Genomic DNA, 71,665 nt, shown 5'->3' with positions numbered 1-71,665 from the left:
TTCCTTCAAATCATTTTGCTTTTAGTTTGTTTACTTTGTAACATCATACAAAATTAAACAATATCAAAGTTTTTTGAATACTGAATGAATGAATTATAATTTTTCTTTGCAAATTTTTATTTCCTATCTTACTAATGTTGTATTCACAGATCATACTTTTTTGCTTAAAATTATTGCAACATGCACTATATTTCAATTTTAAATATATTATACTTTTACATACATTTTTTTCTCTTTTCTTTTGTATATTTTGCAATACACAACGAATTGTCATGCCAGCATAAACAAACAACTTTTATACTTCTTTGCTTTGCATTTTGATATCTCCATGCAATTTAAACTCTTCCTTTTATTGTTTGCATATTCTTTCTTGAATGTTATTTACAATTTTATATTTCTTTTTAAATTTACAATTTTTTTTTTGAGTTTTTCTTTATTTTATTTTTTTTTGATAATTTCATAATTTATTTGAATTTTTATTTTACATACATATTCATTACACATTTACACACACATTATACATCACTTAGAAATTGTACAAATTGCATACAAATAGACTTCCTCCATTTAGTTCATGCATTACTCATTATAGGAATCATGCACCATGCATTAAAATCTTTTGCCAAATCCTTGAGTATTGAAATGTGCCTATGAAAGTGATTTGACTCACCTTTTAGTTGGGTTTGTGGATTGAAAGTTTCCTAAAAGGTGCAAGGTTTTGAAGTGTCTATCCCTTGCCTATATCTTCTTAGCCAAAAAGCCACCCAACTAGTCATTTGGAGATGGAAGTGTTTAGAGGGAATTACTGGATATAAGGTAGTCAAATGATGTCTCACCAATCCTAGAACAAATTTTCTAAACCTTTCAAGGCGAAATACCAGCTTGTACTTGAAAAGAGAGATGATTAGGCATTCTTTGATTTAAACCTTCTCATTTTAAACCTTTGGCCCTTTTTCCTAATTAAAATTGACCTTTGAAAACCCCTTTGAGCCTTTTTTATCCCTAATTTTTCTTGAAATCCTTATTGCTACCTAGCCAATAAACCAAACACTCCAACCCTTTTCATGAGAATAATATTGAATATTAGGTACACTTTCTAAAAAATAAAAATAAAAATAAAAAAAAAGAAAAAAATATACAAAAAAAGGGAGAAGAAGTGCTTGTCATCTTGTAAAAGTACTAGTATATGTGCTTTTCACTATTGCCATTCAAAATGAAAGAAATCCACCCAAAGTATTAAAAGAAATGAGTTTGGGGGTGGCATTTTTAGGGACAATCATCAAAAGAAAATGCAAAATACAAGTCTAAAGTATCAAAATGTCCCTCCATTTTTATGTGTTTTGTAAACTATGCTAGCACTTGACAATTCTCATTGTGTACTTCTCTCCTCCATATATACAAAAAAAAAAAAAAAAGAAAAAAAGAAGAAAAAGAAAAAAATTATAATAAAATAAGAAGTGTACCTTATGTTTAAAAATTGAAAATATTCTCATGCTTTGAATACTTTTTACCCATCTTTCTTCTTAGCCTCATTTTAAACCCCATGGCCCCACTACATCCCTAAAAAGACCTTTGATCTCTTGATAGTACTAGCTACATTAGTGGAGATAGGAGTAGGGAATTTGCCTATGGGATTGGAAAATTATTCATTCATTCATTCAATTCCATCATTCCATATGGAGACACTTTGACTATTGATTGTTCTAGAATTCCTTTTGAGCATGACTCTCTCTTTTGATTGGTTGGTTTGGGGATTTGAATGATAATTGACTTGATGGCTAAGCGGTGAAAGCTTGGATAAGCATTAAATTCTTTGCATTTTGAAGGATGGGTATATGGATTGTTGGTATGGCTAAAGGTGTGTTAAGTTACCTTAATGAGTGATTTTCATAACTCTTTGGATAAGGCACCCTTAAAAACTTTGCACCACATTTTAAAGTTTGCTTGAGGACAAGCAAAAGCTTGAGTTTGGTGCTATTTGATGCACATATTTTGCATAGTCATTTAGGTCTAATTTCACAATCATTTTATTTGGTTATTAGTCATTTTTAGCTAATTTCATTAGTTATTTAGTTAGTTTTCCATAATTGTCAACTTTGGATTAATTTGTAATTTTTGCTTTGTTTTGTAGGAAAATGGTGTTTTTGAAGGACTAAAGAGAATTTTGCCATTGAGGAGTGTCTTCTACAGCAAAAGATGCCAAAAGCAAGTTTTCAAGCTAAAATATGCATAGACCAAATGCATAACTTGTCGCATAAGCTATGCAATCGCATAAGGAGGAAGAACACTGCTCCAGAACCAAAAATGTGCATAAGGAGATGCATAGCTTATGCACATTCTCACCTCCCTTATGCAGATTCACGAAATTGTGCATAACCTATGCACTAAGTCATGCAAACGCATAAGTGACCCAGACAGTGAAAATCGCATAAGGGATCAGATAACTTATGCAGTCCACTTATGCAATCCATAAAGAGTTCATTAATGAGTCAAGAAGATTCCCTTAATGTATTCCTCCTAGAACATACTATTTTAGGGCTCCATGTCAGAAAAATGCTATATATAGTCCCATTTTCTCATTTTAGAGGGAGGCAAGGAGCAAAGAAAGAAAGGAGGAGGCTAAGCAGAATTTGAGGAGTCATTTTCACCTTCCACACCATTTTCAACTAAGATTTGCAGATTTCTTTCTTTCTTTACACTTTTCTACATTTCTAGTGTTTAATTACTTACTTCTTAGCTTAGATTAAAGCTTTATTTCCATTTAAACTCATCATATCTTGTAAGCATTATGGATAGTGAGTAGTTTACTTTTGATTCTGGAGTAAGGGTTGTAATATTTGAGATATTTTGTGGATTTTGATTGGGTAATCCATATTTTGTGGTCTTAATGAGTTTTATTCATTTCTTGTATGCTTAATGACATGCTTAATGTAGGATCCCATTGAGTAATGTTCTTAATCCATGGTTGAAGCACCGAAAGGAGAAGGCCTTGTGATAGATAATCAGGAAATTGGACTTAATTAACTTAGACCTAGAAATAGGCTAAGGATTAAGAGGATTCACAGATTAATTAAGGAACTTAATGGGTTTTAATTAATTCTAACTCCACGAAAGTAGGATTAGTTTAATTAAGGCACTCTTTGTCTCACTCGAAAGGGAATTCAAAGGATTTAAGAATTAATCTCCTTAAAACTCATAAGTTTCATAAGATTGGACAACCAATTTAAAATCCCAAAATAGCTCGAATATGAAATCCCAAACTCCGGAATCACCTTTTTACCATTGTTAATTTCTAATCGAGTTTAATCATTTGCCATTTTAAATATTGCCATATTTGAACTTGCTTATTTCGATTTGATGCAATTTTAGTTTAATTAATACATTGTTGAATAGAATATTAATTTTGCACATTTAGATTTCACACTCCATTATCCATTAATTCATCATTTTAATCTCATAAATACTTCAATTTAGTCAACTTTTATATCGAAAATTCAATCATTAACACAACTCCTCGTGGGATCGATATTTTTCTATACTACTTGTACGACCCGTGCACTTGCGGTTGGGACGCATCACCCACTTTGAGTCCTGAAAACAAATGCTGGTTTTTTAGGAGAAGGAAGACTTGTTTCATTGCCTAACATGAACACAACTTCAAGCATGGTTGGCCGATCAACTGGGTGTTGCTGAATTCATAGAAGTCCAATCTGAATGCATCTCAAAATTTCTTGACAAGGGTATGAATGTTCCAACAATGAATAATCAACTATGTCCAAGCCTTTTCCTTCCCTCCATAGCTTCCACACCTGAAACACAGTTGAGGACATCATTTACTACTTTAGCAGTGAATCTAATAGGAAATTAATCTTAAAAAAGATATGTCTATCAACTTACATTCCCTATCAAATTCAGAGAAGGGCTTTCTTTGTCATACTCCGTGTTTTTCTTACCACTTGTGATCTCTAGTATTAAGACACCATAGCTGAAGACATCAGATTTTATTGGTGGTTTGTGACCTTTTAATGTTTCCAAGCAGGGAGATGGTGTTGGAGTTAAGTAACTTACTATGTTCTAACCACTTGCTTTGTAATGGCTTCAATTTGATGTTCCTTGAACAATTTAGCCAACCCAAAGTCTGAAATTTTTGGCTCCATTGAAGCATCTAATAGAATATTGCTTGCTTTCAAATCACTATGGATGATTTTTAATCTTGAATCTTGATGTAGATATAAAATTCCTCGAGCTACCCCAAAAATAATTTCAGAACGCTTTCTCTAGTCCAATAGTTGTTTCCTTGACTTATTTGTAGTCAATTTGAGTTTTGGAGACCCTTAGATTATAGGAATTATGGAAAGAAGTGCAAATTATTGATGGGTGAAAGCAAATAGAAGAAGAGCCATACCAAAGATGAAGTAGTCCAAGCTTTTGTTCGGTAAATATTCATAGATTAGCATCTTATGTTCTTTATGAATGCAACAACCAAAAAGCCTAACAAGGTTTCTGTGCTGGAGTTTTGATATGAATTGTACTTCATTCCTGAATTCCTTTATCCTGTCCGATTGTTTAGATAATCTTTTCACTGATATTTCTTGTCCATTTTATAGTTGACCCTGAAAGTACAATCTAGACTTATTTCACAGACGTCCTACCATGGCCGCATATATCACACAACAGTACTAAAAGTGTGACATGCCAAATATTCACATTAAATTTTATGAAGGAGTTGACAATTTTACTTTTCATGGGATACTACCTTATACACTGAGCCAGAACCACCTTCTCCAAGTTTGTTGGAAAAATTATCAGTTGCTTCAACTATTGTGTCTATATTGAAGAAAGGTAAATGTGGATGACTTCCAGATCTGTCAAGCTCCTTTTCTCTTGGAGGATCATCTGGGAGAGTACTAGAACTATAGATAGACAGTTCATGTTGACCATTTTGTGCTGTATATAGAACGAAAACGGATAAGTAGAGATAAGATTTGCTAAAATTGTTGTCCATTTTGTGTTAGTCGACGTTCTAATGCTAAGTTTCTCCTTGACTATTTTTCTATTAACAAAATGAATTGCTTATCAAAAAAAAAATAATAAAATAAAAAGCTGAACATGTGTCAACCAAGTCTCAGTTTTAAACTAATTAGAATTGGATATAAGAATCTTTTATATCTTTTCTTTTACTTTCTTGGCAACCAAATGTAGGAAATAGTTTTAAACTTTTTGTAATCAAGCATAGTTAATTGATAAATTGTAGTTTAACGATTATTAAAGTGAAAAATAACGAGGAAATGGGAAAACTATCTGAAAGGAATTTAATTATTTGCTTACATAATCTCCTTTGCCTCCCCACCAAGCAGTATGAGAAAAGAACAACAGAGGAAACTGCTGTGGTTATGGACAGTATCATAATTACCAATATCCCTTTTCTTGCAAGAAGGTCCTTGTGCTTATTTGCATATTGACCTGAAAAGGGAAGACGAGAAAAAAGAAACACTGCAACTATTAATATGATAATCAACCAGTCATCTAGAGTTAGCAGAAGAGCATATTTAAACACATAATCAACAAAACAAATAGAAAACAAAAGAAACCCGAATTTCTAATGACAGTTTGCTTGAAGATACCTAACTCGAGTGCATCCACACGCACATATATACTTTGTCCACCTTCTTTAAATACTCTTGTATCTAGCAAATCACCATACCATGTCAAACATCCACTTCCTTCTCATGCATTCTAGACTTGCATATGCAAAGGCATGAACAATTCCTCAAGCACTCATTTTTACAAGCTTTCGTATCCAAATTTGCCAATACATGAGCAACTGAAGTATCCGGAGCCTTCACATTTGCCACCTCTACGAATCCTTCACCGTTTCTGCAGAGTGGCGTTTGATTCTTCCTAACTCACCCGCCTGACCCATCTTTCCGATGCCATTCTTGGGGTGATTTGGGCTGGTACCTGGGAAGACAAGTGCAGTCGAATTCACCATTGTAACGAACACAGTTACCATAGGCTCCACATAATCCATAGCTGTCACACTAGTCCTTGGGCGCAGATGCGAACTCTTCCCATCGACCTTCGTTCTCATGCCATTTGGACCGTTGGAAAATGCCGGACTCATTCAGCACTGCTCTTGTCAAGATTGAGACATATGCATTGTTCCACGAGAAGGAAATCTCATTCTCATTGTCCACATAGCTGTAGTTGAAGATAAATGTAACTCTCTGTAGTTGAGGTATTCCAGACCATCTAACGCCATTCCAATGACCACTCCTCCATTTTGGAGCATGACCCTCGTATAAGAACACTTGCGTACAACCTTTAGGGTTGATCCTAAATGAGAAATTGCTAGTGTCGCAAGGTATTTTGCGGTCGCTTGGACGAAAGCTCTTCACTGAAGTGAGAAAAGTGAGAAGTCGCCGCTTTAATTTTGAGGGAAATTAAAGAAAATCATTCGTGAAAATAAATTTAAAAGAAACCACTTTAAAAACAGAGATTCTAGGTTCGGGGTCCATATACGGGCGGGAAAGGTGTTAGGCACCCCGCCTCGTCCCTCAATGAAGGTAAACAGATTTAATGTTATGCTCTTTTATAAATTAAAAGGGTAATTAGGGGGTTGGGATAGTGATAATATTAATCCTTTGTGCAAAATAAAGGGATGTTTGATATTTCACTTATCTTGGGTTGCCGAGGAACACAAGTTCGTGAGATGGCCCTTTAGTGAATAAGTGTTTGAGTGAAATTGTCTTGTGTATTGGGGTCATGTCATTCAGTTTAAATTTTGTTAAGAGGAACTTCTCCCGATCTCTAGATATATTTTATTAAGAGTTTTGAGTGGAAGATTTCGGATAAGAACTCTCCTCCGATCTCCCTGTTTTAATTTAGGCGAGAATCAGGTAAGAACTCTCCCCCGATCTCTTAGGGTATTTGGTTTAAAATTTGATGAAGGATCTCAGATAAGAACTCTCCTCCGATCTCCGCATTTTTATTTTAATGAGGATCAGGTAAGAACTCTCCCCCAACCTCTTAAAGTATTCGGCTTAAAGTTTTAATGAAGGATCTCGGATAAGAACTCTCCTCCGATCTCCGTGTTTCTCTTAAAGTATTCGGCTTAAAGTTTTAATGAAGGATCTCGGATAAGAACTCTCCTCCGATCTCCGTGTTTTTGTTTGAATGAGGATCAGGTAAGAACTCTCCCCCGACCTCTTAAAGTATTCGGCTTAAAGTTTTAATGAAGGATCTCGGATAAGAACTCTCCTCCGATCTCCGTATTTTTGTTTGAATGAGGATCAGGTAAGAACTCTCCCCCGACCTCTTAAAGTATTCGGCTTAAAGTTTTAATGAAGGATCTTGGATAAGAACTCTCCTCCAATCTCCATGTTTTTGTTTGAATGAGGATCAGGTAAGAACTCTCCCCCGACCTCTTAAAGTATTCGGCTTAAAGTTTTAATGAAGGATCTCGGATAAGAACTCTCCTCCGATCTCCATGTTTTTGTTTGAATGAGGATCAGGTAAGAACTCTCCCCCGACCTCTTAAAGTATTCGTGACATAAGACCAAACTTTTCACCGATCTTGTATGTGACTACCTTATCTGAACTCTTTGGCTGGCTACATCCGATCTCTCTCGGTTACTAATCTGGGGTCCTATCTCGATTCCCGCTCTATTATGTTATTTCCTAGACTCACTTAGTGGCTCGACCTTATGACTTTTCCCCTAATTCCCTATTCATTCTTTGATTATTTTTACTTATTCAAAAGAAACTATCACGTTAGGACATTGCTACTAAATTACCTATAAGTTACCTGCAACCGGAACACCTATATTCGAAGGAAATAAAAAACTAAGGACAAATAAATAACGTGAACTTATGAAGGGAAAAAGTAAACTCAAGAGAATAAATATCGGCCGGAGGGATCTACGTGGGTCTTTAGTATGACTGGATTTAATGAAAATTTTGAGATTAAAAGCAAAGAAAGTAAAACGTGAGCGTTCGGCAAAATGACAGTATGGGCATTTACCTGTGTGAGGTTAAGGATATCAAACTGACTCTGGAGATCACAAGTATTGTAGAGTTGAAAGCTGGTGATACAAGGACCAATGCTTACTTTGAGATTGCAAAAACCAGGTTAAAATGCAGTTGAACTGAAGCGACAGAAATCGGGTCAGAATGAGATCAAGCTGAAAGAATAATGTGTTGATGTTGGGGTGATGAAGACGAGACTGAACGGAAATGGTGTCGTAGAGTGATGAAGAAACTGAAAATAAAGGATTTCAGGGTTTGAAAACTCTCTATCACTGGCAATACTCGAGAAAACTAGTTTCTAAAGTTTCTCAATTTTCATGCAAGCTTAGAATGGCAAAGCAGCAAGACTGAATTAAATCATAGAGCCTTTCCACTATAATCACCACCACCTTTTTGTCCGTCCCTTCTACAGTATTGCATGTAGGTATTTATAGGGAACGGGTGCTACTAATGAAGGGTCAGGATCTCCCCTTGGGGAGACGGAAGGTTTGGATTTAAAAGGACATAATCCGATGTTTGAAAATTAAAGGGAATCAAAACGGACGGCTGGGATCCTATTCAGAATATCTGTCCTTTCTCTTCTCAATCCAACCGCTCAGGATCTTGCCTGTCAGGACAGATCCAAAGGCTGGGAATAAAAGGCGCCGGACCTGTCATCTGCCTTTTGATCCAAGGGCTCCGGGTTCGTCCTTACAAGTATGATCAACTGTGGAGATTGTGATGTACATAACTGCCATAACTGTTTTTGGCGTCTGTCAACAATGTGGGCGATTCTGCAAATGAGGCGTGCGGTGAAGATTTGCTCATGCCTGCAATACTTTAACTACCTCGACTCTGATTATATAGAGAGTTATTGGAAGTCATCTCATCCTCTTCAAACTTTCCGATCTCTATTCCTTCTGATCTCTTTGTTATAACCCTTTTCCGATCTCTCATATCGGGCCCCTCATCGCTTCCCGATCTCTCCTATTCCAGAACCTTCCTCTTTATCCGATCTGCCTTAGTCAAAGCAATTAATTCTTTGGTTACCGATGCATCCGCTTCGGTTTTTGTACGCAATAAATGCTCAGGCCCTATATATATGCACCAGCGAGAAAATTCCTCCACACTTCATTTCTCCTCCTTCCATTTCACCACTTCTCCTGTTCTAGCTTCTCCGGTGACAATTCTGATTATGGTGACTGCTTTTGATTTTTTTCCCAACTATTCTCTTTGCTCCTCGACTGAAAATTTACGATCCTGGCGATCGGAGAAATATGAGAACAATATCTGATGACAGTGAAGGAACCAGACTAATTTACCGATCAGAATCGAGAACGACGATCATGCCGATCTCGAATCGGTCCACCAGTATAATTGGTGTGCCGATCTTGGGCAAGAGTACTACTAATTTCAATCTTAATGTCGGTGACCGCCTCTTGAAGTTCATTTGGCTCCTCACCACATCGGGTGTCCCGACTGCAGCTTGGTTCTGGTCGATGACATCGACGATGACTCCACTCACCATGATGAGAGTCATAGTCACTCCATCTTAGCTGCACATCTATCCAATGCCTGTGGCTGGCTTTCTGATCAAACACATCTTTTGATTCAGCCACAAGACTAGGCTTTGACATAGGTCCTTACTAGGTAGGATGTGGTACTGATCTTTAGAGATCGCCCAAATGATGTAATCTGACCTTTAAAGGTTCTTTTAATGATGTAATCCGATCTCTTGAGATCGCCCAAATGATATAATCTGACTTTTTGGAAATGAAATGAAATTTTATTTGAAGGTTATTATTTAATTATTGCATTGGTTATTTTCCGATCTCTGATGTGCATATCCGATCTGATCTCTAACTAAATCGTCATTAGCCGATCTGCGGCCTTGAGAATTCACACAATCCGATAACCCTAACTAGCCGATCTCATTTTATTCAATTTTATTATTGTGTTTCTGAACTTTCCCGCGACGTGTCAAGAAAGCGGGTTGATTCCGCTAACCGAAGCATCGTTTGGGACTTCGTGGGCATTAAATACTCAGACGGGTATAAATAGGGGGAGGGTCAGTCAGTTGCTCTCTTATGTCATTTTCAGCACTCTGCAAGCAACTTCAAAATTCTCTCGTTTCTTCAAGTTTTTCAGGCACCGATCACACTCCGGTAAGGGTTTTAATCCTTCTCTTAGTTAAAACTTCATTTATTTCACTAAAAATGAGCTGCGTAGAGGGTCAGGGAGCTGTGCACCCGCCTTCTGTCCACGTTTCGTGGATCTCAGAAGAGGGCGACATAATCAGATCGGGTGGTCAAACCAGCACGGCCCTCATTCCGGTAACCGGTCCGGCTGCCAGACCGAGGCGAGGGGGATCTTTAAGGAGAGACAACTTGCCCATTGATGAGTTGCCTTCGGTTCTGAGGGAAACCGATCTTCAAACTATAAGCCAGGAGTACAATCTGCGGATCGACTCATTTGAACTAATCAAATGCCACGGCGATCACCGGGCCGATCACTTCTTTGATGAGGGCGATCTCATCATGGTGTATGAAGAGCAACTGAAGGCTGGGCTCCATTTTCCCTTGGACGAATTTTACAAGGCCGTCCTAAAATTTCACCATGTCTCGGTAGCCCAAGTACATCCGAACTCCTGGCGGACTCTAATAGCCTTCCGGGGCCTCTGCCGAGCTAAGGGACTGGAACCCACGGCCAAAGTCTTTGCCGAGCTACATAGGCTCGCCCGCAGGAAGGATGATGAGTTCTGGTTCTTCCAAGCTAAGCCCCATTGTTCTCTCTTTACCGATCTCCCCTCTTCATTGAAGAATTGGAAGAATCGGTTCTTCATTTTGAGGAGCAAAGTTCGGAACGGCTTTGAGGGCATTCCACGGAGTTGGCAACATCTGGTCGCTCCGATCCCAAAAAAGATCGCTCTAAATAAGGACGAAGACGCCGTGGTGAAAGAGTTGAAGTCTCAGGCGTCCACCCAGAAGTTCTCTTGCTTTGACGCGGTGATGGCCGAACTGAAGTATTGGATGATGCGGCTAATCACCGATGAAGAATACGAGCTTCAGCTCTCTGACCTCGGCCCTGGTACCTTCTATATCTCTGATCTCTGAACCTTAGCGAACTCACTGACTTTTCTTTGTGCAGGTATGGCGGGCGGCGATGCTTCAAAAGAGAGCCGGAAGCGAAAGAGGGAGGTCTCCAGGAAGGTACGAGAAATGAAGATCGCCGCGGCATCACAGACGCCAAGGCGAGATTCAGGAGAAGCGCCGGGAGACTCGTCCCGACCTTCGGGACAACCGGTCCCAGAAGTAGAGATAGCTCCTTCTCCCCCTCGACAAGAGGAACCACCACCTCCACCTATTCCTTCTAGTGCGGAAGGTGGGCCTTCTCAACCTACTGTGAGGACCCTGTCTCGAGGTGCCCAGGTCCTCATTCATTCCTTAGAGAAGAACCGATCAGTTCGGGAGAATCCGGGCTTGGCCAAAGTTCTGGGAGCTTCCATCTGCCTCCAGGAAGATCGGAACAGGTTGACCCCGGGTAGCATTGACGATCTCCTGGCTCAGACGATGAGTTTGAGCGTAGAGAGCCTGGTGAATCAGCATATAATCAGGGAAAAGGCTCATCTTCTGAGGCAAGAAATTCTAAAAGCGGTCCAGGACGCAGCTTCTGCCCAAGCCCAACTTTCATCCGCCCATGACTATATTGCTGAAATCGAAGGTCGGATGAAATCCTATGAGGATAAGTTGGCCGAACAGGCTCGTGAACTTGGAGAAGCTCGGGCGCTCCGAACTGCCGATGTTGCTCGCCTTACCGAAGAAATCAAAGCGAAAGAAGAAGAGGCTGTGACGAGGGAAGCTGGTGCTTATGTGAATGCCCACAGCGATCTTCTGGCTGAGCTCAAGAGGCGTTATCCTGGGGAAGACTTCTCGTGGATGGTGGATCTGGCTCCTCAAGACGAAGAGGAGAGCGAGGAGGAAACCGAGAGAGAGAGAGAGACTGAGCGAAATGTCAATGTACCTGGAGAACAGGCTGGGGGTGACCCTCCAGCCGAATGACTTGTAACCTTTATTTTGATATGAAATGAAATCCCTTTTGTTCAATTTCTTGATGAGATCGGAAAGTATCCAAATTGTATGAGTGCTTGATTGTTTGAACGTATTAGGACATCAAACTTAAAAGCGATTATTAATCTAAGTATAAGAGGTCGGAAGAACATTGTAACCATGAGATCGGCCTAAGCCGAGACCAAACACCGGATAGAACTTTAGATCATTAAAATTGGAAACTTGATTTGAACACTTAAGATCGGAAACACCATTAAGTCGGACTGAAACCTTAACTTTATTAAACGATTTTCCACAATATTTATAAAGGAGAGATCGGAAATAAGACTGGATGGCACGGAGACCTGATATTGGTTTGATCTCCTTTGACGAGAGATCGAAAATGAGATTGGATGGCATGGAGACCTGATATTGGTGTGATCTCCTTTGTTGAGAGATCGGAAAGCATTCGATTAGATGCGGGATCGGTTTATTTCCTGATCGAGTTACTTGTAACCGAAGAATGTCAGTTGGGGGTCGATTTTCAAAGTTCATTGACTTCGGTGATCGGCTAAAATATGGTGTCGACAGCTAGTACCTGGATCATTTGAAGATTTCCAAGATGTTAGGAACCAGTTCAGACCTGTTCTTCTGGCTAGCCCGAGTTTTAAGTTGGGAAGCATGGTATTTGTCAAGTGTTCAAAGCTCTGCCATATGGCACTTCCACTATGAAAAAATACAAGATTTCCCAAATCTAAGAGTTGAGCTACACAATTGTTTGTTGGCAAAGCTGAAACGTTTGTGAACCATAGGGGAGTCGTTTGGTTTCTATTGTTAAGGACATGGTTTCCATGACTGTTGATTGAGAGGACACTAGATGTATCATTGATAGGAGAATCCCGATTTGCGACCCAAACAATAGATTTTTCTAAAATTTTGTTGTACCAAATTCCAAGATAACGGTAGCTTGATTTACCTGGATTGAAAAAACCAAGTGCAAAGGTTTCCCCAGTAGAAACTATAATGTTGCCATCTACAATGGATTGGTTAATGGTTATGGTGTCTAGTGAAGTGCAAAATTGATGTATAAAGACAATCAGCAATATACTGGGAAGAGTTTTCGCACGATTCATAATTTGTATCCTGCGGGAAATACTTCTTGAATAGTGATAGAAATGAGGATGTTCTCAAGAATTATTGGAATATATAGCAATTAAAAGTTTAAATTTGATGATTGACAAAATCAAAACATCTGATTAAAATTGATGCACAGCACAAATTTAGCAAATTTTCTTGTAATTTGGCCTAGTTAAACGGAAGAAACAAGCTAGACTATTGCTGATAGTTCCACTGATTCGGACAATTGCATGGTCATTTTGGTACAGCACAATGTAACATAATGTAATCAATTATTTAATACAATCAATATTATAATATAATGTAATTATCTTTACATTCCCATATTTAGTTGCAAAATAAAAATATAAGTAATGTAATATAATGATAATTTTTATTTTAACATTTAATTTATTTATTACATTAATAATAAGTGATAATGGTTGTAATGATTGGTAATCAAGTAATAGTGGTGGCCAAGTGATGGTGGTGATGGTGACAACAATAGTTAAATGGTGGTGGTGGCAAGGTGAAATAGCAGTGGTTGATGTGTGCTAGCTGTGAAGTAGCTTCCGCAAGTGCACGGGTCACAGTAGTATAATTTTAAAAATAATATCGTTCCCACAGGGAATTGTGCTTAAATTGAAAATAAAAGGATAAGCTAATTGGAATGGTAAAATTTAAAGATATTAAAAATGAAATTTAAAATTAAAATTGGTATTTGAGGAATTTAAACTAAATCAAACAATCAACTAAATTAATTAAACTAGATTACCAAATTTAAGTTGAAATTGCTAATTATGAAATTGGGAGGAATTAAATCTAAATTCAATAAAAATTAAAGTGATTCTAGAGATAGAGTTTTTAATATTATTTGCATGTGGTTTATTCCTAATTTAGCCAAACACATGAGAATTGTAATTTTGAGGGAAATCAATTCTTAGTTCTTTGAAACCTTTTTCAAGCATTTCAAAGTTGGTATTCATTAAATTAAACTCTATTTTCACAGTATTTCAAACCTAACAAAAACCCAATTAAAGCTCTAATTGATTTTGGAAAGTCCCCTTAATCCTCTTAGCTTATCTCTAACACCAAGAAAACTAAGTTTATTGCAAGATTATCTATCCCAAACATTCACTTTTCAGTCCATCTGTCTAGGATTAAAACTTAACTTAATGAGGGCCCATTCATCAAGCAAGGCAACAAGCTCACAAGCAATAAATCAAAATACAGCAAATCTCATTTAAATGACTAAATCAGTTCAAAAACCACAATATAAAACAATATTTACAAACCCATCTCTAGAATCTCAAATATCTACTCACAAATCATGGTTTCAAGACAAACCCAAGTATAGAAATGAAGAAATAATGAAAATCTAAGCTAAGGAATAGAAAAACCCAATAAAATGATGAAGGATCAGCTGCTGGAGAGTTGCAGAAATGTCCTCTACTGCTATTGCAAAATGATTCACGTGCTTCTCTTCCTCTCCTTCTTTCTTGCCAAAAATCTCTCCCTCTTTCTCCTTATGGAAAGAAAGAGATAAAGGAGCTTTTATATGATTCAAAGCTCTGCCCTAGAATGGGTAAAAAGGCAAAAGATTCTAGAGAAAGTGATGTATTAAATCAAAGAAATGAAAATGCCACGTCAACCATTTTCAGTAAAATGACACAAGCTGAATCGGTTGTGTCGCGGGTTGTGTCGTAGGTTGTGAAACCTGCTGCCTGAGAAAAACTGCATATCTGACAATCGACACAACCTGTGACGCAAGCTGTGTCGCAGGTTGTATAACTTTCGGCCCCTTTAACTCAACTTCAAAATTTTGCAATTCAACTCTAATTTCTTCCAAATGGCTGCTCTGATCAAAATACACTAAATTTCTCCAAATTTAACCTACAAAACAAATAAATTTCAAAAATTAAACTAAGAAGTGTAAAATTGTAAAATTGACTAAATATATGCTAATATCTATGGTAATAGCTATGTACAAGGGTAAATTATGTGCAAAAATTATACCTAAATGATGATATAAAATGCATGCATCAAATTCCCCCACACTCAAACTCTTGCTTGTCCCCAAGCAAAATTTCATTAAAACTCATTTGGAAGGGAATAGAATCAGTCTTTGAAAACACAAAAATCACTAATTCAAACCACCAACTTACCTCTAGCCACCAACATTCCAAATTCCCATCAGCGAAGCACAAAGAATGAAGCAATCACTCTCAACAATTACAGAATAGCTAAGAATTAACCAATCAACCCAAGCAACAAATACCAACCAGCTACAAGAGTCAATTGTGCCAAAACAAACCTAAATGAAATAGATAGCCAATGTGTCTCAAATAGATGGTGAGTAATGTATGGAAGATTATATTGCCAAACCAATATGCAAGCATAAAAGATCTAACTCCACTAATGTAACAAACATTTTTCAAAGAATCATTAGGTCTTTTTAAGGGTTGTAATGGGGTCAAATAAGGTAAAATTGTAGTTAACAATGAAAGGGAATAAGGAAAACAAAATATGAGAATAATATTAATCATGAAACTCAAAGTGCATCCAATTTTCTTCTTATTTTTTTTATTTTTTATTTTTTATTTTTTTTAAAACAAGAGGAAAGAAATTCAAGATGAATCTCAAGTGCTATCACAATGATTATATAAAGGAACTACTTTTTATACTCTTTTGATTTTGTACTTGTCCCTATTTCATGTCACCCCCAAAATTACCTTTGGAATATTTTTGTGACTTTTTTTTTTAACTTTTCACAATTACTCTAGCACTTTTCAAGATGTTTCAATCTTTCAAGTTTTTTTTTTATTATTTCCATTTTTTTATGTGCACTTAATTGCTAAAATATTATTCTCATAAATAGGTGGTAGTGTTTAGGTTTTATGGCTAGGTAAATGATTTGGGTTCCAAAGAAATTAGGGAATTAAGGTTCAATGGGGTTTGCAATGGTTGAAATGAAATTAAGGTAGGTTAAGGCTAAATGTGAGGTTTAAAAATATGAAGGAATGCCTAAATCATATTCTTATCAAATGTAAGTTAAAAATTTCGCTTTGAAAGATCTAGGATGCTTGTTCTAGGAATGGTGAGACGACAATGACCATTTTCTTCCTTAAAGGTTTATTCAGACATTCAAAAACTCAAAATAACTAATCAGAATCTGCATACCTAGATGAATATATTAATTTTTAGCTATTAAGTAAGAGAAAGAATAATGCTTAAGACTTTGTACCCAACTGGAAACTTTCATTCCACTAACCATCTAAAGGCAAGTTAGATTGCTTGAATAAGCAACTTCTGGAATTCAAAGACTGGTTTAAAAATCAAAAATTTTAAATGAATAAATGAAATGCATAAATGTATAAATGTATAATCAACCTATATGTAACTAAGTAATGTATAACTAAGCGTATAAAGCTATATGCAGTGTATATATGTGAATATGTACAAGTATGAATTAATGAGTATGTCACTATATGCAAGTGAAAAGGAAAAATAATTTTTGCAAAAAAATTTACCCTCTCCCCTATACTCAGAATGGACATTGTCCTCAATGTTAAAAGATTGCAAGGAATGGGATAATTTGGCTATAAATTCAATGGGTTCACTCAAATACTGTACAGAAAATAGGTGGCAAATATGTACATAAAGAATGGATATGTAAGCCTAAAGTGGATAAGGGATACCCTATTTCATAAGTGGCAGCACAACTTGTGCTGAAAATGACACAAGCTGAGATAAGAATTATTACCTCATTGAAGGTGCAGCCAATTTAATTAAATAAAATTTGGACAGCTGCTGCACTCATTGCAAAAGAAACAGTGGAATGGAATCCATTAAAGCAATTAAACTCAAAAAGTTGAAATAGGGAGGTTAAGCTCAAAAATATAACCATGAAGTGAAATTCCGAAGTAGCAAATTAAAAGCAAGTGAGCAAAGCACTAAAGATTCAAAAGAAAATGTGCTTATGAGTAACTAAAAAAAAATTACTGAATAAGCAATGTTTCAAGTAAAAGAAAAGCAACACAAGCAAAATATTAACTAAACAAGCTACTAAAAACACTAATTAATTAAGCAACTAAAATAAAGACATGAAATTTTTTTTTTTTTTAAATGGCTTAGTGGGCTTTTTGGGCATGGGGTTGGTTGCGGGCCCATTCTGGTGAATTGGGTTGTCAACCTGCAAAAGAAAATAAACGACACAAGTTAGAACACAAGGATGGAGGTTGTGCCGGAAGTTATAAAATCTTCTGCCCAAATTGTGCCCAGTGAACATAAGCTACGATACAACCAAAACCGATTGTGCCGCAAGTTATGAAATATTCTGCCCAAATTGCGCCCAATGAACACAAGCTACGACACAACCAAAATCTATTGTGCCGAAGGTTGTAAAATCTTCTGCCCAAATTTGATAAAATTACACAGTACCTGAAAAATTGAAACAAATTAGATTTCAAGTGATTAGACCTTCATAACATGAATTCTAATTGCTCAACCTGTTATGTTCATCAAATACTCATAAAAAAAAAAATTTCAAAGCACCAATTCACACATCCATATTCAAATAATTTTCTTTTTAAATCAAGATGTCAAAGTTTGGAAAAAATTTCCTCTTAAAATTAACAAAAAGGGCAATGAGTCCTGCAAAATCCACTAGTAAATAATCAACAATAGAAAGATAAAAAGTATAAGTGAACAATTTTAAAACTAAAATTTAAAGCTAAAATTTAAAACTAAAACTAAAACAAAATTTTTTTAATGCTCATTTGCTTGCAATGAATTGTATCCCATATGCATAAGAAAATTAAAACAATGTCAAACTCTGAATAAAGAGTATAGAAAAACTTAAAACAAATATATGAAAGAAATAAAGAATCAATGAAAAATTGTGGGTTATGCCCAAAAATGCTAAGTTTAAGTCTTTAGCTTGACCTTACTCAATCAAAATTTTATGGAGAATGAGAGAGATAGCAGGTTGCTATCTTCTCAATTGGCTCACCAACTAAATAATGCCTCAACCTTTGCCCATTTACCTTGAAATTACCAGATTTTTCACCAAAAATTTCCATAGAACCATGAGGGAAAACTTTCACAACTTTAAATGGATCTGACCACATTGATTTTAATTTTTCTGGAAAAAATTTCACCCTTGAATTGAATAAGAGAACCAAATCTCCTTCTTTAAAGTCCTTTTTCTTAATGTGCTTATCATGCCATTTTTTAGTTCTTTCTTTATAGATCCTAGCATTTTCATAAGCATCAAGTCTTAATTCTTCTAACTCATCAAGTTGCAAAAGTCTTTTGTATCCAGCAGCTTGTAAATCGAAATTGATTGCTCTTATGGCCTAATAAGCTTTATGTTCTAACTCTACGGGCAAATGGCATGATTTCCCAAAAACTAACCTATAAGGTGTAGTTCCTATGGGGGTTTTAAAGGCTGTTCTATATGCCCAAAGAGTGTCATCTAATTTAAGGGACCAATCTTTTCTAGACTTGCTGACAGTTTTCTCCAAGATTTGCTTAAGTTCTCTATTTGTGATTTCTACTTGGCCATTTATTTGAGGGTGATATGGTGTGGCAATCCTATGCTTTACCCCATACTTTCTCATCAATTTTTCAAATTGGTGATTGCAAAAATGGCTACCACCATCACTGATTATGGCACGTGGGGCACCAAATCTGGTCAAAACAAATTTTTTCAGAAATTTCACCACAACTTTTGCATCATTGGTAGGTGTAGCAATAGCTTCTACCCATTTAGATACATAGTCCACCCCTACCAAGATATATTTATTCCCATAAGAGGATGGAAATGGTCCTATGAAATCAATTCCCCACACATCAAACAATTCAACTTCTAATATGGACTGTTGGGGCATCTCATCTCTCTTGGAAATATTGCCTACCCTTTGGCACCTATCACACTTGCTTACAAAATCTCTCACATGTTTAAACATATAAGGCCAATAGAAACCTGATGTCAAGACTTTTTCAATAGTTTTTGAGACACTACAATGACCACCATATTCAGAGGAATGACAATGGTAAATAACATCATTTATTTCTTCCTCTGGTATACATCTCCTAATTATTCCATCATTACATCTCCTAAACAAAAGAGGCTCTTCCCAAGAATAAAATTTAACATCATGCAAGAATCTTTTCTTTTGCTGCCAAGATAAATCAGGTGGCAAGACACCACAAGACAAATAATTCACAATATCAGCAAACCATGGAAGTGCAGATTTCAACACATAAAACTGCTCATTCATAAAAAAACTCATCAATTGGCACAATATCATCATCTTTATTTTCAGTTTTTATCCTAGAAAGGTGATCAGCCACCACATTCTCAACACCTTTTTTATCTCTTATTTCTAAATCAAATTCTTGAAGTAACAAAATCCATCTAATCAACCTAGATTTAGCTTCTTTCTTGCTCATTAAATACCTTATTGCTGCATGATCAGTGAAAACTATTACCTTTGAGTTGACCAAATAAGAACGGAATTTATTGACTGCAAATACTATCGCAAGGAACTCCTTTTCAGTTGTAGCATAATTAACTTGAGCTTTATCAAGGGTTCGGCTTGCATAGTAAATGGCATAAGGTTTTCTATCTTTTCGCTGGCCAAGGACAGCTCCAACAGCAAATTCGCTTGCATCACACATGATTTCGAATGGCAAAGTCCAATCCGGGGGTTGCATGATAGGAGCTATTGTTAATGCCGTCTTTAACCTGCAAAAAGCAACCACACAATCTTGATTAAAATCAAATTTAACATCATGATTCAAGAGATTTGTTAAGGGTTTAGCAAGTTTAGAAAAATCCTGAATAAATCGCCGGTAAAACCCGGCATGTCCAAGAAAACTCCGCACTCCTTTGATAGTGGTTGGAGGGGGCATTTTTTCAATAATTTCTATTTTGGCTCTATCCACTTCTATTCCCTTGTTTGAGATCAAATGTGTAACACCCTCCCGGTAACCACTCCGTACATCCTACTGTTCCGGTGACCGGTGTCGGTCCGGACAGCTAGAACGTCCGAAAAAATAATTAAATTTAAGAGAGGGACCATAATTAACTCAAATATTAATAAGAAACACTTAGTAAAAATTTTAGAAATAAAATACAACCAAGTCAAACGAGCCGGTGCCCAAGCGATGGGTAACCGGAGGGAAGTTGTTTCAACGAGGAGCCCTAGACCCGGGGGAAAAATTATAAAATAATTTTTGGGACTCCAGAGAAGGGTTATTGAGGTTCCCATGGCATTAGAATGCCAAGAAAATACCTAGAAAAATTTTTCAATCGGTACAGACAATTTTGACCCGTTAAGCCAAACGGAGGGCATTTTGGTCATTTCGCCTTCCGAGGTGATTTTTGGCTGACTTGTCCAGTTGAGTAAATAATTAATATGACATAAAATATGAAGAAACATTACTAAAAATGAAATTGAAAATGAGTAGTGAAAGAAAAGAAAAGAAAATGCAAAATAATGCAAATAATGACATCAATGTGATGTCATTTAAAATTTCCAACCAATCACAATTAAGCCCTTATTTGACTAACTAATAAAGAGACAAATTGAAGACTAAATTCATCAAAGAAAAACCAGCAGCCACCCCCTTTCCCATTCCAGCCGAAATCCCTATCCTTTCTCCCTCCATTAATCTTCAATCAAAAGCTTGATTTTTCCCTTGTTTACACCACAAAACCCTAACTTCTCTTCATTAAAGCTTTACCCCACATCTTAAACAAGCTCTTGGCAGCCAACAAGAGGAAAGAAATTGAAGTTTGGGGCTTGGAAAAATTCTGCCACTTGAGGTTAGTGCACCTATATCCATTAAACTCTTTATTTTCATGGTTTGGGACTTGAAACTAGTAAGAATTGTGATGTAAATTAACAAAAACTTATGTGTATAACATCTTGAATTTCGGCTGCCCTAGCTATGGAATAGGGGGAAGTGTTTTGATGAGCTTAGAGTGAAATAGAAACCATGTTGAAGTGATAAACATATGAGCAATGCATTGGTAGCTACTAAGATACATGGCATAAACCATGAATTTGAATTAGGGTTTGGAAAGGTGAAAATGTGACTTGGCTTAGGAAATTATTAGAGAGCATTTTAATGGTCAATTAGTGACCATTTTAGGTAATTTGACTAACAAATGGACTGAAAAATGAGGTTGCAAAGTGAGGTTGCAGGCTGCCCTAGGACAGCAGCATAGGGACTGAAAATTCAGTCCATTTGCACTGCCATAACTTGGGCTGTGTTAGTCCAATTGGTGTTTGGCCAATTGGACATGAAACTAGGCTTATAATGGCACATTTTTGCTGAAGAAACCATGCCCAAAAGACCAAAGCAAGAGGGCCAAAACTTGGCCCCAATCCGGACACCCTGCACTGATTCTGCAGATTTGACCAAATGAACACTAACTGTTCATTTGGCCATAACTCACTGTAGATTTGGTCAATTGACCTGCAATTTTTACAGCAACAAGTTAAGACATAGACAAACAACTTTCATGAAGGAACCTACCCCAAATTATGGCCAGAACCTAACCCAAATGGCTATGGCAGTCACTGTTCATGCTACTGTAGATATGGTATTTTCTGCAGAATGCAAATCCGGCCAGCTTAGGTTTTTGGACCATATCTAGAGCTACAAAACTCCAAATGGAGTGATTCAAAAAAAGAAATTCAACTAGACAAAATAAGGAACAACTTTCATGTTTTACATTTCTTCAAATTCCCACAGCAACAGTATCCAATGGAACAGTGAAGTTGACTCACAAAAACTGAAAAATCTGCTCCTTTGGTTTAATGCTTAGAAATGGTATTAACACTTAATGCCAACAAGTTTTGAATGCCAAATGTGGTATATTGGGAGTGCCAAAGTCAATGTACATATTTTCTATCCAAAAGTCAACATTTTAGTTGACCATAGAGATGAATAGTAACACCGAAACTTGAAATTTAAAGATTGAAGAATTTAAAAGTTTCAAATGCCCTAGTATACCTAACATGATTGGTTTGGATAGTTTGGCATGCCAATAGGGTTCAGTTAGCAGTACTGCACATGGAAAAAATTCCATTCTGTGATTTCATGGCTTTTAGCCATTCTGACTTTGCATTGAGACTTGGCCTTGTGCCTGAGATTATTTACAGCTTGGTAGCTGTTCTGTTGCACACCGGGTGATGCATATGCGACCGATAGTGTGACGGCCCGAGGTATTAGAGACCCAAAGGCGGTTTACCCGTTATCCAGTCCAGTCGTCTAGTGTAGGTTACTTGGGGCAACCAAATGAATAAAAGTGAACAAAGTTAATGAAATAATGAATATACCAACACCAACAAAGAAAGCATACACATTCTATACACATTTATTTTCTTGTTATTTTCTTTTATTATATTATTGCACCACTAAGCATTATTGCTTAGCGCGTTGCTTTTGCCACGCGTAGGTACTGGAGATCCCGATCGTGAGCCCAGTAGACCACAGACTGGGTGAGTCCATCCGACGCTTCGCTGTCCGTGTCACCTCGCCACCTGCAGTGCATTGGTAGGACACTAGATGTCATTTTGTCATTTTGTAATTGAATTTTATTTTCTCATATGTATTTGGGATTTATGTGATGTATTTTGAGCTTTATGTAAATAATAAAGATTTATGGTCATGTATGGTATTAATTTGAGTACTTAATGGTTGTTTATATATGAGAACCCTGAGAAAGGGATGTTTGAGAAATGAAAAGGTTGTTGAGACCTGAAATTGAAAAATTATTGGGATCTTGATATTGGAGTTGAGAATGAATGAATTTGTTTATTGGAAGTGTTTTTAACAGTTCAAGAACTGCTTTTCCATTTTTAGCCAGACTCTGGGATTTTCTTTAAAATTTTCGGAACCTCAAATAAATAATAATTTCGATAAATGGCTTAAATAAATCATATTTCATAAATTAGTTTCAAAAGCATGATACAGATTAAGTAAGGTATATTAGAGTGTGCCAGCACACCGTGTGGCCTTACTTACTCGGGTATACTGTACACGGGTAAGGGGTGTCACAAAATGCCCTGAAACGATCCCCTCTTGGACCATAAAGTGGCATTTCTCCCAATTCAACACCAGATCATTATCAGCACATCTCTGCAAGATTTTAGACAAATTAGTCAAGCATGAATCAAAATTAGTGCCATATACTGAAAAGTCATCCATGAAGACCTCCATAATTTCTTTAATAAAATCAGAAAAAATGGCCATCATGCACCTTTGAAAGGTAGCAGATGCATTACACAATCCGAATGGCATCCTTCGATATGCAAAGGTGCCATAGGGACAGGTAAAGGTAGTTTTTTCTTGGTCATCAGGATGGATTGGAATTTGAAAGAAACTAAAATATCCATCTAAGTAACAAAAGAAAGAATGCTTGGCTAATCTCTCTAACATTTGATCCATAAAAGGAAGGGGAAAATGGTCTTTTCTTGTTGCATTGTTCAACTTCCTATAGTCTATGCACATTCTCCAGCCTATAACAGTTTTAGTGGGTATCAATTCATTATTCTCATTTTTAACAACTGTCACCCCACCTTTTTTTTGGTACAACATGCACAGGACTAACCCACTCACTGTTAGAAATGGGGTAAATAATTCCAGCAGCTAGTAATTTCAGGATTTCCTTTTTCACAACATCCTTCATTGTAGGATTTAATCTTCTTTGGTGTTCAATAGGAGGTTTACTATTTGGCTCTAGAAAAATTCTATGCATACAGACTGTTGGACTAATTCCCTTTATATCATCAATTGTATAACCCAAAACTCTCCTATATTCTTTCAAAACTCTCAATAATTTTTTATTCTCAATATCAGTCAAAGATGCATTAATTATAACAGGATATGTTCCATTGGGTCCAAGAAAAGCATACCTGAGGTTGAAAGGAAGAGGTTTAAGATCTACCTTTGGGGCATCCTCTACCTTTAATGATGGTGGTTTAATCTCCAAAGTTTGCACTTCTTCAAGCTGAAAAATTGTGACTTCAGAATGTGGTGGAGAGCTCTCCAAGTGTTGTGCAAAAGTAGCTATGTTATGATTGTCATCATCAATGCTCCCACCATGGACTAAGCAATTTTCAATAGGGTCTTATGGATAGCTTTTTCTGAAATGCTCTTGAACAATCTCATCAATAATGTCTACCCGCAAACAAGACTCAACTTCTTCATATTTCCTTTTCATGGCTGGATTGATGTTGAATATCATTTGATCATCTCCCACTCTAAGTGTCAATTTCTCACCCTTTACATCAATTAATGCACCAGCTGTTGCCAAAAAGGGTCTTCCCAATAAGATAGGAATTTTTGTGTCTTCTTCCATATCTAAAATGACAAAGTCCACCGGAATGTAGAATTTCCCAACCTTGATAGGCACATTTTCTAGAATGCCTTTCGGATACTTAATTGAACAGTCAGCCAATGAAAGATACATGTTTGTGGGCTTCAACTCTCCCATATTCAACTTCTCATATATTGAAAGTGGCATTAGGCTAACACTAGCTCTAAGGTCACATAAGGCATTTGCCACACAATTATCACCTATATGACAAGGAATGGAAAACACACCTGGATCTTTGAGTTTGGGAGGTAACTTCTTTTGAATTATAGCACTACATTGCTCTCCCAAGTTGATGGTATCATAATCTTCTAGCCTTCTCTTGTTGGTAAGAATCTCCTTCAAAAACTTGGCATAACTTGGCATTTGGGATAGTGCCTCAGTGAATGGCACATTGATATACAACTTCTTTAGCACTTCAAGGAATTTGCCAAATTGTTTGTCTAGCTTATGCTTGATGAATCTTTGAGGGTAGGGAAGGGTGGGCTTGTAAGGTTCAGGTGGGATGTATGGTTTTTCTCCCTCATCTTGCTCACTTTTGCTTTCTTCTTCTTTTTCATTTTTCTTGCTCTCAACTGAATTTTCTTCTTTTGTGCTCTCTTTTTCTTCTCTCTTGTTTTCACTCTCTTGACCAACTTTCTTACCACTTCTCAAGGTCACAACCTTACATTGTTCATGAGGGTTTTGTGGTTGGCTAGGTAGTTTCCCATAGGATTTGCTTCCCGATGAGCTTGCTTGTTGAGCCAATTGAGTCTCCAACATATGATTGTGGACTTGTAATTGATCCATGGTTTGTCTCATGTGTTGCATTTCTTCCTCCAATTTGCTATTCATCTTGCTTTGTTCAGCAAAAAATTTCTCCATCATGCTTTCCAAGGTTGGCTTCGGTTCATGAGGTGGAAGGGATTGTTGTGCTCTTGCTTGATATCCAGGTTGTGGCTGCCTTGTGGGCTGAAATTGAGGCTGAAACTGAGGTCTATTCTGCTGCATATACTGCTGGTTATGAGCATAATTTGAGCTTTGACCTTGTTGAGCAAAAGTTGCTTGTGGCCTCCATGTTGAGTTGTTCACATTAGAGTAGGAATTTCCCATAGGTTTCTGTTGATAACCTCCTGCATAAGCAGCTTGTTCTTGCAAATAATCATCACCATAAGAAGAGTAATCAACTCCATAACTTTGAGTTCCATCTGTGTAGGCAACTTGTTGCATAGTTGTAGGAGTTGAGGTTGTTGCCTTTGTGCAAAAATCACTAAGAAGCTCAGTCAACTGATCAAATCTTGCATTCATGTAGCTAACTGAGTCAAGTTCATAAATCCCAGCCTTCTTTGGCTCAAGTTCTCTAGGATTTCCCCACAAATGGGTATTATGAGCAATCTTCTCTAATAGATCATAGCATTTTTCACTTGTCATTCTCATGAAATCTCCTCCTGCTTGTGAATCAATTGTGTTTCTTATGGCTGGAGTAACTCTGGTGTAGAAATTCTGAACAATCATCCATTTGGGTATTTCATGATGAGGACATTGTCTTTCAAGCTCCTTAAATCTAATCCAAGATTCATACTAAATTTCATCATCTCTTGGCTTAAAAGCTACCATCAAATTCCTCAAATGAGTGGTCTTCCCAGGTGGGAAAAACTGAGATAGAAAAGCTTGAGATAGCTGCTCCCAAGTAGCTATAGTAGCTTGTGGAAGTGAGTCATACCACTCTAATGCTGAATCCCGAAGAGAGAATGGAAATAAGGTGAGCCGAATCACTTCATCTAAAACTCTAGGCTGCCTTTGTGTGCCACATATCATCAAAAATTTCTTCAAATGAGAATGAGGATTTTCAAGTGGACTACCTCCAAATTGTGAATTCTTGTGAATTCTGAACAATTTGAATGAGACCAGTCTTTAACTCAAATTGATTAGCTTTAATAATAGGTCTGTTACCTCTCACATCTGCACATCTAGGAAAAGCATAATCTAACATGGACCTTCTCTGAGGATCATTTTGATTAATAACTTCATTCTGCCTATTTTGCTCATTTCCTCCATTGTCTCCACCAATAGCTCTATTTTGATTCTCCATATTTTCAATTGTCTCCTCTTGGTCAAACCTTTGTTGTTCTTCTTTTTCTGCTTCCTTTCTTCTCTTGTATTCCTTTTTGTTGGCTCGACAAAATTTTTCAATTTCAGGATTGAACAACAATTCAGTATCACTTGTGCTTTTCGATTGTCTCATAAATAAGAAAAGTACCTGAAAATCACAAGGAATAGCAGTGAAAATAATCCAACTTAAAAACAAACAATTCCTCGGCAACGGCACCAAAAACTTGATGTGTGCTAGCTGTGAAGTAGCTTCCGCAAGTGCACGGGTCACAGTAGTATAGTTTTAAAAATAATATCGTTCCCACAGGGAATTGTGCTTAAATTGGAAATAAAAGGATAAGCTAATTAGAATGGTAAAATTTAAAGATATTAAAAATGAAATTTAAAATTAAAATTGGTATTTGAGGAATTTAAACTAAATCAAACAATTAACTAAATTAATTAAACTAGATTACCAAAATTTAAATTGAAATTGCTAATTATGAAATTGGGAGGAATTAAATCTAAATTCAATAAAAATTAAAGTGATTCTAGAGATAGGGTTTTCAATATTGTTTGCATGTGGTTTATTCCTAATTTAGCCAAACACATGAGAATTGCAATTTTGAGGGAAATCAATTCTTAGTTCTTTGAAACCTTTTTCAAGCATTTCAAAGTTGGTATTCATTAAATCAAACCCTGTTTTCACGGTATTTCAAACCTAACAAAAACCCAATTAAAGCTCTAATTGATTTTGGAAAGTCCCCTTAATCCTCTTAGCTTATCTCTAACACCAAGAAAACTAAGTTTATTGCAAGATTATCTATCCCAAACATTCACTTTTCAGTCCATCTGTCTAGGATTAAAACTTAACTTAATGAGGGCCCATTCATCAAGTAAGGCAATAAGCTCACAAGCAATAAATCAAAATATAGCAAATCTCATTTAAATGACTAAATCAGTTCAAAAACCATAATATAAAACAATATTTACAAATCCATCTCTAGAATCTCAAATATCTACTCAAAAATCATGGTTTCAAGATAAACCCAAGTATATAAATGAAGAAATAATGAAAATCTAAGCTAAGGAATAGAAAACCCAATAAAATGATGAAGGATCAGCTGCTGGAGAGTTGCAGAAATGTCCTCTGTTGCTGCTGCAAAATGATTCACGTGCTCCTCTTCCTCTCTTTTTTTCTTGCCAAAAATCTCTCCCTTTTTCTTCTTATGGAAAGAAAGAGATAAAGGAGCTTTTATATGGTTCAAAGCTCTGCCCTAGAATGGGTAAAAAGGCAAAAGATTCTAGAGAAAGTGATGTATTAAATCAGAGGAACGAAAATGCCACGTCAGCCATTTTCAGTAAAACGACACAAGCTGAATCGGTTGTGTCGCGGGTTGTGTCGCAGGTTGTGAAACCTGCTGCCTGAGAAAAACTGCATATCTGACAATCGACACAACTTGTGACACAAGCTGTGTCGCAGGTTGTGTAACTTTCGGCCCCTTTAACTCAACTTCAAAATTTTGCAATTCAACTCTAATTTCTTCCAAATGGCTGCTCTGATCAAAATACACTAAATTTCTCCAAATTTAACCTAAAAAACAAATAAATTTTAAAAATTAAACTAAGAAGTGTAAAATTGTAAAATTGACTAAATATATGCTAATATCTATGGTAATAGCTATGAACAAGGGTAAATTATATGCAAAAACTATACCTAAATGATGATATAAAATGCATGCATCAGTGGTGGTAGTGCCAAGATGATGATAGAGGTGATATTAACTAAGTAGTGATAATGGTGGAAGTGGTGATAGCGATAGTGGTAACAAGTAATAGTGGTGGTAGTATAGTGGTGATAGTATTGATAATAAATAAAAAAAATCAAAATAAGTAACTGTGATTACATCAATTTTTATATGTAACGATCATTATATTACTTTAAGTGTAATTAATTATATTATGTAATTGTCATTCCATTATGTCAATTTTTTTATATTACTAAACAACGTAATCAAATATGCAATGTGATCATGATTACATTATAACTTTGATTACACTATAGAAACAAGATAGTACAATTGCAGTGGATAGGATTTACCAACACAAATGGCAAGAGAGGTGGAAGACCGCATAACCGATGCTTACTCTCATGTCTGGGTTATTTTCACCACTCATCCCTCAATTTAGTGATTGCATCAATAGTGCCCAGCTTTAATTTGTATAATAAACTTCTTTTTTTTTTTCATTAGAACATAGAGTTTAATTAATAAAAAGAAGGGGTTATATAGTAATAAGCCCATCAAAAGTAGTCCAATATACAAAGCAACAAAGAGACTTAATAGATAAGAGCCCAAGCCCCATTAGATAACTAAACCCTAATCTATTCGAGTAACCCAAATGAAAACAGGCTTGATGTTGCTCGCCCTAATTCCACTCGCCTACAGGGTATCTGCCTGCCTAACTAAAAGAAACATTGCTCCTCATACCTGCAGGGTGATCGCCACAGATATTGCTCATTCAAGGATACATGGGCAAAAATCTCCCTCTCCCAAATATGGGATTCTGGGATACTCGTATACAGAGTTAGAATCCTAATGTGAAAAGACTCTCGTCCTTATAAGAGCTCTATTAATAGGGTAAGTCTAAGATATGTAGGCATTAATTCTCTATTGTGACTCAACACTCCCAAACCTAGCAGGAATCTAATATACACACACACACACACACAGGCTAACCCTTTTTCTATCAACTTTGCTCTCATTCTCCAAATACTCAGTGCTGATTTAGGTATTGGAACAGTGGTCAACTAACCTGCCCAGTGTTTTCTTATTTTGTAGATCCATACTCATGGAGATTCGTGTGACAGCATCAAGGATGAACCATAAAATAAATGTTTCAACATCGTCTAGGGAAGAAACAAAGATCAAGTGGATCATAGGGGTGAAACTCTTCCAAATCGAGGATAAGGAATCAACGAGGATGCTTGAGGAAGTCCTAGCAAAGCCATTGCCAAATTGGTAAACCCACAAACGGCAAAATCAAGAAACCCAAAAGGAAAGACATGAAGTACCAAAGAGAAAAAGACCATACAACCCATATTAGCATTGCAAGCAAGGTCAATAGCTCATGGTGGGTGATGAGGAAGAGCTCAAAATGGCAATAAAAGCCTTGAGGGTCAACCATAAAACCGAAGCCGACTAAAGGGCCCTTGAGATGCCATTATTTAAAAATATATTCCTCTCTTAGAGCCAAAACCTGACACATATGGAAGAATCTCCTACACGCGAGAAATCCAACTAAAGAAACAAAACTCAACATAGTAGACCAACAAGATGTCCTCACTAATCAATAATGGTCTATTGCCAAAAACTCCACTCAGAGCCTTACTTATAAACAAACCCCATCCGGAGGATTAGAGGACACAACCCACGTCCTAGTCAGGGGAGGATGTTCCCCCTGCCGAGATGGGGCAAAGGGAATCGCTGGACAACAATCACACAGGGGCCGATCTCCTTAGATGAAAAGTGAAGAAACAAAAAAAACATAGAGAGAAAGCAATTAATTTGTATAATAAAGATAACTTAATTTCAATTTTAGTGTATTAAAATCCCTGTAACTTACTATATCAATATGCAGGTTAACTAATGACTAAATTTCACTTACCGTCTCTCAATTTAAATAAGTGTATCATAGTTATTCCTCAACTTTATTTTACATCATAAAAATTTATACTTTAATTTATTTGGTAAAAAATTTTATAAAACTATTTATAGTAAATCATAAATTATGATTATATAAATTTTCTTTCAAACTTTTATAGTTGATTTAAAATTTTAAAAAATGATTTATTTTTGACTTATTTTGAAATAAAAATCATACTTTTAGAAATGGTATAATATTTTTATAAATAATTATAATTGATCAATTATTTATTTTTTGTATTAAAAGTTATATAATAATAATTATTATTATTTTAAATAAAAATTAATAATATTATATTTACTTGTATTACTTTTTAATTCAATTTTAGGTTGATGTCTAAATAATTCACATCTAATTTATCTTAATTTCTTTGATTTTATTTTAATGGAAGAAAATTGATAATTTACTATTTTACTTTATTTTAATGATATTCACACTCTAATTAAATATGGATGATTTTGTTTTTGCGTAGGTTGATATTATATAGCTTTTATCTTTCTTTCTTACATTAGCAAAATAATATATTCAAATTTAAATTCTTATTTAACACATTTTTTATTAAAATTATTTATATATTAAATTAAAATTTAGAAATTTTTATGGTATGCTTATCTAAGTTAGGGGATAGTGAGTGAAATTTAACTATAAGTTAGTCCACAAATCAATAATAACAAGTTACATGGATTTTATTAATAATCAAATAAAAGTTTAAGAACTTTTATAATACAAATTAAAGTTAAGGGATTTCACGGATATAACCACACATATTGAATGGCCATGAGTAAAATTAACCCAAAAGTTTCCCAACACTTTGCCCCACCATGACATGATGCGTGGAAAATCTTGAAGCTAGACTAAAACTTATATTTGGTCCATGCGAGGATTAAATCATCTAAATGGTTGATAACAACAACGGTTGATGTTACTTGGAACAAAAAAAATTAATGGTAGATGTGCCACATGGAGTAACAAGTTGAATCATTCAAACTTTGAAAAATAAGCCTCACACTTAATTTTATTGACTTTGAATTCTTCTCTCCATAGAAAACAAAAGTGCTTTGTTTTCACATTTATTATGCATCAATGGTGTGGTCTTCCTCCACCATTAACGTCTCCATCTACCTATTTTAAGTTTGAAAACCTCATAAACCAGCTTCTATTTGAAAACCTCATAAGTTTTAAAGTCAAAATTAATTGGACTCGTTTGGTGTGTGTGTGTCTATTATGAGAAATTATATCCTAACCCGGTGACTTGATGTAGGTTTGCACATGTGGAATGGCATATTAGTGATTAAATGCCAAATGAGTGATTATGGGTCCCACAAAGTGTAGTTATATATTACCTGTTAAAAGCAATTTTTTCTTTTAAAAATAATAACTATTTTTTTTAACTTAATTGTCATTCTTTTGATTGAGTTGCCATTCCATGTAATGTGCTTATATGGAATAACATGTTCTCTATTAAATTACTTCCATTATATATATATATATATGTTATTTTTTTAATATATACTTAATATTTCATAAATATTAAAAAGATTTGGGTTAATCAACTTCAAAAATCAATTGCATAAACTCATGGAAATCAAAATCAATTTAATTAATTAATTTTGTGCAACTCTTTGACTTTCACACAGATTTCATCGTAATATTTGGGAAAATCATAGACATAAGATATCAAAGTTTTGGCAAATCTAGCAAAAACACATTGCCTGAGAGTGATGAGCAGTCATTAGAGCAGGAAAGTATAAGAGTATATGATGAGGAGGAGTAGGAAAATTTAAAGAAAGAAAGGATGAGAAGGAGGGGAACACGAAATGTAAGACAAACACAAGCAACTCTCGAGAAGCATAAATTAAAAAAAAAAAAGGTTTTCCTAATGGGTGTAAAACATTGGAATTAAAGCATTCTATTAGCATAGAGAATTACAATTTATAATTCATTAAATGTAATTTGCACTCATTTAGCACAGTTTTCACTTTTTCATATAATTTATTATTAAAATTATAATTATTCATATTAAAAAAATATATTAAATGAATTTTAATGGATGTAAATAGAAATATTGAAGATAAAATCAAGAATTTTGATTTCTCAATTATGGCTTTTGTTTTGAAAATGATTATGAGAAAAGCTTTTAAAATGAAAACAACAATACTTCTGCTTTTTTATTATTTTTTTAAATAAACAGAGAATTGAAAACCGATCATACTAAATGTAAGTTATGTTTGACACCACATAATCAAAATTGTAATGTAATTAAAATTATATTACATATTTGATTATGGTTTTTGATAACGCAAAAAAAATTGATATAATAGAATGATAATTACATAACGTAATCAATTATATTTTAAGTAACGTAATAATCATTATATGCTATAAAACTCAAGTGTAGCTGCCATTATAGCCTTCAACTCGAAGCGGTCTTATTGGGATTTGATTGGGCCTTGACGTACACTTCAAAATAAATTAAATTTTATTTTATTTATTTTATTACTTATATATTTTAAGAACAAATTTAATAAAAAATAATAATTAAAAATAAATATATTAATATGTATAATTAATAAATTCAAATGATCAAAATATTTGTAGCATAATGGTAAAAGTATTTTTATCAAAATTTTGAATTTTTTTCTCAATAAATTAATAACACGTGTTAGCTCAATGATTAATAACAATATGTTAATTAAAAGCTTTAATTTTGATGATTAAAAATATATATATATAATTTTTTTTTACTTTAATACATACAAACATAATACAATGTAAGTATATATGTGTCAGTATTTATACGTTTAATTTTTAAAATCACATTTTTATTTAACTAAATATAATCCATGTATACTTAACACACCTTATATATATATATATATATATATATATATATATATATATATATATATATAAAGAGAGAGAGAGAGAGAGAGAGAGTTTAATTAGTTATTAAAATTTTTTTGATATGGAAAAAAGGAATTTTTTAGTGACAAATTAAAAAAAAAAAAAAAAAAAAACCTTAAAACTTCTTATATAAATGAACTTAATCTTAATGAATTAGAAGCAAATAATATAACATTTAAAGATTAATAAGTTTTGTCTCAAAAAATTAATTATTAAAAACAAATAATATAACATTTAAAGATTAATAAGTTTTGCCTCAAAAAATTAATTATTATAAATAAATAATTATACATTTAGAGATTAATAAGTTTTTACCTTAAAAATTAATTATCAAAAATAAATCAATATAATATTTAGAAACTAATTAGTTTTGTCAAAAAAAACGAGTCATTAGAAATAAATAATATAATATTTAAAAATTAATAAAATTTTGCCTTAAATAAAAGTTATTAGCCATAAATATTTTATTTATCTCAAGATATGTGTCTTTAAAAAATAATATTGTAATAGTGCAAACAGTAAGCTGCAGTTTGCTTACTTACTGGTGGATCCTAAGCCTTATACATTGAGCCTGGATCCACCTGGATTTTGAAAATTAATAGTCTCAGTCACATAAAGCTCAAAGAATTCTTCGTTACAAGAGCTAGTGAGAAGCCCATTATCAATTATCTTGTCTGAATTCTTTTTAAACATGTCAAGTTGCATCCAGTCCACCGCTGGAGAAATCCCTGGTCAAAGTTTTCCTGTCCTCAGGACTCTGGAGAAGTCCGAGTGGAAAATGGCTTGTCCTGGACTCAAGAGTCAGAGCCAGCCAGTCTCTTCTCTGATCTCTCTCATGAGTTGCGCTCCCTGGTCAAATTCCGTCCTCAACCGGTAACCCTCTTACTACCAGCATTTCTCTTCCATTTGCATTCATAATGAAACCTCTACCTCACCTGAATTTGTCTCTTTCATCTATTTTAAGAGCGACATTGAACTCAAAAGAAAGGAGACAACTGGAATGCAAATTCAAAACCCTCCTTTGATGGAGGATTTCTGAAAATTCCAAACAGACTTGGTTAGGTCTAAAAATATATTGGCACAAACTTAAAAATTACGCAGAATTCAATGTAATTACAATCACAGTTAAAATGTGATAAGGCTGTTTTATATCTATCCACTTGTATATCTGTACCTCTTATACAATCGCATAAACACACAATATACAAAAGAGAAGAAAAATGGAGATAAGATTTATGTGGTTCGACCTTAAGGCCTCGTCCATTGCAAGATTGACAACATGTTTGATCCAAAGAATTTACATACGTGACCCTTCCTCCGTAAAAAATCCTACTAGAATTTCATCGACCTTCAATCATAGTAATTGTGCAATCATTTATAGAACACACTTCTCCTCTAGTTATTAAAGATTCTTGCCCACTTTGAGTTCGGAAAACAAATGCTGGTTTTTTAGGAGAAGGAAGACTTGTTTCATTGCCTAACATGAACACAACTTCAAGCATGGTTGGCCGATCACCGGGTGTTCTGAATGCATAGAAGTCCAATCAGAATGCATCTCAAAATTTCTTCACAAGGGTATGAATGTTCCAACAATGAATAATCAACTATGTCCAAGCCTTTTCCTTCCCTCCATAGCTTCCAAACCTGAAACATAGTTGAGGAAATCATTTACTACTTTAGTAGTGAATCTAATAGGAAATTAATCTTAAGAAAGATATGTCTATCAACTTACGTTCCCTATCAAATTCAGAGAAGGGCTTTCTTTGTCATACTCGGTGTTTTTCTTGCCACTTATGATCTCTAGTATTAAGACACCATAGTGAAGACATCAGATTTTCTGAATATAGACCATCCATTGCATATTCCGGAGACATATAGCCACTACAAGTAGATAAAAAGAAATAATTTATTGGTGGTTTGTGACCTTTTAATGTTTCCAAGCAGGGAGATGGTGTTGGAGTTAAGTAACTTACTATGTTCCAACCACTTGCTTTGTAATGGCTTCAATTTGATGTTCCTTGAACAATTTAGCCAACCCAAAGTCTGAAATTTTTGGCTCCATTGAAGCATCTAATAGAATATTGCTTGCTTTCAAATCCCTATGGATGATTTTTAATCTTGAATCTTGATGTAGATATAAAACTGCTCGAGCTACCCCAAAAATAATTTCAAAACGCTTTTTCCAGTCCAATAGTTGCTTCCTTGACTTTTCTATAGTTAATTTGAGTTTTGGAGATCCTTAGATTACAGGAATTATGGTAAGAAGTGCAAATTAAAAATGGGTGAAAGCAAATAGAAGGAGAGCCATACCAAAGATGAAGTAGTCCAAGCTTTTGTTTGGTAAATATTCATAGATTAGCATCTTATCTTCTTTATGAATGCAACAACCAAAAAGCCTGACAAGGTTTCTGTGCTGGAGTTTTGATATCAACTGTACTTCATTCATGAATTCTTTTATCCCCTGTCCTGACTGTTTAGATAATCTTTTCACTGCTATTTCTTGTCCATTTGATAGTTGACCCTGAAAGTACATTTCTAGACTTATTTCACAGACGCATATATCACACTATAGTACTAAAATTGTGACTTGCCAAATATTCACATTAAATTTTATGAAGGAGTTGACAATTTTACTTTTCATGGGATACTACCTTATACACTGAGCCAAAACCACCTTCTCCAAGTTTGTTGGAAAAATTGTCAGTTGCTTCAACTATTGTGTCTATATCGAAGAAAGGTAAATGTGGATCACTTCCAGATCTGTCAAGCTCCTTTTCCCTTGGATGATCATCTGGGAGAGTACTAGAACTACAGATAAACATTTCATGTTGCCCATTTTGTGCTGTAAGTAGAACGAAAACGGATAATTAGAGATGAGATTTACTAGCATTGTTGTTCATTTTGGGTTAGTCGATGTCCTAATGCTAAGTTTTTCCTTGGCTATTTTTTTATTAATAAAATGAATTGCTTATAAAGGAGAAAAAAAAAAATAAGAAGAAGCTGAACATGTGTCAACTAGGTCTCAGTTTTAAACTAATTAGAATTGGATATAATAATCTTTTATATCCATTCTTTCAGTTTCTTGACAACCAAATCTAGGAAATAGTTTCTAAACTTTTTGTCATCAAGCATTTTGAATTGATAAATTGTAGTTTAACGATTATTAAAGTGAAAAATAACAAGGAAATAGGAAACTATCTGAAAGGAATTTAATTATTTGCTTACATAATCTCCTCTGCCTCCTCACCAAGCAGTATGAGAAAAGAACAAGAGAGGAAACTGCTGTAGCTACGGACAGTATCATAATTACCAATATCCCTTTCCTTGCTAGAAAGTCCTTGCGCTTATTTGCATATTGAGCTGAAAAGGGAAGACCAGAAAAAGAAACACTGCAACTATTAATATGATAGTCAACCATTCATCTAGAGTTAGCAGAAGAATAGATTTAAGCACATCATCAACAAAATAAATAGAAAAAAAGAACCCGAATTTCTAATGACAGTTCGCTTGAAGATACCTAACTCAAGTGCATCCACACGCACATATATACTTTGTCCACCTTCTGTAAATACTCTTGTATCTAGCAAATCACCATACCATGTCAAACATCCGCTTCCTTCTGTCGTACCTAGACTTGCATATGCAGTGCATGAACAATTCCTCAAGCACTCATTTTTACAAGCTTTCATATCCAAATTTGCCAATACACGGGCAACTGAAGTATCCGGAGCCTTCACATTTGTCACCTCTACGAACCCTTCACCGTTTCTGCAGAGTGGCGTCTGATTCTTCCTAACGCACCCGCCTGACCCACCTTTCCGATGCCATTCTTGAGGTGATTTGGGCTGGTACCCGGGAAGACAAGTGCAGTCGAATTCACCATTGTACCGAACACAGTTACCATAGGCTCCACATAATCCATAGCTGTCACACTGTTCCTTGGGCGCATAAAAGAACTCTTTCCATTGACCTTCGTCCTCATGCCATTTCAACCGTTGGAAAAGGCCGGACTCATTCACCACTAATCTTGTCAAGACTGAGCCATATACATCGTTCCACGACACGGAAATCTCGTTCTCATTGTTCACAATGGTGTAGTTGAAGATAAATAAAACTCTCTGCATCGCAGGTACTCCAGACCATCTAACGCCATTCCAATAACCAGCCCTCCACTTTGGAACATGACCCTCGTATAAGAACAATTGCGGATAACCTTCAGGGTTGAACCTACACGAGAAATTGCCAGTACCAGGATCATCTGAAGATTTCCAGGATGTTAGGAACCAGTTCAGACCTTTTCTTCTGTCTAGCCCGAGTTTTGAGTTGGGAAGCAAATTATTTGTCGGGTGTTCAAAGCTCTGCCATATGGCACTTCCGCTGCGAAACAATACAAGATTTCCCGAATCTAAGAGTTGAGCTACACAATTGTTTGTTGGCAAAGCCGAAGCGTTTGTGAACCATAGGGGAGTCGTTTGGTTTCTGCTGTGAAGGGCAAGGTTTCCGTGACTGGTGATTGAGAGGACACCAGATGTATCATTAATGGGAGAATCCCGATTTGCGACCCAAACAACTGTTTTTTCGGAAATTTTGTTGTACCAAATTCCAAGATAACGGTAGCTCGATTTACCTGGACTGAAAAAACCAAGTGCAAAGGTCTGCCCTGTAGAAACTATAACGTCTCCATCTACAATGGGTTGGTTAATGGTTATGGTGTCTAGTGAAGTGCAAAATTGATGCATAAAGACAATCAGCGATATAATGGGAAGCGTTTTCACATGATTCATAATTTGTATCTTGCTGGAAATACTTCTTGAATAGTGATAGAAATGAGGATGTTCCCAAGAATTATTGGAAAATATAGCAAATTGGAAGTTTAAAATTGATAATTAACAAAATCAAAGCATATGATTAAAATTGATACACGTAGCACAAATTTAGCAAATTTTCTTGCAATTTGGCTTAATTAATGGAAAGAAACTAACTACACTTTTGCTGATAGTTCCACGGATTAAGACAACCGCATGGTTATGTTTGATAGAGCATAGTGCAAGATAATATAATTAATTATATAATGCAATCAAAGTTTTAATGTAATATAATTGTCATTACATTCCTGTGTTGGGTTGCAAAATAAAAATATAAGTAATATAGTATAATGATAATTTTTAATTAATATTTAATTTATTTATAGTGTTAATAATTAGTGTTAATGGTTGAAATGATTGGTAGTTGAGTGGTAGTGGTGATGGTGATGGCGACAACGATAGTTAGATGGTGGTGGTGGCAAGATGGGATAGTAGTGATGGTAGTGACTAAGTGGTAGTAGAAGTCATAGTAGCTAAGTGGCAATAATGGTGGTAGCGGTGATAGCCATGGTAGTAACAAAATAGTGGTGGTGGAAACAAAATGGTTGTAGTGGTAGTGGTGGTTGTGGCGGTGGTGGTGGTCGCAATGATGGGCGTGTAGTGGTAACGGTGGTGGTAGTATTGACAATAAAGAAAAAAAAATCAAAACAAGTAATCATGATTACATGCAATTTTATATGTAATAATCATTATGTTACTTTAAGCATAATTAATTATATTATGTAATTATCATTCTATTATGTTAAATTTTTTTGTACCAAATAACGTAATAAAAAATGCAATATAATCATAATTATATTATAACTTTGATTATACCATACCAAACATGATAGTGCAATTACAGTAGAGAGGATTTACCTATACATAAGGTAAGAGACATGGAAGACCAGACACCAGTGCTTACTCTTAAATATGGATTATTTTCACCACTTGTCCCTTAATTTGCTGATTGTATCAATGATGTCCAACTTTAATTTGTATAATAAATTTTTTTTTGCCTCAGAATATAAAGTTTAATTAATAAAAAGAAGGGGTTATACAATAATAGGCCCATCAAAAGTAGTCCAATCTACAAAGCAACAAAGAGACTTAAAAGATAAGAGCCGAAGCCCCATTAGATAACTAAACCCTAATTAATCTATTAAGGTAACCCAAATGAAAATAGGTTGAACCACAAATTGAATGTTGCAACACCGTTTGGGGAAGAAACAATGATCAAGTGGATCATAGGGGCAAAGCCCTTCCAAATCGAGGATAACAAAACAATGACGATTCCTGAGGAAGTCCTAGCAAAACCATTGCCTAATCGATAAACCCACAAACGGCAAGATCAAGCAATGCAAAAGAAAAGACATGAAGCAACAAAGAGAAGAAGATCGTGTAACCCAGATCACCATTGCAGGTAAGGTCAACAGCTCATGGAGGATGATGAGGCAGAGCTCAAAATGGCAATGAAAGCCTTGAGGGTTGGCTATGAAGGCGAACCCGACTAAGGACCCTTGAGATGTCATTATTCTAAAAATGTGTTCCTCTCCTAGCGCAAAAATATCACACATATAAAACAATCTCTTGCATTCAAGAAATCCAACCAAAGAAGCAAAACCCAACATACTAGACTAACAAGACGTCCTTGCTGATTAATAATGGTCTACTGCCAAAAACTCCACTCAAAACCTTATTTATAAACAAAACCCCATCTGGAGGAGGAGAGGACACAACCTACGTATTGGACAGGGATGGAGGTTCTCTTGGCCCAAAGGGGGTAGAGGGAATCACTGAACAGCAATCACATAGAGGACGGCCTCCTCAGATGAAAAAAGACGAAAGAGAAAAAAATGCAAAGAAAAAACAATTAATTTGTGTAATAAAGATACCTTAATTTCAATTTTAGAGTATTAAAATTTTTGTAACTTACTATATCAATATATAGGTTAACTAATGACTAAATTTCACTTATTGTCTCTGAACTTAAATGAGTGTATCATAGTTATTCCTGAACTTCGTTTTGCATCATAAAAATTTATACTTTAATTTATTTGTTAAAAAAATTTTATAAAAGTATTTACAGTAAATCATAAATTATGATTATATAAATTTTCTTTCAAACTTTTATAGGTAATTTAAAATTTTAAAAATTTATTTATTTTTGACTTATTTTGAAATAAAAATCGTACTTTCAAAAATGGTATAATATTTTTATAAATAATTATAATTGATCAATTATTTAATTTTTTATTAAAAGTTATATAATTAATATTATTATTTTAAATAAAAATTAATAATATTATTTTTACTTGTATTACTTTTTAATTCAATTTTAGGTTGATGTCTAAATAATTCACATCTAATTTATCTTAATTTTTTTGATTTTATTTTAATGGAAGAAAATTGATAATATACTATTTTACTTTATTTTAATGATATTCACAGTCTAATTAAATATGGATGATTTTGTTTTTGCGTAGGTTGATATTATATAGCTTTTATCTTTCTTTCTTACATTAGCAAAATAATATATTCAAATTTAAATTCTTATTTAACACATTTTTTATTAAAATTATTTATATATTAAATTAAAATTTAGAAATTTTTATAACATAAATTAAAGTTGAGAGACGTATATGGTATGCTTATCTAAGTTAGGGGATAGTGAGTGAAATTTAACTATAAGTTAGTCCACAAATCAATAATAACAAGTTACATGGATTTTATTAATAATCAAATAAAAGTTTAAGAACTTTTATAATACAAATTAAAGTTAAGGGATTTCACGGATATAACCACACATATTGAATGGCCATGAGTAAAATTAACCCAAAAGTTTCCCAACACTTTGCCCCACCATGACATGATGCGTGGAAAATCTTGAAGCTAGACTAAAACTTATATTTGGTCCATGCGAGGATTAAATCATCTAAATGGTTGATAACAACAACGGTTGATGCTACTTGGAACAAAAAAAATTAATGGTATAGTAGATGTGCCACATGGAGTAACAAGTTGAATCATTCAAACTTTGAAAAATAAGCCTCACACTTAATTTTATTGACTTTGAATTCTTCTCTCCATAGAAAACAAAAGTGCTTTGTTTTCACATTTATTATGCATCAATGGTGTGGTCTTCCTCCACCATTAACGTCTCCATCTACCTATTTTAAGTTTGAAAACCTCATAAACCAGCTTCTATTTGAAAACCTCATAAGTTTTAAAGTCAAAATTAATTGGACTCGTTTGGTGTGTGTGTGTCTATTATGAGAAATTATATCCTAACCCGGTGAATTCACGTAGGTTTGCAAATGTGGAATGGCATACCAGTGATTAAATGCCAAATGAGTGATTATGGGTCCCACAAAGTGCAGTTATATATTACCTGTTAAAAACAATTTTTTCTTTTAAAAATAATAACTATTTTTTTAACTTAATTATCATTCTTTGATTGAGTTGTCATTCCATGTAATATGCTTATATGGAACAACATGTTCTCTATTAAATTACTCATATATATATATATATATATATATATATATAAACTAATATGTTATTTTTTAAATATATACTTAATATTTCATAAATATTAAAAAGATTTGGGTTAATCAACTTCAAAAATCAATTGCATAAACTCATTGCATAAATCAATTTAATTAATTAATTTTGTGCAACTCTTTGACTTTCACACAGATTTCATTTTAATATTTGGGAAAATCATAGACATAAGATATCAAAGTTTTGGCAAATCTAGCAAAAACACATTGCCTGAGAGTGATGAGCAGCCATTAGAGCAGGAAAGTATAAGAGTATGATGAGGAGGAGTGGGAAAATTTAAAGAAAGAAAGGATGAGAAGGAGGGGAACACGAAATGTAAGACAAACACAAGCAACTCTCGAGAAGCATAAATTAAAAAATAAAAAAGTTCTTCTAATGGGTGTAAAACATTCAATTAAAGCATTCTATTAGCATAGAGAATTACAATTTACAATTCATTAAATGTAATTTGCACTCATTTAGCACAGTTTTCACTTTTTCATATAATTTATTATTAAAATTATAATTATCCATATGAAAAAAATATATTAAATGAATTTTATTGGGATTTGACTGGGCCTAGACGTGCACTTCAAAATAAATCAAATTTTGTTTTATTTATTTTATTACTTATATATTTTAAGAACAAATTTAATAAAAAATAATAATTAAAAATAAATATATTAATATGTATAATTAATAAATTCAAATGATCAAAATATTTGTAGCATAATAGTAAAAGTATTTTTATCAAAAATTTGAATTTTTTTTCAAGAAATTAATAACACGTGTTAGCTCAATGATTAATAACAATATGTTAATTAAAAGCTTTAATTTTGTTGATTAAAATATATATATAATTTTTTTTATTTTAATACATACAAACATAATACAATGTAAGTATATATGTGTCAGTATTTATACGTTTAATTTTTAAAATCACATATTTATTTAAGTAAATATAATCCATATATACTTAACACACCTTATATATATATAGAGAGAGAGAGAGGGAGAGAGAGAGAGTTTAATTAGTTATTACAATTTTTTTAATATGGAAAAAAGGAATTTTTTAGTGACAAATTAAAAAAAAAAAAACCTTAAAACTTCTTATATAAATGAAGTTAATCTTAATGAATTAGAAGCAAATAATATAACATTTAGAGATTAATAAGTTTTGTCTCAAAAAATTAATTATTAAAAATAAATAATATAACATTTAGAGACTAATAAGTTTTGCCTCAAAAAATTAATTATTATAAATAAATAATTATACATTTAGAGACTAATAAGTTTTTACCTTAAAAATTAATTATCGAAAATAAATCAATATAATATTTAGAAACTAATTAGTTTTGTCAAAAAAAAACGAGTCATTATAAATGAATAATATAATATTTAAAAATTAATAAAATTTTACCTCAAATAAAAGTTATTAGCCATAAATATTTTATTTATCTCAAGATATGTGTCTTTAAAAGATAATATTGTAATAGTGCAAACAGTAAGCTGCAGTTTGCTTGCTTATTGGTGGATCCTAAGCCTTGTACATTGAGCCTGGATCCACCTGGATTTTGAAAATTAATAGTCTCAGTCACATAAAGCTCAAAGAATTCTTCTTTACAAGAGCTAGCGAGAAGCCCATTATCAATTATCAATTATCAATTGCCTGAGAGTGATGAGCAGTCATTAGAGCAGGAAAGCATAAGAGTATGATGAGGAGGAGTGGGAAAATTTAAAGAAAGAAAGGATGAGAAGGAGGGGAACACGAAATGTGAGACAAAGAATAAATGAAAGGATTTTGGAGCACATGCAACTCTCGAGAAGCATAAATTAAAAAATAAAAAAGTTCTTCTAATGGGTGTAAAACATTCAATTAAAACATTCTATTAGTATAGAGAATTACAATTTATAGTTCATTAAATGTAATTTGCACTCGTTTAGCGCAGTTTTCACTTTTTCATATAATTTGTTATTAATATTGTAATGATTCATACTAAAAAATATATTAAATAAATTTTACTGGATGTAAATATTAAAATTGAAGGTAAAATCAAGAATTTTGATTTCTCAATTATGGCTTTTGTTTTGAAAATGATTATGAGAAAAGCTTTTAAACTGAAAACAACTATACTTCTGCATTTTTATTATTTTTTTTTAAATAATTAGAAAATTGAAAACCTTATGTATAATCTGAAAATAATCTGCTTTTTTATTATTTTTTATTTAACTTAACTATAATCTGTATATACTTAACACACCTTATGTATATATATATATGTACACGTTTGTGAACCGTAGGGGAGTTGTTTGGTTTCTGTTGTTAAGGGCAAGGTTTCCATGACTGTTGATTGAGAGGACACCGGATGTATCAATGATAGAAGAATCCCGATTTGCGACCCAAACAACTTTTTTTTCTGAAATTTTGTTGTACCAAATTCCAAGATAACGGCGGCTCGATTTACTTGGACTGAAAAAACTAAGTGCAAGGGTCTCCCCTGTAGAAACTATAACGTCTCCATCTACAATGGGTTGGTTAATGGTTATGGTGTCTAGTGAAGTATAAAGACAATCAGCAATATAATGGGAAGCGTCTTCGCATGATTCATAATTTGTATCTTGCAGGAAATACTTCTTGAATAGTGATAGAAATGAGGATGTTCTCAAGAATTAATGGAAAATATAGCAAATTGGAAGTTTTAAAATTGATAATTGACAAAATCAAAGCATATGATTAAAATTGAAACACATAGCACAAGTTTAGCAATTTTTTCTTGTAATTTGGCCTAATTAATGGAAAGAAACTAACTAGACTTTTGCTAATAGTTCCACTGATTAAGACAATCGCATGGTTATGTTTGATATAGCATAGTGTAATATAATATAATTAATTATATAATGCAATTAAAGTTTTAATGTAATATAATTGTCATTACATTCCAATGTTTCGTTGCAAAATAAAAATCTAAATAATGTAATATAATGATAATTTTTAATTAATATTTACTTTATTTATAGTGTTAATAATAAGTATTAATGATTGAAATGATTAGTAGTTGAGTGGTAGTGGTGGCTATGTGGTGGTGGTGATAGCGACAACGATAGTTAGATGATGGTGGTAGCAAGATGAGATAGTAATGGTGGTAATAGCTAAGTGGTAGTAGAAGTGATAGTAGCTAAGTGACAATAATGGTGATAGCGGTGATAGCGATGGTGGTAATAGAATGATGGTGGTGGTAGTGGTGGTTGTGGTTGTGGTGATAGTAGCAATGATGGGCGTGTAGTGGTGGTAGCATTAACAATAAATAAATAAATTAATTAAATTAAGTAATCATGATTACATCCAATTTTATATGTAATGATCATTATGTTACTTTTAGTATAATTGATTATATTATGTAATTGTCATTCTATTATGTCAAATTTTTTTATACCAAACAACGTAATAAAAAATGCAATATAATCATAATTATATTATAACTTTGATTATACCATACCAAACATGATAGTGCAATTGCAATAGATAGGATTTGCCAATACATATGGCAAGAGACATGGAAGATCAGACACTAGTGCTTACTCTCAAATATGGGTTATTTTCGCCACTTGTCCCTCAATTTGCTGATTGTATCAATGATGTCCAACTTTAATTTGTATAATACATTTCCTTTTTCTTTTTTTTTTTTTTTTACATCAGAATATAGAGTTTAATTATTAAAAAGAAGGGGTTATAATGTAATAGGCCCATTAAAAGTAGTCCAATCTACAAAGCAACAAAGAGACTTAAAAGATAAGAGCCCAAGCCCCATTAGATAACTAAACCCTAATCTATTCAGTTAACCCAAATGAAAATAGGTTGAACCACAAATTGAATGTTGCAACACCGTTTGGGGAAGAAACAATGATCAAGTGGATCATAGGGGCAAAGCCCTTCCAAATCAAGGATAAGAAAACAATGAGGATGCCTGAGGAAGTCCTAGCAAAGCCATTGCCTAATTAGTAAACCCACAAACAGCAAGATTAAGCAACCCAAAAGGAAAGACATGAAGCACCAAAGAGAAGAAGACCGCATAACCCAGATCACCATTGCAGGCAATGTCAACAACTCATGAAGGGTGATAAGGAAGAGCTCAAAATGGCAATAAAAGCCTTAAGGGTCAATCATGAAGGCGAAGCCGACTACATGACCCTTGAGATGCCATTATTTAAAAATGTATTCCTCTCTTAGAGCTCAAACATGACACATATGGAAGAATCTCCTGCATGCTAGAAATTCAACCAAAGAAACAAGACTCAACATAGTAGACGACGTCCTCACTAATCAACAATGGTTTGTCGCCAAAAACTCTACTTAGAGCCTTGCTTATAAACAAACCCCATCCGGAGGAGGAGAGGACACAACCCACATCCTAGACAGGGGAGGAGGTTCCCCCTGCCTAGATTGGGCAAAGGAATTGCTGAACAATAGTCACACAGAGGCCGGCCTCCTCAGATGAAAAACGAAGAAAGAGAAAAAAATGCAGAGAGAAGGCAATTAATTTGCATAATAAAAATGCCTTAATTTCAATTTTAGTATATTAAAATCCCTATAACTTACTATATCAATATGTAAGTTAACTAATGACTAAATTGCACTTATCGTTTCTCAACTTAAATGAGTGTACCATAGTTATTCCCAACTTTGTTTTGCATCATAAAAATTTATACTTTAATTTATTTGTTAAAAAAATTTTATAAAAGTATTTATAGTAAATCATAAATTATGATTATATAAATTTTCTTTCAAACTTTTATAGTTAATTTAAAATTTTAAAAATTTATTTATTTTTGACTTATTTTGAAATAAAATCGTACTTTCAAAAATGGTACAATATTTTTACAAATAATTATAACTGATCAATTATTTATTTTTTTAATTAAAAGTTATATTATTATTATTATTTTAAATAAAAATTAATAATATTATTTTTACTTGTATTACTTTTTAATTCAATTTTAGGTTGATGTCTAAATAATTCGCATCTAATTTATCTTAATTCTTTGATTTTATTTTAATGGAAGAAAATTGATAATATACTATTTTACTTTATTTTAATGATATTCACACTCTGATTAAAAATGGATTGCATAGGTTGATATTATATAGTTTTTGTCTTTCTTTCTTACATTTGCCAAATAATATATTCAAATTTAAATTATTATTTAACACATTTTGTATTAAAAATTATTTATATATTAAATTAAAATTTAGAAATTTTTGTGATGTAAATTAAAGTTGAGAGACGTATGTGGTATGCTTATCTAAGTTAGGGGATAATGAGTGAAATTTAATTATAAGTTAATCTACAAATGAATAATAGCAAGTTACAAGAATTTTAATAATACTCAAATTAAAGTTTAAAAATTTTAATAATATAAATTGTTAAAAATTTTAATAATATAAATTGTAGTTAAGGGACTTCATTGATATAACCACCTATATTGTATAACCACCAATAAAATTAACCCAAAAGTTTCCCAACATTTTGCCCCACCATGACATGACACCTGGAAAATCTTGGAGCTGGACTAAAACTTATATTTGGTCCATGCGAGGATTAAATCATCTAAATAATTGGCAACAATAATGGTTGATGCTACTTGGAACCAAAAAAATTAATGGCAGATGTGCGACATGAAGTAACAAGTTGAATCTTTCAAGCCCTGAAAAATAAGCCTCACACTTAATTTTATTGATTTCTTTGTCAACTTTAAGGTACCAGGGATGAAGTTTTGACATTGAATTTTTCTCTGCTTTGTTTTCACATTTATTATGGACCAATAGCATAGCCTTCCTCCACTATCAGGGTGCAGTAAGAGATGTCTTGAGTTCGAATCTCTCATAATGAAACCTCTACCTCACCTGAATTTGTCTCTTTCATCTATTTTAAGAGCGACATTGAACTTAAAAGAAAGGAGACAACTGGAATGCAAATTCAAAACCCTCCTTTGATGGAGGATTTCTGAAAATTCCAAACAGACTTGGTTGGGTCTAAAAATATATTGGCACAAACTTAAAAATTACGCAGAATTCAATATAATTACAATCACAGTTAAAATGTGATAAGGCTGTTTTATATCTATCCACTTGTATATCTGTACCTCTTATACAATCGCATAAACACACAATATACAAAAGAGAAGAAAAATGGAGATAAGATTTATGTGGTTCGACCTTAAGGCCTCGTCCATTGCAAGATTGACAACATGTTTGATCCAAAGAATTTACATACGTGACCCTTTCTCCGTCAAAAATCCTACTAGAATTTCATCGACCTTCAATCATAGTAATTGTGCAATCATTTATAGAACACACTTCTCCTCTAGTTATTAAAGATTCTTGCCCACTTTGAGTTCGGAAAACAAATGCTGGTTTTTTAGGAGAAGGAAGACTTGTTTCATTGCCTAACATGAACACAACTTCAAGCATGGTTGGCCGATCAGCTGGGTGTTCCTGAATGCATAGAAGTCCAATCTGAATGCATCTCAAAATTTCTTCACAAGGGTATGAATGTTCCAACAATGAATAATCAACTATGTCCAAGCCTTTTCCTTCCCTCCATAGCTTCCAAACCTGAAACATAGTTGAGGAAATCATTTACTACTTTAGTAGTGAATCTAATAGGAAATTAATCTTAAGAAAGATATGTCTATCAACTTACGTTCCCTATCAAATTCAGAGAAGGGCTTTCTTTGTCATACTCGGTGTTTTTCTTGCCACTTATGATCTCTAGTATTAAGACACCATAGCTGAAGACATCAGATTTTACAGAATATAGACCATCCATTGCATATTCCGGAGACATATAGCCACTACAAGTAGATAAAAAGAAACAATTTATTGGTGGTTTGTGACCTTTTAATGTTTCCAAGCAGGGAGATGGTGTTGGAGTTAAGTAACTTACTATGTTCCAACCACTTGCTTTGTAATGGCTTCAATTTGATGTTCCTTGAACAATTTAGCCAACCCAAAGTCTGAAATTTTTGGCTCCATTGAAGCATCTAATAGAATATTGCTTGCTTTCAAATCCCTGTGGATGATTTTTAATCTTGAATCTTGATGTAGATATAAAACTCCTCGAGCTACGCCAAAAATAATTTCAAAACGCTTTTTCCAGTCCAATAGTTGCTTCCTTGACTTTTCTATAGTCAATTTGAGTTTTGGAGATCCTTAGATTACAGGAATTATGGAAAGAAGTGCAAATTAAAGATGGGAGAAAGCAAATAGAAGGAGAGCCATACCAAAGATGAAGTAGTCCAAGCTTTTGTTTGGTAAATATTCATAGATTAGCATCTTATCTTCTTTATGAATGCAACAACCAAAAAGCCTGACAAGGTTTCTGTGCTGGAGTTTTGATATCAACTGTACTTCATTCATGAATTCTTTTATCCCCTGTCCTGACTGTTTAGATAATCTTTTCACTGCTATTTCTTGTCCATTTGATAGTTGACCCTGAAAGTACATTTCTAGACTTATTTCACAGACGTGCTACCATGGCCGCATATATCACACTACAGTACTAAAATTGTGACTTGCCAAATATTCACATTAAATTTTATGAAGGAGTTGACAATTTTACTTTTCATGGGATACTACCTTATACACTGAGCCAAAACCACCTTCTCCAAGTTTGTTGGAAAAATTGTCAGTTGCTTCAACTATTGTGTCTATATCGAAGAAAGGTAAATGTGGATCACTTCCAGATCTGTCAAGCTCCTTTTCCCTTGGATGATCATCTGGGAGAGTACTAGAACTACAGATAAACATTTCATGTTGCCCATTTTGTGCTGTAAGTAGAACGAAAACGGATAATTAGAGATGAGATTTACTAGCATTGTTGTCCATTTTGGGTTAGTCGATGTCCTAATGCTAAGTTTTTCCTTGGCTATTTTTTTATTAATAAAATGAATTGCTTATGAAAAAAAAAAAAATAAGAAGAAGCTGAACATGTGTCAACTAGGTCTCAGTTTTAAACTAATTAGAATTGGATATAATAATCTTTTATATCCATTCTCAGTTTCTTGACAACCAAATCTAGGAAATAGTTTGTAAACTTTTTGTCATCAAGCATTTTGAATTGATAAATTGTAGTTTAACGATTATTAAAGTGAAAAATAACAAGGAAATAGGAAACTATCTGAAAGGAATTTAATTATTTGCTTACATAATCTCCTCTGCCTCCTCACCAAGCAGTATGAGAAAAGAACAAGAGAGGAAACTGCTGTAGCTACGGACAGTATCATAATTACCAATATCCCTTTCCTTGCAAGAAGGTCCTTGCGCTTATTTGCATATTGAGCTGAAAAGGGAAGACCAGAAAAAGAAACACTGCAACTATTAATATGATAGTCAACCATTCATCTAGAGTTAGCAGAAGAATAGATTTAAGCAAATCATCAACAAAATAAATAGAAAAAAAGAACCCGAATTTCTAATGACAGTTCGCTTGAAGATACCTAACTCAAGTGCATCCACACGCACATATATACTTTGTCCACCTTCTGTAAATACTCTTGTATCTAGCAAATCACCATACCATGTCAAACATCCACTTCCTTCTGTCGTACCTAGACTTGCATATGCAGTGCATGAACAATTCCTCAAGCACTCATTTTTACAAGCTTTCATATCCAAATTTGCCAATACACGGGCAACTGAAGTATCCGGAGCCTTCACATTTGTCACCTCTACGAACCCTTCACCGTTTCTGCAGAGTGGCGTCTGATTCTTCCTAACGCACCCGCCTGACCCACCTTTCCGATGCCATTCTTGAGGTGATTTGGGCTGGTACCCGGGAAGACAAGTGCAGTCGAATTCACCATTGTACCGAACACAGTTACCATAGGCTCCACATAATCCATAGCTGTCACACTGGTCTTTGGGCCCAGACGCGAACCGTCCCGTTGATTCATGCAAAATAATTTACCTATGATGGAAATAGAAATGTCGAATATTTGATCTTGGAAGGAAGGATTGGCCAAGTTTCACATTGGAACCCAATTGATTATAGTCAAGTTTGTGCCAATTAAAAATACATTTCAGAAATATTTTTCCTCATATTTATTTCTTTCATGCACCTGTTTTCACATGATTAAACGCATTAAAATGCATAATTTTTTGTGAAAAATTTTGAGTAATTTTACAGCCCATCTCTAAACTTCGCTCCGTGTTTCACTTCCGTCCTTTAACTTTAATTTGTTACTAAAAAATCCTCTGAACTTTATTTTTATTTTACAAAAATCCCTCTAAACTGCTATAGAAGGTTTTTTAGGTTAAAAAAAGTAATGAAATTACCTTTTTGCTTCTTTTCCTCTCACACTTAAAAAATACCGGCCATTTCAACCACTATCTGGACTTTTCATGAAAATGTTAATGCTATCACAACAATCTGCTTCCTGTAAAGGAAGAAGATTACTCTTCACTGGAAAGTATTAAATCTGTATTTATAAATGTCATACTATAGCTTAAAGAAATTTTTTTAATATGAAAAGTTGCTATTACAGGCTAAAGTAATTTTTTCGAAATAAAATTAAAATTTAAAAATTTTTTTATAACAAATTAAAGTAAAGAGATATAAGTGAAATACAAAACAAATTCAGAGACTAGCTATAAAAGTTATCCGAAAAATTTTATTATTGTTTGTACAGTGAAAATTGGAGTGTGATTTTGTGGTTTGGGCTTAATTGGAGGTGTTATTGTCTTTTCCCTTGAGGTTTTATTTTGTCTTCCGTCTCTCTTCGCACAGTTTTTTCCCCCACTTTACATGTACCACATCAGATTAACCATTTCCTTTATACATGCCATCCACGCAAAACCATATTGTTTTACTGCAAAGAGTGCTGCTTCAACGGTTCCTCTTCCTTTTTTGAGACGATTAGTTTTCAAATTTATGATGTTTCTCTTTTCTTGCAATGCTCATTCATGTGTTTATTGAGAAAGGGATTTTCTTCTACTCTTTCGCTACCTTTTACTTTGATTTGTTGGTCTTGAAGCTTGCTTTCAGTAGAATAATTGTTGGAGTGCCCATGGTCTCTGTGCTCTCCAGGTTCTTGGGTTGCTCTTTTTCTTACCACCACCCCCCTCCACCCTCTCTTTCTTCTCTTCGAGATGAAGAAGATGAAAACAGACAAAGTTATGAACCCTTGATGCCTAGAGAGCTTCGCAAGAAGGAATTAAAATGGGTAATTCATTTTTATTTTCCCATTTGTTCTTAAATTTGAAAGATGGGTGGGTTGGTTAATCATTGAATAGTATTGATGAGTATAGAGGGGAAAAAATTAGCAATAGCAAAAAATTTTGAATTTTTTGATTTTGGTTAAAATTTGCTTCTATCAAACTATTGAAGAAGAAATGCATTCTCTGCTTGGATGCCACCTGAGGCTCCGTCTATGAAGTTTAGTCGTGACGCTGCTTGGATACCACTCAGAAATGGTCTATACATGTTGATGAAAAATTATAAAAAAAAAAAAAAATTTATAGTTAGGATGTGAGGTTTTGAATTTCAACTCAAACATTGCTTTGTAGCCTGCGATTTATTGTTTTTTTTTTTTTTTTGTTTATTTAAGATAACTAGTATATATATTTAGGCTTTGTTAGGCAACAACTATTAATATTTTGACTAGTTTTGACCCTAGTCAAAACACTAGGGGATATTTTGTTGGGAACTCTGAACTAAATGAAAAATAAGAACACAACAACTTGATTGAATGACTCCTTTTATTAACAATAATATTGGCTTAAATAGCCATTCAATACATGATCGTAACAGAAACGAGAAAGCAGCCCACTTAGCGAAAATAAAGCCAAGTGGTAACAGAAACTTGGAATAATTCAAATACATGTAACACGTAAATACGTACCCTAAAGACTAGGATATTATTCTAACAAACTACAGTAAAACTCCTTCATTCCCTCCCTTAAACTAAATGCTATGAAGCAATTAGTTTATACCGAAATTTCACATACTCCCAGTAGCTTTCGAAGCTTCTGAAAGACGTCAAGCTTCAATGGTTTGGTCATTATGTCTGCCACTTGATCCTGACTCCCACAATGAACTAATTCAATTACACCCTCCTTAGTAAGATTCCTTAAGAAATGAAACCTCACATCAATATGCTTGTCATGACCATGCATAATCGATTTTTAGATGCCTTGATGGTTGAACTGTTGTCGCACATCACAGTAGTACAACCTCCATTAAATTGTCCCAGCTCCTTTAAAATTCTCTTTATTCAGACTCCTTGACAAGCACAGACCGCAGCTGCCACAAACTCAGCTTCTGTGGTTGATAAAGTCACAATAGGCTGCTTTTTTGAACACCATGAAACAGCACTTGAATTCATTAAAAAAACATAACCAGAGGTACTCTTCCTGTCTTCCATATCTCCAGCATAGTCGCTATCTGTAAACGCCAACAACTCACCATCTCCTCCTTTTTTATAATGAATTCCATAGTTCACAGTCCCTTTTAAGTATCGAAGTGCTCTCTTAGCTGCCTGTAGATGAATCTTCGTTGGTTTTGTCATATATCTACTTATGAGACAAGTAACAAACATCATGTCAGGTCTCGTAGTAGTGAGATACATTAGACTACCCACTAGCTGCTTGTAGTACGTCTCATCAACAAAATCGTCATTTTCTTCTCTGCTTATTTTGAAACCTGGAACTATTGGACTGCCCACCGAATTACTTTCCATCATACTAAACCTTCTCAAAACCTCCAATGCATATTTCTTTTGGCATATGTAAATACCATCAGACTTTTGAAGTACCTCAATCCCAAGAAAAAACCTCATCTTCCCCAAGTCAGTCATATCGAACTCTCTTAACATAGATTTTTTAAATTCAGACATCATAACTTCTTCATTACCAGTAAAAATTAAATCATCAACATAAACACTTACAATGATAATTTTACCTTCTCTGTTGCTCTTTGTAAATAATGTCTGCTCACTATCGCACTTTTGAAATCCTTCACTAATGAAATGTGCTTCGATTCGACTAAACCAAGCTCGTGGAGCTTGTTTTAATCCATACAAGGCTTTGTGTAACTTGTAAACTAGATGCTCACTGCCCTTTTTCTCATATCCTTTTGGTTACTCCACATAAACATCTTCACTCAGCTTACCATGCAGAAAGGCTGACTTGACATCCAACTGAAAAATCGTCCAATTCTTCTGCGTAGCTAGAGCAATAATCATTCTTACGGTATCCATCCTTGCCACTGGTGCAAAAACTTCTGTATAGTCCACTCCATACTTTTGAGAGTACCCTTTAACAACCAAACGAGCCTTGTATTTATCAATCTTTCCTTGCTCATTGTATTTGGTTTTGTAAATCCACTTCACTCCTATTCTTTTGGCTCCAGCTGGCAGCTCAATGAGTGTCCATGTTTGGTTCTTTTCAATGGATTTGATTTCACTGTTCATGGCCTCTCTCCACTTTGCACTCTTCATGCCTTCCTCAAAAGACAATGGATCGATTGACTCCACTAATACCATATGAACTTCATCATCGCATGCACCTTCACCACTAACATAATCACCCATCCACATAGGAGGTTGCCTCTCACGAGATTGCCGCAACTCCCTTACTGCCTTCACCCTCACTAGAACCATCTCTCTCATCACAAGTCTCTCCTACCTCTCCACCAGTAGTATCTCTATTCCCATTTTCATTCACCCCTTCTTCATTCTCACCCTCAACATCACCATCACCCCCTTCTAAATCTACAACTATTTTTTCTTTATAACTCACATCCCACTCCCAATGTTTTTCTTCTTCAAAGATTACATCTCTACTCACAACAACTCTCTTAGCAATAGGATCGAATAGCCTGTAACCTTTTGATTCCTCACTAACCCCCAATAGCACATAAGTAATGCTTCTATTATCAAGTTTGGTCCTCCTTTCTTCTGGAACATGAACGTGTGCTATGCAACCAAAGACCCGAAAATGATTTACTGAGGGTTTCAACCCACTCCAAGCCTCTTCCGTGTAACATCTTGATCGCCAATGTAGGACACTGCTTAGGACATAAATAGTCCAGCTTCATCGCCTCCGCCAAAAAGGCTTGGGAATGTTTTTGTCGATAACATGGAACGAACCATGTTCATTACTGCTCGCTTTTTCCTTTCAAATGACGCTGCTCGCTGTGGAGTATAAGCAGTGGTCAACTGACTCTTGATCCCACTTTGTTTGCAAAAATCATTGAACTCATGTGAATTGAATTCTCCTCCTCTATCAGTGCGAAAGCACTTAACAGATAACCCTGTTTCTTTTTCAACCATAGTCTTAAAACATTTAAAGGAATTTAAAGCCTCTGATTTCTCTACCAAGAAGTACACCCATGCTTTTCTACTATAATCATCAATGAATAACAAAATGTACCTCTTATTGCTATTTGATGTAGGGGTGATCGGCCCACAAATATCTGCATGAATAAGTTCCAACTTCTGAGTGGCTCTCCAAGTACTCTTCTTTGGAATAGGATCACGGTGTTGCTTCCCTTTGATGCAATCTATGCATGTTACACTTGAGTCAGAGAATTGAGGAAGTCCACGTACCATATTCTTATACAGCAAGGTTCTCAGACCCTTGTAACTCAGATGCCCATACCTCCGATGCCAAAGATGAAATAAGTTTTGAGTTTGTGTGTGAAAACATTGATCAGATTGTATTTGAGAGGAAGCTTGAAACTGAGGCAGCAAGATAAACATCCGATTGGCACTCATGTTGGTTTGAATTATCAAGCCCTTCTCTGGATGAAATATCTTGCACATCCCTCCTTTTATCAAAATAGCCAAGCCTCGTTCTTGCAACTGCCCTATGCTCAAGAGATTATTTCTCAACTCTGGAATATAATAGACCTCAGTAACTACATGATTGACTCCATCCAGTGATGCATGCATTTTAGATCATCATTTAGGTGTAATTTTTGCACATAATTTACCCTTGTTCATAGCTATTATTATAGATATTAGTATATATTTAGTCAATTTTATAATTTTCACACTTCTTAGTTTAATTTTTGGAATTTACTTGTTTTGTAGGTTAAATTTGGAGAAATTTGATGTATTTGGATCAGAGTAGCCATTTGGAGGAGATTAAAGTCGAATTGCAAAAATTTTGAAGTTGAGTAAAAAATGGCCGAGAGCGACACAACCTGCACAACTGAATTAGCTTATGTCGCAGGTTGTGTCGATCGTCGATATTCACGCTAAAGCGACATAACCCGCAACACAACCCACGACACAACCGACTCGCTTATGTCGCTTTATCGAAAATAATTGACGTGGCATTTCGCTACTCCACCTTTTACCTCACTTTCTCTGGATTCTTCTCCCTTTTACCCATTCTAGGGCAGACCCTTAGCCTATATAAAGCCTCATTTTATCATTATCTTTTCATAGAGAGCAAGGGAGTTATTTTCGGAAAAGTGAGAAAGAGAGAAGGAGGAGCATTTTCTGCATTTTCTGCATTTTCTTCCAGCAGCAGCAAGGATCACGTTTCTGCACTTTTCTGCAGAGATCCTTCTGCAATTTGCTGGGTTTTTCTATCTCTTTTAGCTTACATTTCCATTATTTCTTCATTTCTTCATTTGGGTTTGTCTTTAAACAATGATTTATGAGTAGTTGATTGAGATTCTAGAGATGGGTTTGTAAATATTGATTTGTATTGTGGTTTTGAACTGATTTAGCCATTTAAATGGGATTTGTTATATTTTGATTTATTGCTTGTGAGCTTGTTGCCTTGCTTGATGAATGGGCCCTCATTAAGTTAAGCTTTAATCCTTAATAGATGGACTGAAAAGTGAATATTAGGGATAGATAATCTTGTAATAAACTTTATTTTCTTGGTGTTAGAAATAAGCTAAGAAGATTAAGGGGAATTTTCCAAAAATCAATTAGAGCATTAATTGGGTTTTTGTTAGGTTTGAAATACCGTGAAAACAGGGTTTGATTTAATGAAAACCAACTTTGAGATGCTTGAAAAAGGTTTCAAAAATTTAAGAATTGATTTCCCTCAAAATTGCAATTCTCATGTGTTTGGCTAAATTAGGGAAAAATCACATGCAAACAATATTGAAAATCCAATCTCTAGAATAAATTTTATTTTCATTGAATTTAGATTTAAATCCTCCAAATCTCATAAATAGCAATTTCAATTTAAATCCAATTTAAATTTAAATCCAATTTAAATCCAATCTCTAGAATTACTTTATTTTTATTTTTATTGAATTTAGATTTAATTCTTTTTAACTTCATATTTCAAATTAATTTTTGGTAATCTAGTTTAATTAATTGTTTGATTTAGCATTAATTCCTTAAATACCAATTTTAATTCCAAATTTCATTTTACATCTTTAATTTTTGTCATTCTAATTAGCTTATACTTTTATTTCCAATTTAAGCACAATTCCCTGTGGGATCGATATCAATTTTTAAAACTATACTACTGTGACCCGTGCACTTGCGGACACCGTATCAAGTTTTTGGCGCCGTTGCCGGGGAATTGTTTGTTTTAAGTTGGATTTTAATTGTTTTAAGCTAATTAGAATTTTTATTTTCTTTTATTTTCACTATTGTTCCTTGTGTTTTTCAGGTACTTTTCTTGTTTATGAGAAGATCGAAAAGCGCAAGCGACATCAATTGTTGTTCAACTCAAATTGAAAAATTCACGAGCTAACAAAAAGGAATACAAGAGAAGAAAAGAAGCGTAAAAGAATAACAACAAATATTTGAGCAAGAGGAGACAATAGAAAATATGGAGAATCAAAATAGAGCTATTGGTGGAAACAATGGAGGAAATGAGCAAAACGGGCAAAATGCTGTGGTTAATCAAAATGATCCTCAAAGAAGATCCATGTTAGACTATGCTTTTCCTAGATGTACTGATGCGAGAGATAACAGACCTATTATTGGAGCTAATCAATTTGAGTTAAAAACTGGTCTCATTCAAATGGTTCAGAATTCACAATTTGGAGGTAGTCCACTTGAAAATCCTCATTCTCATTTGAAGAAATTTTTAATGATATGTGGTACACAAAGACAACCTGAGTTTCGATGAAGTTATTCGCTCACTTTATTTCCATTCTCTCTTCTGGATTCAAAGATTGGAGTGGTATGACTCACTTCCACAAGCTATTATAGCCACTTGGGAGCAGCTATCTCAAGCTTTTCTATCTCAATTTTTCCCACCTGGGAAAACTACTCATTTGAGGAATTTGATGGTAGCTTTTAAGCCAAGAGATGATGAAACTTTGTATGAATCTTGGATGAGATTTAAGGAGCTTGAAAGGCAATGTCCTCATCATGAAATACCGAAATGGATGATTGTTCAGAATTTCTACACCAGAGTTACTCCAGCCATAAGAAACACAATTGATTCACAAGCAGGAGGAGATTTCATGAGAATGACAAGTGAAGAATGCTATGATCTATTAGAGAAGATTGCTCATAATACCCATTTATGGGGAAATCCTAGAGCACTTGAGCCAAAGAAAGCTGGGATTTTTGAACTTGACTCAGTTAGCTACATGAATGCAAGATTTGACCAGTTGACTCAGCTTCTTAGTGATTTTTGCACAAAGGCAACAACCTCAACTCCTACAACTATGCAACAAGTTGCCTTCACAGATGGAACTCAAAGTTGTGGAGTTGATTACTCTTCTTATGGTGATGATTATTTGCAAGAACAAGCTGCTTATGCAGGAGGTTATCAACAGAAACCTATGGGAAATGCTTATTCTAATATGAACAACTCAACATGGAGACCACAAGCAACTTTTGCTCAACAAGGCCAAAGCTCAAATTATGCTCATAACCAGCAGTTTATGCAGCAAAATAGGCCTCAATTTCAGCCCACAAGGCAGCCACCACCTGGATATCAAGTAAGAGCACAACAATCCCTTCCATCCCATGAACCGAAGCCATCCTTGGAGAACATGATGGAGAAATTTTTTGCTGAACAAAGCAAAATGAATAGCAAATTGGAGGAAGAAATGCAACACATGAGACAAACCATGGATCAATTACAAGTCCACAACCGCATGTTGGAGACTCAATTGGCGCAACAAGCAAGCTCATCAGGAAGCAATTCCTATGGGAAACTACCTAGCCAACCACAAAACCCTCATGAACAATGTAAGTTGGTAACCTTGAGAAGTGGTAAAAAAGTTGGTCAAGAGAGTGAAAACAAGAGAGAAGAAAAAGAGAGCACAAAAGAAGAAAATTCAGTTGAGAGTAAGAAAAATGAAAAAGAAGAAGAAAGCAAAAGTGAGCAAGATGAGGGAGAGAAACCATACATCCCACCTGAACCTTACAAGCCCACCCTTCCCTACCCTCAAAGATTCATCAAGCACAAGCTAGACAAACAATTTGGCAAATTCCTTGAAGTGCTAAAGAAGTTGTATATCAATGTGCCATTCACTGAGGCACTATCCCAAATGCCGAGTTATGCCAAGTTTTTGAAGGAGATTCTTTCCAACAAGAGAAGGTTAGAAGATTATGACACCATCAATTTGGGAGAGCAATGCGGCTATAATTCGTATAGTTACCTCCCAAACTCAAAGATCCGGGTGTGTTTTCCATTCCTTGTCATATTGGTGATAATTGTGTGGCAAATGCTTTATGTGACCTTGGAGCTAGTGTCAGCCTAATGCCTCTTTCAATATATGAGAAGTTGAATATGGGAGAGTTGAAGCCCACAAACATGTATCTCTCATTGGCTGACCGTTCAATCAAATATCCAGAAGGCATTCTTGAAAATGTGCCTATCAAGGTTGGGAAATTTTACATTCCGGTGGACTTTGTTATTTTGGATATGGAAGAAGACACAAAAGTTCCTATCTTATTGGGAAGACCCTTTTTGGCAACAGCTGGTGCATTAATTGATGTGAAGGGTGAGCAATTGACACTTAGAGTGGGAGATGATCAAATGATATTCAACATCAATCCAGCCATGAAAAGGAAACATGAAGAAGTTGAGTCTTGTTTGCGGGTAGACATTATTGATGAGATTGTTCAACAGCATTTCAGAAAAAGCTATCCATAAGACGCTCTTGAAAATTGCTTAGTCCATGGTGGGAGCATTGATGATGATAATCATAACATGGCTACTTTTGCACAACACTTGGAAAGCTCTCCACCACATCCTGAAGCCACAATTTTTCAACTTGAAGGAGTGCAAAATTTGGAGATCAAACCACCATCATTAAAGGTAGAGGATGCCCCAAAGGTAGATCTTAAACCTCTTCCTTCCAACCTCAGGTATGCTTTTCTTGGACCGAATGAAACATATCCGGTTATAATTAATGCATGTTTGACTGATATTGAAATTGACAAATTGTTGAGAGTTTTGAGAAAATATAGAAGAGTTTTGGGTTATGCAATTGATGATATAAAGGGAATTAGTCCAACAGTCTGTATGCATAGGATTTTCCTTGAGCCAAATAGTAAACCTTCCATTGAACATCAAAGAAGATTGAATCCTACAATGAAGGATGTTGTGAAAAAGGAAATCCTAAAATTACTAGCTGCTGGAATTATTTACCCTATTTCTGACAGTGAGTGGGTTAGTCTTGTGCATGTTGTACCAAAAAAAGGTGGGGTGACAGTTGTTAAAAATGAGAATAATGAATTGATACCCACTAGAATCAAGTAAGTTGGAGAATGTGCATAGACTATAGGAAGTTGAACAATGCTACAAGAAAAGACCATTTTCCCCTTCCTTTTATGGATCAAATGTTAGAGAGATTAGCCAAGCATTCATTCTTTTGTTACTTAGATGGGTATTCTGGTTTCTTTCAAATTCCAATACATCCTGATGACCAAGAGAAAACTACCTTTACCTGTCCCTATGGCACCTTTGCATATCGAAGGATGCCATTCGGATTGTGTAATGCGCCTGGCACATTTCAAAGGTGCATGATGGCCATTTTTTCTGATTTTATTGAAGAAATTATGGAGGTCTTCATGGATGACTTTTCAGTATATGGTACTAATTTTGATTCATGCTTGACTAATTTGTCTAAAATCTTGCAGAGGTGTGCTGATAATGATCTGGTTTTGAATTGGGAGAAATGCCACTTTATGGTCCAAGAGGGGATCGTTTTAGGGCATTTGATCTCAAATAGGGGAATTGAAGTGGATAGAGCCAAAATAGAAATTATTGAAAAAATGCCCCCTCCAACCACATCACAAAGGAGTGGAGTTTTCTTGGACATGCCGGGTTTTACCTACGATTTATTCAGATTTTTCTAAACTTGCTAAACCCTTAACAAATCTTTTGAATCATGATGTTAAATTTGATTTTAATCAAGATTGTATGGTTTCTTTTGCAGGTTAAAGACGGCCTTAACAAATACTCCTATCATGCAACCCCTGATTGACTTTGCCATTCGAAATTATGTGTGATGCAAGTGAGTTTGCTATTGGAGCTGTCCTTGGCCAACGGAAAGATAGGAAACCTTATGCCATTTACTATGCAAGCCGAACCCTTGATGAAGCTCAAGTTAATTATGCTACAACTGAAAAGGAGTTCCTTGCGGTAGTATTTGCACTCAATAAATTTCGTTCTTATTTGGTCAACTCAAAGGTAATTGTTTTCACCGATCATGCAAAGAATAAAGTATTTAATGAGCAAGAAAGAAGCTAAATCTAGGTTGATTAGATGGATTTTGTTACTTCAAGAATTTGATTTGGAAATAAGAGATAAAAAGGGTGTTGAGAATGTGGTGGCTGATCACCTTTCTAGGTTAAAAACTGAAAATGGAGATGATGAAATTGTGCCAATTGATGAATTTTTCATGAATGAGCAGTTGTATGTGTTGAATTCTGCACTTCCATGGTTTGCTGATATTGTGAACTTCTTGTCTTGTGGTGTCTTGCCACCTGATTTATCTTGGCAGCAAAAGAAAAGATTCTTGCATGATGTTAAATTTTATTCTTGGGAAGAACCTCTTTTGTTTAGGAGATGTAATGATGGAATAATTAGGAGATGTATACCAGAGGAAGAAATAAATGATGTTATTTACCATTGTCATTCCTCTGAATATGGTGGTCATTTTAGTGTCTCAAAAACTGTTGAAAAAGTCTTCACATCAGGTTTCTATTGGCCTAAAATGTTTAAACATGTGAGAGACTTTGTAAGCAAGTGTGATAGGTGCCAAAGGGTAGGCAACATTTCCAAAAGAGATGAAATGCCCCAACAGTCCATATTAGAAGTTGAATTATTTGATGTGTGGGGAATTGATTTCATGGGGCCATTTCCATCTTCTTATGGAAATAAATATATCTTGGTAGGGGTGGACTATGTATCTAAATGGGTAGAAGCTATTACTACACCTACCAATGATGCAAAAGTTGTGGTGAAATTTCTGAAAAAATTTGTTTTGACCAGGTTTGGTGCCCCACGTGCCATAATCAGTGATGGTGGTAGCCATTTTTGCAACCACCAATTTGAAAAATTGATGAGAAAATATGGGGTAAAGCATAGGATTGCCACACCATATCACCCTCAAACCAATGGCCAAGTAGAAATCACAAATAGAGAAATCAAGCAAATCTTGGAAAAAACTGTCAATAAGTCCAGAAAAGATTGGTCCCTTAAATTAGATGACACTCTTTGGGCATATAGAACAGCATTTAAAACCCCCATAGGAACTACACCTTATAGGTTAGTTTTTGGGAAATCATGCCATTTGCCCGTAGAGTTAGAACACAAAGCTTATTGGGCCATTAGAGCAATCAATTTTGATTTACAAGCTGCTGGACATAAAAGACTTTTGCAACTTGATAAATTAGAAGAATTGAGACTTGATGCTTATGAAAATGCTAGGATCTATAAAGAAAGAACTAAAAAATGGCATGATAAGCATATCAAGAAAAAGGACTTAAAAGAAGGAGATTTGGTTCTCTTATTCAATTCAAGGTTAAAATTTTTTCCAGGAAAATTAAAATCAAGGTGGTCAGGTCCATTCAAAATTGTGAAAGTTTTACCTCATGGTGCTGTGGAAATTTTTGGTGAAAAATCAGGTAATTTCAAGGTAAATGGGCAAAGGTTGAGGCACTATTCAGTTGGTGAGCCAATTGAGAAGATAGCAACTTGCTATCTTTCTCATTCTCCATGAAATTTTGAGTAAGTATGGTCAAGCTAAAGACCTAAACTTAGCATTTTTGTGCATAACTCCCAATTTTTCTTTCATTTGTTTTAAGTTTTTTTTTATATATACTCCTTATTCAGAGTTTAACATTGTTCTAATTTCCTTGTGCAGATGGGATGCAATGCATTGCAAGCAAATGAGCAATAAAAATTTTATTTTTTAGCTTTAAATTTTAGGTTTTTAATTTGTTCACTTATAATTTTCATCTCTCTTTTGTTGAATATTTGCTGGTTCATATTGCTGGATTCATTGCCCTTTTGGTTAATTTTAAGAGAAAATTTTTCCAAATTTTAACATCTTGGTTTAACAAGAAAATTATTTGAATATGGGTGTGTGAATTGGTGCTTTGAAAAATTATTTTGTGCGAGTATTTGATAAACACAACAAGTTGGACAATTAGAATTCATGTTATGAAGGTTTAATTATTTGAAATCTAATTTGTTTCAATTTTTTTTAGGTGCTATGAAATTTGGTCAAATTGGGCAAATAGACACATAACCGGTTTTGCTTGTGTCGCCATTGTGTTCACTGGCACCCTTTTGGGATAAAAACTCCTTCACCTAATGGGCCAAAGAACCTAAAAGCCCTAAAAACCGTACCCCACCAGCCCAAGCCCGAAATTAAACCTAAAATCCAAACAAAACCCAAAGCCTATACCCAAGCCCACAACCCACACCTAAAGACCCTAACCCGATAGCCCATTACCTTCATCTTCCTCTCGACATCGCCCCCGACACAACCCTCCCTGCCGCAACCTTCATTTTTCCCGTCGCCTTCACCGGCCGCCATTCTTCCCATATTTCTCTTTCTCCGATCACGACATTCCATTTCGCCATGTCCGAATCCCCATTATCCTTCGAAAACTCACCTCCCCACTCCTCACAGCCACCACAACCCCAAACCACGCCACCCATGCAAGCCGACCCATCGCCGGCCCATTCTGGTGACGCTCTGATCGCCACCTTCAAGAAGAAAAAGGCGAAAAATATCAAACCTCACAAATTGACGGACGGCGTCAAGCGGAAACAACCAGAACCGGTCACAAATCAACCCCCTATCCCGCCTCCAATGCCGGACGCACCTGCTGACCGACGTGGCATTCCGAAATCAGCGGTTAAGCGCCCCGGTACGTCTAAAGGTAACCTTGCATTCCCTTCCTCTTCGCCTACTGCTATACATTGGATATTACCTACTGCCGAAATGAAGAAAAATAAGGCAAGAGTTGCAGCCCGACAAATGGTTCAAACTCGGTATTTGGATGTGTCTACACTTAAAACCTTGAAGATTTATAATGAAATGCAGTCTCTGTTAGATGCTTTAGGTTGGGTGCGATTTGCACATAAACAGGAACTGGTCTACCCCATTTTAGTGCAGGAATTTCTGGCCTCCCTGTCCACTAATGAGCATAAAATTGCTTTGGACAATGACTTGACGATCCATTTTAGATGCCTTGGTCAAGATAGGGTGCTGTCTATGGATAATTTTCACCATATATTTGGCTTTCCACCTGATGGTCTGTTCAAAATACCTACTAGCCAATGGGACTATAATGCGTGTGAATTTTGGAAGCGCATTGCACCTTCAGCAGGTAACTTCAAACCAGGACACAGTAAGGCCTCCAAAATTGAAAATCATGCCTTGAGATTGCTTCAGCGCCTAATTGCAAATACAATTTTAGGCAGAGGATCCAGTGTTGGCACAATGTCACAGTATGATCTATTCTTTTTGTGGTGTGCAAAAACTGGCAAAAAGGCTTCCCCTGGTTATTATTTCTGCCGCCATGTGATTCGCCAGACCACTAGGGGTACTGGTAGTATTGTCTTTGGAGGCTTGGTCACACCTATTGCACATTATTTTGGGTTTAATCCTCAAATGCACAAGTGTCCTGCTCTTCCAACTGGTTTGTTATTTTTGGATGGACCTCATCTAGCCAACCAAAAATTTTGTATCAAAAATGAAGCTACCAAGCAGTATGAGATTCCTGCACTAACAGACAAACCACCTGGTTCTCCCACTGCCATTAGTTCCTCCTCAGCTTCTGAGCGACCATTTGTGCAGCCTTCTACACAACCTTCACGCCGAGCTCCACCAGCCGCTCAACCTGCTTCATCAACAGCTTCTGGACCATCCATAGCAACTCTTTTGACATTCATGGAGAATCTCAGTGATGAGATCTATTCTTTTCGGCAAATTACGGAGGTCAATTTTCAGACACTACGAGATTTAGCTGACATATATTTGGATCGAAGTGCTGAAATGCAAGACGAATTGAAAATCATGCGAGCTAAGCTGGACAAGATCGAAACAAACCAAGCACTGATTTTGAACATTCTCTCTCCACAGCAGCCACCACAAGCACCACCACCTCCACAAGATGGCAAGGGCAAAGGACTTCTCATACCCGACTGACCAGCTTTTATTCTCCATTTACATTTCATGTCTTTTAATTTCGTTAATTAGTATTTTGAACTTGTTTACTTAATATTTTGCTTGTGTTGTTATTTTACTTACACCATTTACTTATTCAGTTTTTTTTTCCTCATAACATACATTTTTCTTTTATGTTTTTAGTACATTGCTCACTTGCTTTGATATGCTCCTTCGGAATTTACACTTGATAATTATATTTTCTGCGCTTAACTTCCCTATTCCAAATTTTTGAGATTAATCGATTTAATTAATGGATTCCATTGCACTGTTTCTTTTGCAATGAGTGCAGCAGCTGTCCAAATTTTATCTAATTAAATTGGCTGCACTTCAATGAGGTAACAATTCTCATCTCAGCTTGTGTCACTGTCAACACAAGTTGTGCTATCGCTTATGCAACAGGGTAATAATTCTTTATGCACATATGAGCTACCCATTTTCTGCATATTATCCCATTCCATGCACTCTTTTAACATTGAGGACAATGTTCATTCTGAGTATGGGGGAGAGGGTAAATTTTTTGCAAAAACTACTTTTTCCTTTTTCATTTGCATATAGCGACTCATTCATTACTTCATACTTGTACATATTTACGTATATACACTTGCATATAGCCTCATATACTTAGTTACGCATACTTAGTTGCATATAGGTTGACTTAACATTTACACTCATGCATTTCAAATTTTTGGATTTTTAAACCAGTCTTTGAACTCCATAAGCCACTTATTCAAGCAATCCAACTTGCCTTTAGATGGATAGTGGAATGAAAGTTTCAGCTGGGTACAAAGTCTTAAGCATTATTCTTTCTCTTACTTAATAGCTGAAAATTAATACATTCATCTAGGTATACAGATTCTGATTAATTATTTTGAGTTTTGAGTGTCTGGATAAGCCTTTAAGAAAGAAAATGGTCATTGTCGTCTCACCATTCCTAAGAACAAGCATCTTAGATCTTTCAAAGCGAAATTTTTAACTTGCATTTGATAAGAATATGATTTAGGCATTTCTTCATATTTTAAACCTCACATTTAGCCTTAACCTACCTTAATTTCATTTTAACCCTTGCAAACCCCCTTAAACCTTAAATCCCTAATTTCTTTGGAACCCAAATCATTTACCTAGCCATTAAACCTAAACACTACCACCTATCTATGAGAATAGTATTTTAGCAATTAAGTGCATAAAAAAATGATAATATAAAAATAAAAATAAATAAAAAAAAATCTCGGAGGATTGAAACATCTTGAAAAGTGCTAGAATAATTGTGAAAAGTTGAAAAGGTCACCAAAATATCCCAAAGGTAATTTTGGGTGTGACATGAAATAGGGACACATACAAAATCAAAATAAAATAAAATAAATAAGCATAAAAAGTAGTCCCTTTGTATAATCATTGTGATAGCACTTAAGATTCATTGTGAATTTCTTTCCTCTTGATGATTTTAAAAATAAAAAAAAAATACACTTTGAGTTTCATGATTAATATTATTCTCATATTTTGTTTACCTTATTCCCTTTCTTTGTTAACCACAATTTTACCCTATTGGACCCCATTACAACCCTTAAAAAGACCTAATGATTCTTTGAAAAATGCTTGTTACATTAGTGGAGTTAGATCTTTTATGCTTGCATATGGGTTTGGCAATATAATCTTCCATACATTACTCACCATCTATTTGAGACACATTGGCTATCTATTTCATTTAGGTTTGTTTTGGCACAATTGACTCTTGTAGCTGGTTAGTATTTGTTGCTTGGGTTGATTGGTTAATTCTTAGCTATTCTGTAATTGTTGAGAGTGCTTGCTTCATTCTTTGTGCTTTTGCTGGTGGGAATTTGGAATGTTGGTGGCTAGAGGTAAGTTGGTGGTTTGGATTAGTGAATTTTGTGTTTTCAAAGACTGATTCTATTCCCTTCCAAATGAGTTTCAATGAAATTTTGCTTGAGGACAAGCAAGAGTTTGAGTATGGGGGAATTTGATGCATGCATTTTAGATCATCATTTAGGTGTAATTTTTGCACATAATTTACCCTTGTTCATAGCTATTATTATAGATATTAGTATATATTTAGTCAATTTTATAATTTTCACACTTCTTAGTTTAATTTTTGGAATTTACTTGTTTTGTAGGTTAAATTTGGATAAATTTGATGTATTTGGATCAGAGTAGCCATTTGGAGGAGATTAAAGTCGAATTGCAAAAATTTTGAAGTTAAGTAAAAAATGGCCGAGAGCGACACAACCTGCAGCACAACCGAATTAGCTTATGTCGCAGGTTGTGTCGATCGTCAGATATTCACGCCGAAAGCGACATAACCCGCAACACAACCCACGACACAACTGACTCGGCTTATGTCGTTTTTACTGGAAAATAATTGACGTGGCATTTCGCATCTCCACTTTTACCTCACTTTCTCTGGATTCTTCTCCCTTTTACCCATTCTAGGGCAGACCCTTAGCCTATATAAAGCCTCATTTTATCATTATCTTTTCATAGAGAGCAAGGGAGTTATTTTCGGAAAAGTGAGAAAGAGAGAAGGAGGAGCATTTTCTGCATTTTCTGCATTTTCTTCCAGCAGCAGCAAGGATCACGTTTCTGCACTTTTCTGCAGAGATCCTTCTGCAATTTGCTGGGTTTTTCTACCTCTTTTAGCTTACATTTCCATTATTTCTTCATTTCTTCATTTGGGTTTGTCTTTAAACAATGATTTGTGAGTAGTTGATTGAGATTCTAGAGATGGGTTTGTAAATATTGATTTGTATTGTGGTTTTGAACTGATTTAGCCATTTAAATGGGATTTGTTATATTTTGATTTATTGCTTGTGAGCTTGTTGCCTTGCTTGATGAATGGGCCCTCATTAAGTTAAGCTTTAATCCTTAATAGATGGACTGAAAAGTGAATATTAGGGATAGATAATCTTGCAATAAACTTTATTTTCTTGGTGTTAGAAATAAGCTAAGAGGATTAAGGGGACTTTCCAAAATCAATTAGAGCATTAATTGGGTTTTTGTTAGGTTTGAAATACCGTGAAAACAGGGTTTGATTTAATAAAAACCAACTTTGAGATGCTTGAAAAAGGTTTCAAAAATTTAAGAATTGATTTCCCTCAAAATTGCAATTCTCATGTGTTTGGCTAAATTAGGGAAAAATCACATGCAAACAATATTGAAAAATCCAATCTCTAGAATCAATTTTATTTTCATTGAATTTAGATTTAAATCCTCCAAATCTCATAAATAGCAATTTCAATTTAAATCCAATTTAAATTTAAATCCAATTTAAATCCAATCTCTAGAATTACTTTATTTTTATTTTTATTGAATTTAGATTTAATTCTTTTTAATTTCATATTTCAAATTAATTTTTGGTAATCTAGTTTAATTAATTGTTTGATTTAGCATTAATTCCTTAAATACCAATTTTAATTCCAAATTTCATTTTACATCTTTAATTTTTGTCATTCTAATTAGCTTATACTTTTATTTCCAATTTAAGCACAATTCCCTGTGGGATCGATATCAATTTTTAAAACTATACTACTGTGACCCGTGCACTTGCGGACACCGTATCATCCAGCAACAACTTCACAGTTCCCTTTCCCATCACATCCATCTTACTGTTGTTCCCTAGTTTTACTGAGTGTCGAAAGCTTTCGTCGAGGTCATGGAACATAGTTCGATTGCCACACATGTGATTAGAACATCCAGAATCAAGAAACCATGCATCTTCTCTACTGGCTTGGTACATCTCCACATAAGACATCAAAAGCATTTCTTCTTGCTCATCAAGTTCTGCATAATTTGCCTCTTTGTTCCCAGAAGGACATTCATATTGAAAATGTCCAAGTTGATGGCAGCGGTAACACTCCACAGTTGCCTTGTTGAAGTCTGCTCGACCTCTTCCTCTTCCTTTACCTCTGAAGGTACCACGACCACGACCTCTCCCTCCTTCAGATGTCACTTTCAAAACCTGTTCCTCACCATTACGTCGTTGAAACTTTTGTTCATGCACTATTAAGGAACTTTGTAACTCATCAACAGTAAGAGCATCAATGTCTTTTGACTCCTCAATAGAACATACAACATAGTTGAACTTCTCAGTTAAAGAGCGTAGAATTTTCTCCACCACTTTAACATCCTGCATATCTTCTCCGTAAAGTCGCATCTTGTTGGCCACTGTCATGACCCTAGAGAAGTACTCCGTCACTCCTTCACTGGATCGCATCTCAAGAGTTTCAAATTCTCTGCGGAGAGCTTGAAGATGAGACCTCTTGACCTTAGCATTTCCTTCGAATTTCTTTTTCATGGCATCCCATATATCTTTAGCAGTATCCTTCTTGAGAATAGTGTCAAGAACAGTCCGGTCGATCGCCTGGAAGAGATAGTTCTTCACTTTCAGATCCTTTAGCTTCATCTCCTCAGTCTTCTTTCGTTGTGCCTCGGTCTGCGCCGATGCACTTGAGGGCTCAATATAGCCAGACTCAACCAGCTCCCAAAATTCCTTAGATCGTAGAAAATTTTCCATCAGCATGCTCCAATGGTCATAGTGACCATCAAAACGAGGAATGGCTGGTTGGATAAAACTCCCTTCTGAAGTCATTTTCAGTGCTGCTGCAAGAACTTCAAAGATTGCTACTTTGATTGGTCAGGCCCAGTGGGGGCTCTGATACCAGATTGTTGGGAACTCTGAACTAAATGAAAAATAAGAACACAACAACTTGATTGAATGACTACTTTTATTAACAATAATATTGGCTTAAATAGCCATTCAATACATGATCGTAACAGAAACGAGAAAGCAAATTTCACTTAGCTAAAAATAAAGCCAAGTGGTAACAGAAACTTGGAATAATTCAAATACATGTAACACGTAAACACGTACCCTAAAGACTAGGATATTATTCTAACAAACTACAGTAAAACTCCTTCATATTTCATGAAAAGCTACCCCTCATAGTTTTTAGAGATTGAGGGAACGTTTTGACTAGGGTCAATAAGATTATGTTATTATTTTTATATTTAACAGCTAATCTAATAATAATTTTTATCGAACACTTTTGTTTTAAATCACAATATAAATAGCTAACCACTAATAATTAATATCTAACTGCTAATAAAACAGCTAATGGTTACTAGAACAGCTAATATTGCCGAACAGGACCTTTATCGTGTTGAGTTATTTTGCTTTCTTGGACTGTCCAGCTATTGCTACTAGAGTTATTTATTTTCAGAGGTATTTATTTCCTTATTAGATTTATGTTTTTAATCCTCATATTCCCCAATGTGCTAATGCAAACCTGTTTTCACTGCCTTTTGAAAAAAAAATTATGCATGTTTCATTATCTAATTATTTATAGCCTGAGTAGCTAATTTAATGGATAGACAAATTTAAATGCTTTTCTAGCAATGATGTTTTGCCTAGAAGGTTAATCTAACTCTTAATATTCTATATGCATTGGAATCATGAAGTCATGAATTTAAGAATAACATTGAACGGTAAGACCTGTTTTTTTCTTTCGTAAGATAAGGAGATCAACGGTATTTATAATTATAATCACTGATATCACCAATCTTATGCATGCTAAGAAAAAATTGAGGTTGAGAGGTCATTAATTGAAGAAGATATTTACGTTGCAAGATACACCTTTCCTCCTAGGATAAAAGAATGCAGTCTGTCTGCATTGATTATTGAAGATGGAAATCATAGTGTTTGTGTGATGGTCGCAACTTTGCCTCAAAATAACCTTTTAGCATCATCCTGGAATACAACAAGATTACCTGAATCAAGGAGCTGAGCTAGGAAAGTTTTCTTGACTGACACTGAAGTGTTTGTGGCCCACACAGAAATATTGTTATTCCTGTCAAATAAAACAAGGTTTCCATCGCTTTGAATTGAAAGGAGCCGTGATGTGTTATTGACAGAATTATCTTTGTTTCCTACCCAAACAACAGTTTGGTTGTGAACAAGATAACAAATTCCCAAGTGCCGATTGGTCGAATTGCCAGAGCTGAAAATCCAAGGACAAAGATGCGTCCACTAGAGACTAAAATGTCACCATCAGCAATCGGTTGGCTAGGAGTAATGATATCAATAGAAATGCAAACATTGAGGAGGACTAAAAACAAAATGAATGCAATGAAAAATTTCTAAGGATTCACCATAACATGCATCCTCGCAAGAAGCAATTCATTGTAGAATAATTAATGATGTTTCTTGTATACAAAGAAAAGCTTTTATTTAATTTGGCCTTATAGACAGATCTATCCTTTATAATCTCGTCACTGAAGTTATCAGTGACGTGCAACTGATCCTTCTGTGAATTTTATTTGCAAAATCAAGTGTTTAAATTCTAGAATCATCATTATTGGAGGAAATTTACATAAATACCACTTCCGACTCAA

At 34.7% G+C, this 71,665-nt stretch overlaps 5 protein-coding genes and 2 non-coding genes across 9 annotated transcripts; 2 read left to right on the top strand and 5 right to left on the bottom strand.

Annotated features, from left to right (window-relative positions):
- Positions 1-6,041: 6,041 nt before the first annotated feature.
- Positions 6,042-8,685, bottom strand: LOC131170343 (G-type lectin S-receptor-like serine/threonine-protein kinase At1g11410). Its single transcript, XM_058129396.1, has 4 exons — positions 8,621-8,685; positions 8,024-8,084; positions 7,808-7,822; positions 6,042-6,425 (listed from the first exon to the last, which is right to left on the bottom strand). Exons 1-4 carry the CDS (start codon positions 8,683-8,685, stop codon positions 6,042-6,044), a joined length of 525 nt encoding a protein of 174 aa, XP_057985379.1.
- Positions 8,686-11,156: 2,471 nt separating this feature from the next.
- On the top strand, positions 11,157-34,282 carry LOC131170342 (uncharacterized). Its single transcript, XM_058129395.1, has 4 exons — positions 11,157-11,435; positions 11,667-11,852; positions 33,943-34,116; positions 34,208-34,282. Exons 1-4 carry the CDS (start codon positions 11,157-11,159, stop codon positions 34,280-34,282), a joined length of 714 nt encoding a protein of 237 aa, XP_057985378.1.
- On the top strand, positions 26,069-26,175 carry LOC131170988 (small nucleolar RNA R71). The gene has a single exon (XR_009141748.1). It is a non-coding gene; the product is annotated as a small nucleolar RNA R71 (small nucleolar RNA).
- Positions 34,283-34,782: 500 nt separating the features above from the next.
- Positions 34,783-38,101, bottom strand: LOC131169210 (G-type lectin S-receptor-like serine/threonine-protein kinase RKS1). Of its 3 annotated transcripts, XM_058130285.1 has the most exons (6): positions 36,761-38,100; positions 36,469-36,603; positions 35,895-36,085; positions 35,554-35,764; positions 35,217-35,454; positions 34,799-34,887 (listed from the first exon to the last, which is right to left on the bottom strand). In XM_058130285.1, coding segments are annotated over exons 1-6 (2,043 nt in total). In that variant the 5' UTR covers positions 38,028-38,100; the 3' UTR covers positions 34,799-34,886. The 3 variants fall into 3 exon arrangements, 2 of the variants coding, with proteins under 2 accessions (XP_057986269.1, XP_057986268.1); XM_058130286.1 differs by lacking the exon at positions 35,217-35,454 and having other exon boundaries at positions 34,783-34,887; positions 36,761-38,101; XR_009141437.1 differs by lacking the exon at positions 34,799-34,887 and adding an exon at positions 35,083-35,124 and having other exon boundaries at positions 35,217-35,764.
- Positions 38,102-47,722: 9,621 nt separating this feature from the next.
- On the bottom strand, positions 47,723-50,539 carry LOC110664526 (G-type lectin S-receptor-like serine/threonine-protein kinase RKS1). The gene is made up of 7 exons (XM_058130284.1): positions 50,127-50,539; positions 49,835-49,969; positions 49,267-49,457; positions 48,912-49,122; positions 48,575-48,812; positions 48,332-48,482; positions 47,723-48,243 (listed from the first exon to the last, which is right to left on the bottom strand). Exons 1-7 carry the CDS (start codon positions 50,296-50,298, stop codon positions 47,938-47,940), a joined length of 1,404 nt encoding a protein of 467 aa, XP_057986267.1. The 5' UTR covers positions 50,299-50,539; the 3' UTR covers positions 47,723-47,937.
- Positions 50,540-52,901: 2,362 nt separating this feature from the next.
- Positions 52,902-53,483, bottom strand: LOC131170341 (secreted RxLR effector protein 161-like). The gene has a single exon (XM_058129394.1). The coding sequence runs from the start codon at positions 53,481-53,483 to the stop codon at positions 52,902-52,904; it is 582 nt and encodes a 193-aa protein (XP_057985377.1).
- A 4,400-nt stretch (positions 53,484-57,883) lies between these two features.
- Positions 57,884-57,990, bottom strand: LOC131170916 (small nucleolar RNA R71). Its single transcript, XR_009141680.1, has one exon. It is a non-coding gene; the product is annotated as a small nucleolar RNA R71 (small nucleolar RNA).
- Between the last annotated feature and the right edge of the window lie 13,675 nt (positions 57,991-71,665).

This window comes from Hevea brasiliensis, chromosome 11, assembly GCF_030052815.1.
Source record: "Hevea brasiliensis isolate MT/VB/25A 57/8 chromosome 11, ASM3005281v1, whole genome shotgun sequence".
In the NCBI taxonomy this organism is placed as follows: domain Eukaryota; kingdom Viridiplantae; phylum Streptophyta; class Magnoliopsida; order Malpighiales; family Euphorbiaceae; genus Hevea; species Hevea brasiliensis.
This window is presented reverse-complemented; position numbering and strand designations above follow the sequence as displayed.

Coding starts and splice junctions, on each gene's coding strand:
- LOC131170343 (XM_058129396.1), bottom strand. CDS start 8,685: ATGACAGGTCCGGCGCCTTTTATTCCCAGCCTTTGGATCTGTCCTGAC. Junction 8,085..8,620: donor GACAGGCAAGATCCTGAGCG/GTTGGATTGAGA, acceptor TTGTATCACCAG/CTTTCAACTCTACAATACTT.
- LOC131170342 (XM_058129395.1), top strand. CDS start 11,157: ATGGCGGGCGGCGATGCTTCAAAAGAGAGCCGGAAGCGAAAGAGGGAG. Junction 11,436..11,666: donor CCCTGTCTCGAGGTGCCCAG/GTCCTCATTCAT, acceptor AAAGCGGTCCAG/GACGCAGCTTCTGCCCAAGC. Junction 34,117..34,207: donor TCAAATTCCGTCCTCAACCG/GTAACCCTCTTA, acceptor ATCTATTTTAAG/AGCGACATTGAACTCAAAAG.
- LOC131169210 (XM_058130285.1), bottom strand. CDS start 38,027: ATGAATCATGTGAAAACGCTTCCCATTATATCGCTGATTGTCTTTATG. Junction 36,604..36,760: donor TGTGGATGCACTTGAGTTAG/GTATCTTCAAGC, acceptor TTCCCTTTTCAG/CTCAATATGCAAATAAGCGC. Junction 35,765..35,894: donor GTTTTGGCTCAGTGTATAAG/GTAGTATCCCAT, acceptor ATGTACTTTCAG/GGTCAACTATCAAATGGACA.
- LOC110664526 (XM_058130284.1), bottom strand. CDS start 50,298: ATGAAAGCTTGTAAAAATGAGTGCTTGAGGAATTGTTCATGCACTGCA. Junction 49,123..49,266: donor GTTTTGGCTCAGTGTATAAG/GTAGTATCCCAT, acceptor ATGTACTTTCAG/GGTCAACTATCAAATGGACA. Junction 48,483..48,574: donor AAGCAAGTGGTTGGAACATA/GTAAGTTACTTA, acceptor ATCTACTTGTAG/TGGCTATATGTCTCCGGAAT.
- LOC131170341 (XM_058129394.1), bottom strand. CDS start 53,483: ATGACTGACTTGGGGAAGATGAGGTTTTTTCTTGGGATTGAGGTACTT.